The sequence below is a fragment of the Homo sapiens genome, chromosome 6 (genome assembly GCF_000001405.40).
Source record: "Homo sapiens chromosome 6, GRCh38.p14 Primary Assembly".
Taxonomy (NCBI): domain Eukaryota; kingdom Metazoa; phylum Chordata; class Mammalia; order Primates; family Hominidae; genus Homo; species Homo sapiens.
In genome coordinates this window covers 93,085,086-93,157,174 of record NC_000006.12, presented here as the reverse complement: position 1 = coordinate 93,157,174, position 72,089 = coordinate 93,085,086, and the positions used below count along the sequence as shown (strand labels likewise).

Here is a 72,089-nt window from a genome sequence, read left to right as displayed (position 1 = left end):
ACTTCTGCTCCAAGAACTACTTCAGGAATGTACTGGGAAAGCCAAGAGAATCCACAGACACTTTGATGGAACTGGATAACCCCTGCAGGCTCCCTGAGATGCCGAAAAACTGTGAGTCTGCTTGCTTTCTCAATAGGGAGGCTCGTTGTCTGGGGCAAGTTCTCAGCCCTGGTCACCATTTGCCTTGAAATAGACTTGGTGCTGTTGAGGGAGCACAGTGAGGGTGAGACTGGCCTTTAGGACTGCAGGCTGTGTGGGGGTGGGGTGGGGCCTGTGATTGCCAGTTTTCCCCCACTCCCATGGCAATCTGTATGACTCAGCAGAGGCAGCCATAATGCACCTGGAAATATAACTTAATGGGGCTGGGAACCACATCCCCTCCCCTACAGCAGCCACAGCAGGCCCAGCCCAAGGAGAGGCTGAGCTCAGACATGCTTATTCCTGCCCCCACCTGGTGGTTTTTCTCTAATTGCCCTGGTAGCCGAAGACAAAGGTCATAATCTCTTGGAAGTTCTATGTCCCTGCCTACCACCTGAGAAATCTGAATACTTAACCAGGTGTCCCTAGGGCAAGTTTGCTTCCTCCCTATAAGACTGCAACTGATGCACTCTTGAAAGAGCCACCTCCAAGCTGGAGGCCAACCAACACAAAACCAAAACCAATGAACCCTCACAGAGTCCACTTCTCTTCCCTGCCTCCTCCACTGGAGCAGGTGCTGGTATCCATGGTAGCAAGATGTGAAGATGAATCACATCACAGGACTCTTTGCAGACATTCCCCAGTACCAGCCCAGAGCCTGGTTGCTCCACTGCGTGGCTAGACCCAGAAGAGCAAAAACAATCACTACAGTTCAGCTCTCAGGAAACCCTACTCCTGGGGGAAGTGGGAGAACACTACCTCAAGGGAGCATCCCGTGAGGCAAAAGGACCTGAACAGCAGCGCTTGAATCCCAGATCCTCTCTATGACAGAGTCTATCCAAATGAGAAGGGAACAGAAAAACAATTCTGGTAATATGACAAAACAAGTTTCTTTAACACCCCAAATGACCATACCAGCTCACCAGCAATGGATCCAAATCAAGACAAAACCTCTGAACTGCAAGAAAAAGAATTCAGAAGGTTGATTATTAAGCGAATCAAGGAGGCAACAGAGAAAGCTGAAGTCCAACTTAAAGAAATCAAAAATATGATGCATGATATGAAAGGAAAATTATTCAGTGAAAAAGAGAGCATAAATTTTAAAAAAACACAACTTCTGGAAATCAAGGACACACTTACAGAAATGCAAAATGCACTGGAAAGTCTCAGCAATAAAATCAAACAAGCTGAGGAAGGAACTTCAGAGCTTGAAGACAGGCTTTTGAATTTACCCAATACATCAAGAACAAAGAAAAAAGAATTTAAAAATATGAACAAAGCCTCCAAGAAGTTTGGGACTACTTACATGTTAAACATCCAAACTTAAGAATAATTGGTGTTCCTGAGGAACAAGAAAAATCTAAAAGTTTGGAAAGCATATTTGAGGGAATAATTGAGGAACACTTCCTCAGTCTTGCTAGAGATCTACACATCCAAAAAAAAAAAAAGAAGCTCAAAGAATACCTGGAAAATCCATCACAAAAATATCAACACCTAGGCACATAGTCATCAGGTTATCTAAAGTCAAAACATAATGAGAGAAAATTGAAATGGAAACCAGTTTGGAGTGCTTGTGTCAGAGGCATGTGAACCAGAGCAACTCCATCTTGAGTAGGAACTGGGTAAAATAAGGCTGAAACATAATGGGCTGCATTCCCAGTTGGCTAAGGCATTCTAAGTCACAGGATGAGATAGGAGGATGGCACAGGATTGAGGTCATAAAAACCTTGCTGATAAAACAGGTTGCAGTAAAGAAGCTGGCTAAAACTCACCAAAACCAAGTTGGTGACAAGAGTGACCTCTGGTTGTCCTCACTGCTATACTCCTGCCAGCATCATGACAGTTTACAAATGCCATGGCAACACCTGGAAGTTACCCTGTATGGTCTAAAAAAGGGAGACATGAATAATCTACCCTTTGTTTAGCATATCATCAAGAAATAACCATAAAGATGGGCAACCAGCAGCCCTGGGGGCTGCTCTGTCTATGGAGTAGCCATTCTTTTATTCTTCTACTTCTTAATAAACTTGCTTTCACTTTAAAGAATAAAAATAAAAAAATAAAGTCAAGACAAAGGAAAGAATCTTAAGAGTTGTGAGGCAAAAGCGTCAGGTAACCTGTAAAGTAAAACCTATCAGATTAACAGCAGATTTCTCAGCAGAAACCCTACAAGCTAGGAGGGATTGGGATCCTAATTTTAGCCTCCTGAAACAAAACAATGATCAGCCAAGAATTTTGTATTGAGCAAAACTAAGCTTCATAAATAAAGGAAAGATACAGTCTTTTCCAGACAAACAAATGCTGAGAGAATTCACCACTACCAAGCCAGCACTACAAGGAGTTCTAAATGCTCAAAATAAGCCAAAATAGAACCTCCTTAAAGGATAAATCTCACAGGACCTGTATAACAATAACACAATGAAAAGAAAAAAAAAACACAAGGTATTCAGACAACAAATAGCATGATGCATAGAATAGTACCTCATATCTCAATACTGATATTGAATGTAAATGACCTAATGCTTTATTTAAAAGATACAGAATGGCAGAATAAGAATTCACCAACCAAGTCTCTCCTGTGTTCCAGAGACTCACCTAGTACATAAGGACTCACAAAAACTAAAGGTGAAGGAGTGGAGAAAGACACTTTACGCAAATGGACACCAAAAGCGAGCAGTAGTAGCTATTCTTATATTACACAAAACAGACCTACAATAGCAGTTAAAAAAGACAAATAGGGACATTATATAATGATAAAATAACTAGTCTAAAAGGAAAATACCACAATTCTGAATATATAGCACCCAACACTGATGCTCCCAAATTTATAAAACAATTACTACTAGACCTAAGAAATGAGATACATGGCAACACAAAAACAGTGGGGGGACTTCAATACTCCACTGACAGCACTAGGCAGGTCATCGAGACAGAAAGTCAACAAAGAAACAATGAACAAATGGACTTCTCAGATATTTACAGAAAATTCTACCCAACAGCTTCAGAATATACATTCTACGCATCACTACATAGAACATTCTTCAAGATAGACCAAATGATAGGCCACAAAATATAAGTCTCAGTAAATATAAGGAAATTGAAATTATATCAAGTATTTTCTCAGACCACAGTGGAATAAAATTGGAAATCAGCTCCAAAAAGAATCCTCAAAGCATGCAAATATATGAAAATTAAATAACCTGTTCCCGAATGATCATTGGGTGAATAATGAAATCAAGATGGAAATTTAAAAATTCTTTGAACTGAATGATAATAGAGACACAACCTATCAAAACCCTTGCAATACATCAAAAGCAGTGCTAACAGGAAAGTTCATAGCATTAAATGTCTACATCAAAAAGTCTGAAAGAGCACAAATAAACAGTCTAAGGTCACACCTCATGGTACTGGAGAAACAAAAACAATCCAAGCCCAAACCTAGCAGAAGAAAAGAAATAATGATGATCAGATCAGAACTAAATGAAATTGAAACAAACAAACAAAAAAATACAAAAAGCAAAGGAAACAAAAAGTCGGTTCTTTGAAAAGGTAAACAAAATTGATAGACCATTAACAAGATTAACCAAGAAAAAAGAGAAAAGATCCAAATAAGCTCAATTAGTAACAAAACAAGAGATATTATAACTGATACTACAGAAATAGAAAAGATTATTCAAGGCTACTATAAACACCTTTATGGGCATAAACTAGAAAATCTAGAGGAGATGGATAAATTCCTAAAAATATACAAGCCTCCTAGAATAAATCAGGAAGATACAGAATCTCTGAACAGACCAATAACAAGCAACAAGATTGAAATGGTAATTTTAAAAACCACCAACCAAAAAAAAGTCCAAGACCAGACAGATTCACAGCTGAATTCTATCAGACATTCAAAGAAGAATTGGGACCAATCCTATTGACACTATTCCAAAAGATAGAGAAAGAGAGAATCTTCCCTAATTCACTCTATGAAGCCAGTATCACCCTAACATCAAAACCAAGAAAGGACATAACAAAAAAACTGCAAACCAATATCCCTGATGAATGTAGGTGTAAAAATCCTCACCAAAACACTAATGAACTAAATCCAACAGCATATCAAAAAGATAATCCACGATGATCAAGTGGGTTTCATACCAAGAATTCAGGGAATGTTTAACATACATAAGTCAATAAATCTGATACACCACATTAACAGAATTAAAAATAAAAATCACATGATCATCTCAATAGATGCAGAAAAAGCATTCAACAAAATCCAGCATCTCTTTATGATTAAAGCCCTCAGCAAAGTTGGCATAGAGGAGACATACCTTAAGGTAATAAAAGCCATCTATGACAAACCCACAGGCAACATTGTACTGAACAGGAAAAAGTTGAAAGCATTTCCCCTGAGAACTGGAACAAGATGAGGATGCCCACTTTCATCACTTCTATTCAACATAGTACTGGAAGTCCTAGCCAGAGCAATCAGATTAGAGAAATAAATAAAAGGCATCCAAATCAGCAAAGAGGAAGTCAAAGTGTCCCTGTTTGTTCATGATATGACTGTATACCTAGAAAACCCTAAAGACTCATCCTAAAAGCTCCTGGAACTGGTAAATGAATTCTGCAGTTTCAAGATACAAAATTAATGTACATAAATCAGGAGCCCTGCTACACACCAACAGCAACCAAACCAAGAATCAAATCAAGACTCAACTCCTTTCAAAATAGCTGCAAAAAAATAAGATACTTAGGAATATACCTAACTAAGGATGTGAAAGACCTCTACAAGGAAAACTACAAAACACTGCTGAAAGAAATCATAGATGACACGAAGAAATGGAAACACATCCCATGCTCATGGATACAATCAATATTGTGAAAATGAACATACTGCCAAAAGCAATCTGCAAATTCAATGCAATTCCCATCAAAGTACCACCATCATTCTTCACAGAACTGGAAAAAAAAATGATCCTGAAATTCATATGGAACCAAAAAAAGAGTCTGTATAACCAAAGCAAGACTTAGCAAAAAGAACAAATCTGGAGGCATCACATTACCTGATTTCAAGCTATACTATAAGGCCATGGTCACCAAAACAGCATGGTACTGGTGTAAAAATAGGCACATAGACCTATGGAACAGAAAAGAGAACCCATAGATAAAGCCAAACACTTACAGCCAACTGATTTTCAACAAAGCAAACAAAAACATAAAGTGGGAAAGGACACCCTAGTAAACAAATGGTGCTGGGATAACTGGTAAGCCACATGTAGAAGAATGAAACTGGATCCTCATCTCTCACCCTATACAAAAATCAACTCAAAATAGATCAAAGACTTAATCTAAGACCTGAAATCATAAAGATTCTAGAAAATAACATTGGAAAACCCTTCTAGACGTTGGCTTAGGCAAAGACTTCATGACCAAGAACCCAAAAGCAAGTGCAACAAAAACAAAGATAAATAGATGGGACTTAATTAAACTAAAAAGCTTCTGCATAGCAAAAGAAACAATCAGCAGAGTAAACAGACAACACACAGAGTGGAAGAAAATCTTCACAATCTATACATCCAACAAATGACTAATATTCAGGATCTACAAATAACTCAAACAATTCAGCAAGAAAAAAACAATTGAATCAAAGAGTGGGTTAAGGACATGAATAGACAATTTTCAAAAGAAGATACAAAAATGGCCAATAAGCGTATGAAAAAATGCTCAACATCACTAATTATCAGGGAAATGCAAATCAAAACGACAATGAGATACCACCTCACTCTTGCAAGAATGGACATAATCAAAAAGTCAAAAAATAATAGATGTTGGCATGGATGTGGTGAAAAGGGAACACTTTTACACTGTTGGTGAGAATGTAAATTAGTACAACTAGTATGGAAAACAGCATGGAAATTCCTTCAACAACTAAAAGTAGATCTACCATTTGATCCAGCAATCCAACTACTAGGTATCTACCCAGAGGAAATGAAGTTATTATACTAAAAAGGTACTTGCACATGCATGTTTATAGCAGCAAAATTTGCAATTGCAAAAATATGGAACCAGCCCAGGTTCCTATCAATTAACAAGGGTATATATACACACTATGGAATACTACTAAGCCATAAAAAGGAACAAAATAATGGCATTTGCAGCAACCTGGATGGAATTAGAGACTCTTGTTCTAAGTGAAGTAACTCAGGAATGGAAAACAAAACATTGTATGCTCTCACTCCTATGTAGGAGATAAGCTATGAGTATGCAAAGGCATAAGAATGATACATTGGACTCTGGGGACTCAGGGGAAAGGGTTGGGGGTGGCAAGGGATAATAGACTACACGTTGGGTCAGTGTATACTGCTCAGGTAATGGGTGCACCAAAATTTCAGAAATTACCACTAAAAAACTTATTCATGTAACCAAACACCACCTGTTCCCCCAAAATGTATTGAAATAAAAAAATTAAAAACATAAAAAATTGCTTAACATTAAAGATAGCAGCAAAAATCATTACAATGTATGAAAACAGAGTATAATATAAAAGAAAAATGGTATCAAACTATGTTATATTAGCCAAAACATATACATATTCCAAAACATACACATACAATTTTTATCCATTATCTATGAATTAATTAAAAATTATTTTGTATTGCCTGTTTGCAAAAAGATTTTAGTAAAAGTAGAATCCATAGCCAAATAAAGTTAAATATTTGGTTGAAGTCAGTTAACATGTTTATTCAATGAAACTATGCTCAGTGAAAGAATCCTTTATAGACGAATTCATCTAAGCTCATGTTAAAATAAGTACCAAATAAAACAAACAAAACAACAAAAAACTAATTAAAAAAAAAACCTCCCTGTCTTTTGCTGGGAATTTAATTTAGAGCGGGGGTGGGAATCTGATTGAGAGCGATTTTTGTTTTAAAATCTACTGGACCCAAATTTCTTCAAACAACCCCATTGATGTTTTTCATTGTAAGTCTCTTATGATATTTTGCAATTTTTAACTTATAAATATCTGAAGTTAATATCTGGAGGCTGAAGGAAATTTAGACTATTTCTAAAAACATAGTCTCTTATTAGAATGTTCCATTTAAAAGGCAGTTATGTTGACAAGACTGAATCTTCCATCTCGATAGTTTAAAGGTTAAAGGAGATCATGTGGAAAATCAGATTTTATTTTCTCATTTCATTCATTTTTAAACCATCTCAATACTTTATTATGGTAGTCAACAGCAATACAGAGAACTTTTTTTAAAAAAAGAAAAGAAAACTCTTACTTTTTGTAGTTGCATAGTTAGCTTCATTCAGCCTTACTGATCATTTCAAATACAGCGTAGGTCCGTTGATTGAAAACCTGATTCACTGTTAAAAGAACAGACGTATAGTTACTAATCTTGGATGGATCCATACATGACTTCATCAGAGATCAGAGAAGGTGATAAGGAAAGGGCATGTAATCTTGTGTTTAAGAGTTCAGCAATGCTAGGGCAAGAGGAATGCATGCCTAAAAGTACCAGGAAAGAAAACCTGCGTTATTAATTTTTTTCCTTTCCATTAATATTTAAATTCTTAAAGCAAAACTTTCATCTAAATATGTACCTCAAACATACATGTATTGTCTGGAGACTTGCATGTTTTTGAATGCATATTTGATAATGTATGAGTCATTGTAGACCACTCAAAATTTTTATCTCCTAACTTTTCATTTTTTTCCTATAGTTTTTATTGTTTGTCACAGGGAATAGGAAAAAAATGGTTATTCCATTAATGCATTAGAGAAGCAAGTTGAAAATCAGGTTAGGGAGATATTAAGCAAAGGGCAAATGGAACTATTCATGAAGTTATTAAAAAGAATAAATAAAAAATGAAGACCTCAACAGCAGGAATAAGACATTCTTATGAGAGATTAATATTTCAAATATGAGATTGGCTGCAGAGATAGAATGGTATGTACGATGCCATGTGCCCAGCCAACCCCAATTGCTAACTTATTGAAAACATATTGAGTGTGCATTTATAATAGAAACAAAATCAGCAGTGTGGTTACAGGCAATAATAGTAAGTATTTTAACTGAGAAATACTTTTAACAATGACACAAATTATTTTCTTGCATCTTAATATAGCCAAAAGCTGCTTGTATGTTTTTATTGTAAGCAAATAATCTATAGCATGTAACTGGTATGTAGCTTTGATTTTTGGCTATTTAACAGCCTTGCTACATTACAATAAATTATAATGTGTCAAACAAATGGTGATAATTGGAGGATAATTTTACTTTTGAAAAAAAAATTGATGCTTTAGACTCAAAGCTATTCTTCCTTTAATCATTTCTTTCTTTTTATGATTTAAAAAATCTTTCTGTCAACAAAGTCCCCACAGAGTTTCATGATTAGTGGAATACAATTTTAAGAGAAGAGGACAGAAAGATTTATTTGTGTGGAATCATCTCATTAGGGATTTCAGTGGCTGAAAGTTTAGGTTGAGGGGTAAGTTGTTTATTACCAAAGTATGAATGTTCTACTGTAACTTTTTGGCTACTTTATAGAAAAGGGCTGTGTATAAAAGAAAGAACCAGAATATGTGACATTTGTGATTGAGAAGATAGATAGCTATGGTTTGATGTAGATTAATAAGGCTTGGCCATCTAATGGGAAAGGTAATCTAATCATTTGATAGCTATTATACTCCATCTTTGATTCTGAAAGCATTGACTGTCTTCTGGGAAAATAAGGAGTGGACATTTTTAAAGTCTCTTATCATAAACAACAAACAGTACCTGTAATGAGCTTTATTTAACTTGTATTTTCTATATTTAATCTAGACAATAGAGGTATTAGAATGACAAATAGTAAAGAATATACATTAATAATAGTGTCCTGTTTATGTATGCTAAACACCTACCGGTGTTTAGCAAAAGTAAAAGAGCTAGTTAGCACTATGTAAGTACATTCACTCTCTCCCCTCAACTCATCCCCTTTCCAGGAAGAGAAAGAATAAAGGATTACGGCTTATAAGAATAGAGTTTCTTGTGTAGAAATGCAAAGACAAGTTTATGGAGTCTGCCTAATGAAGGATAAAGTTATAGACTGGAAAGATGTTAGTAAGCTAGCTAGTTAGTGCAGTTCTATATATCACATTCTATCTTTTCTCTGAGCAATTAACAGACTGTTTTGTCTCTTTATCATATTGATACATAGTCATTATGATACCTTTTCAAGTAGAAGAAGTCTTTTGTCCTCTATAATTGCTCATAAAGCACTCTTGTGAAATTCAGTAATGTATAACGAAAATATAGTTCCTTGGGACTTTAACTTTTGTGTTCATACATGCAATCAACAGATTTCCAATAATCTATGTGACCCAGCAAACACATATTGAAGTGCATTTCTTCTTCAGCCCTGAAATACATCAAATTTTATATTTCTAATTTTAAGACATTGTAGGTCAGCCTAGTCCCTTAGCTTTTTCAAATTCTTTAAAAAAAATCCTCAGGCCAGGCGCGGTGGCTCACGCCTGTATTCCCAGCACTTTGGGAGGTCGATGCCGCTGGATCACGCGGTCAAGAGATCGAGACCATCCTGGCAAACATGGTGAAACCCCGTCTCTACTAAAAATACAAAAATTACCGGGCGTGGTGGCAGGCGCCTGTAGTCCCAGCTACTCGAGAGGCTGAGGCAGGAGAATCCCTTGAACCCAGGAGGCGGAGGTTGCAGTGAGCCGAGATCATGCCACTGCACTGCAGCCTGGGTGACAGAGTGAGATTCAGTCTCAAAAAAAAAAAAAAAAAAAAAATCCTCAATAGTTTTAACTCTCAGTTTGGTCCATAAGTTCTGTTTCTTGTATTTTCTCCATGTTTAGGGTCTCCTGGGCATAAAAATATTGCCTAAATAACTCTGAGGCTTGCACTATCTACAAGTAGAAAGGATTCCAAATGAAAGAGTAGCAACATTCTTATCTAGTCAGAACTTGCAGAGAAGATGATAAACACCAAATGAACATTGCAAAGAGAAAACAAAAAGTATATTCTCAATTTGCTTTCGTTTACATTTCTCTCAACAAACCACAAAATTATAAAATTAAAAATTAAAAAGGGAAATTGCAGTTAAGATTCTGTGAACAGCTGACTAATGTAAATATTTTATACAATGTGATTCCCAGAGATCCTTTTGAGTACATCAATTGGTTTGAATGGCTGTTTACTTGCAGTCTGTTTTCATTCAGGCTTTTAACTGAAAAGCTGGAATGTATAGTTTGGAAATGAGGAGACATGTTAAATTTGAGATATGTTTGAATGTTACAAAATAAAGATTTGAAATATGTTTTGTTAATTTTAAATCATGAGATACTTAGCAATGTCACATTTGAAAATATTTTCTTTATAAAAATGCATTAATTATTTTCAAATTATTGCTTCTACATTAAAAGGGTCTATACAGACAGCCTTAAAAGAGTATATTTCTACATTTTTACATTTAAGTGGTCCCTATACTTAGCTTTATATATAATAATGTCTATGTGAATATATGGTTCTGCAATATTCAGATTTTTTTCTTTTTCTAATGAGAATCCTTTGACAATCATAGAGAACTTTAGAGTTATGCCTTTATAATTATGTTAAGTGGTAAAGTTTAAAGATGACAGTGTCGATTACGAGGATAGGCTTTTAGGTTTTACTGAAACTGTTTATCTAAAAATAGTAAGGCGAGCTAAGGTTTAATTTAAATACCATGTTACAAATAAACTTTTGGCGGAATTTCGATCTGTGTTAACTGCTACCTCATTACTCTTTAAATTTTTAAAAATTGTTCCTACTGTTCTTCCTTGAAGTTTTCTTCTTTCTCAATTTGTCCATTTTGAAATAATAGGATACTCATTGCAGCAGGAATGAAATTTCTGCATTTTTCTTTTCAAAGATATTTAATTAAGAGAAAGAAAACAAGAGTGGAAATGAAGCATGTCTGGTTATCCTGTGTTTGACTCATACTACTGGTGAGGATAGGGATAAGGCCATACAGTAACCATTACACTTCTTAAAGCAGACCACGGCAATTGATTTCCATTATCTAGCATAGCATCTACCATTGCGCATGCTTCTCAGATTTTAGAGGACACAGACTCTTAAACAGAAAACTCTAACTTTAAAAAAAGTCACCAACACCAATTAAAAGATGTGGAATCTGACTTCAAGTCTCAAAGACAAATATAATTATAAATTTTTATATCTAACAGTTGAAATCTTTGATCAAAAGATCTGTTTTAACATAATATCATGATTTGAATCCTTGCATTTTATGCAAATGTTGAATGTTATCGCCCGCTAACCTAAATCAGAATATTTTAAACCTATAGAATGCTATGGTCCACTAACTTAAATTACAATATTTTATACTCCTCACCTACTTTGTTCTTTTCTTTTTTATGGGATTATTTTTGTTTGCCTATTCTTAAAACATATCATGATGGTAAGAAAAGAGAACTATATTTATCCCTTCAGTTCAAAAAAGGAATTACTAATTACACTGTTTATTGAATGACTTGTAGGGCTGTGTTTACACTGTGGGAAGAAGAAAGTTGTATCTTGTGTCTTACCAAAAGAGATACTTCCTCATATTAACGGTTGATTTTAAATGTAGATCTGTAATTTTACTGAACAAGAAACTGAGACAGTGAAGTGACATCCAGAAAAATCCTTTCAGACTACACAGCAAAACCCTTGATTCTCAGTATAATATCCCATGTGCAAGACACCTCTGTTTTAAGTTTAAAGAAATATACTCACATGACTTAAAGCTTATGTAATGCACACTTAGCTTTAATGTTAATGATACCATTCTGATAAAGTAGGTGGGTAATGAATATGGATGTTTCCACTGAGTATTGCATATGCGTAAAGTAAACATAAATGAAGGAATGAAGTTGTTGAGGTTTTTTATTTCCCACAGATTAATTCCATTCAAAGTGTCCTTCAGCTATCTAGAAACTTGTTTTGTGCTGCCATCACTTCAAGGGTCTTTCATCCCACCTGACTTACATGCTACAACTTGGGGAATGATGGAGATATTTTAAATGGAGAAAAATGTAAAACATTATTTTTTTTAAAGAATTTAAAACATACACATTTTCTAAGCCTATTATTACACTTTCGAAACATTCTTTCATTAAAAATGGATGCCTAATTTTGTATAGTTATGGTACCTAATGAATAATAAAAAGCTATGACTTGCTTAATAGACATCATGCCAGACAATTTCAAATTAAAACCCCTGCAACACTCCATGTAGAATAAGCCATGATGGAAGGAGAAAGATGCAAATTCTCAAGTATACCTTATGCAGCTTCTGATAATTGAGTCATTGGAAAAGTGCCACAGGACCATCTGGCTGGCTGCATGGAAGAGTATGCTGACCTGGACTAACAGCCACACAGGTAACCTCTTAGCTTATAGCTAAGCTTGTTCATTTGATTTTCTCTTAAAGGAAAAATTTTGTAGGGCCAAATGGGCAATATTAGTATGATTGTTCTATGATGGCTGCTGGATGATGAAAACCAAGAAAGGAGGCACAGATGAAGGAAAAAGTGGCTATGGCTATTCTTCCTGTGGTAATTTTTGTGTCAATGTCCTGGCACAGTTTAAGTACAAGATTCTGAAGTGGGAGCTCACTGTCTTTGGGTCTGAGGCTGCACATGAAGGAAGCTATCTCTATTCCTAATGTCATCCTTTGTAAGTCTTTGTATGTTAGTTGCAGTGCCAACACCTTAATGGACATTTGTACAAACAGGCTGTCGATGCTTCCTCTCCCACAAAATGTTTGATGCTACAAGAAGCAGGAAAATATTGTGAAAGAAATTATTACAAATGATTTTACAGCAAGAGCATAAATTTCCTATAAAGCAAACTTAATTATGGGGGATATACATTAATTTATAAAACAGAACTGGTCAGTTAGGGTTCTAACTTTCCTTTGTAAATTTCAGTACTTCATCTACCTTATAATAATCCAAAGGTACTTATATCCTCCCCAGGATTTCCAAACTCTTGTTTTGTGGATCAGCAATAACATGTACCTTAAGACACTCTGACCCCACATATTTATTAAATCGAACTGACTTCTAAAAAATGTCATTTTCTACTCTCCTTTTCCTTTTCTACTTTGTCCTCTTTCCCACAGCAAGTGATTTATACTTTGGTTATCTGATCAGGCCTGACTTTTTCTTGAAGGAATGAAGGTTAACGGCATTTTCTCTCTGTCTTTCTGTGTCCTGTGTCATCAGTTTCCACCTATCAATAAATGACACATCGACTTTTTGACTAATAAAACATTAAGTGTAGAACTGTTGTTTCTTCAGTAATAGCACATGTTGCCTCATTGTTTTGGGGAAATATAAGAAAAGGTTCATGGGATAAATAAATATTAATTTTAACGCATATGGGAAATATAAGAAAAGGTTCGTGGGATAAATAAATATTAATTTTAATGTTTATGGAAAAGAACTGGCCAAAGAGGTGGGAAGACATTTAGAGAAGGAAAATATTAGAAGACCTGTTGGCTAAGAGAAGTACAAGAAGAGATCTCGAAAAACAGTTTGGATTTAATATAAGGAGTCATAGTTTTTCAGCCAGTGTGAAAAGCATTGTTTTTGAGTACTCAAAAACAAGAACATTTTGCTAAAGGGATCAAGGTAAATGCACTGTGTATTGAAAGAATGGGAAGAAGTGAGTAGGTAATAAGAGTAGCTGCCTCGACGTCTCTCTTTTTTTCTTTTTTTGAGACGGAGTCTCGCTCTGTTGCTAGGCTGGAGTGCAGTGGAGTGATCTCGGCTCACTGCAAGCTCAGCCTCCCGGGCTCATGCCATTCTCTTGCCTCAGCCTCCCGAGTAACTGGGACTACAGGAGCCCGCCGCCACCACGCCCGGCTAATTTTTTGTATTTTTAGTAGAGACGGGGTTTCACCATGTTAGCCAGGATGGTCTTCATCTCCTGACCTCATGATCCGCCCGCCTTGGCCTCCCAAAGTGCTGGGATTACAGGCTTGAGCCACTGCACCCAACCTGTCTAAACTTTCACTTTCATTCAAGGGACCTCGATCATGCTGAAGCCCGTGATGACCAACCATTTGCTTTATTTTCATTCCTTCAATTTAGTTGTCAATCAAATTTTAAGCATAAATAAGTACAAATTTAGAGCTGGCATTAAAAAGTACCTTCGTGATCAACCAGCTCACATTTCATGGATAAGAGAATACAGAGCAGGGAGTAATTTTCCTAAAGCTGTGGAGCTGCAATTATAATATTGTAGAGTTTTATGCCTTATTACTCATTTTCAACTACGTTATGTTATCTTGTGAAATACAGATCCATCCATGTGAAATATTATTTTTCCTTTATGAGCAAACATTTTCTGAGATGTCAGTAGATGGACTTAAGGACTCAGAGCTGGATCGTAACAGGACAGGGTCTAGACTAACCCCAGGTATTTTTCACTACATCATGTTTTCTGCCATACTCAAGGCCTGCAAAAAAAAGCAATAAGAAAATCCTGGAGGGTCAGATTTATTACCGTCATTAGTATAAGGTGAGAGAACAAAATATTTTTTGACACAGCAATCATCTAGCATTATTATATGTTCTGCTGAATGGAAATATAGAAGATTTAACTAGTTTAACAGAAATATTTTCAGCAGAAATACAAGAATAAACATTAATGAAAAGTGTATCATCCAGTTATATTACCCAAAATGCCTATGTAGCATAATGTGTCCCTGTCTCACCAGATGCCAGTTCTGTAGAGAATATAAGGATAAATAAAAAATTGGGTTGCTCTCGATTACCCAGAGAAGAAAGGACATGCTTAACAGTAATTGAAATGAAAGAGAGCTCAGAATGAGGAATAAGGCAGTGGAAGAGGATTGGCTGTAAGAAATCTCACCTGCACCTCCTTCTAGAAACTTGGTAGGACTTCCCGAGGCCAGAAGTAATCCAGATTTCTTCTGAGGATCAGATAGAGTTTCTCTTAGAACCTCCTAGGGGTTGAATGACAAGACCATATTGGAATCCCTTCGATTTTTTTTTCTTTTAAAACAGGCTTAAAAGATCGCAGGTTACTAGTTTAAAACATAGTCTGTATATTTCAGGATATTTTTTACTCACAGTCTATAAATTCAACTAAAATTTTTCAAGTAAAATCCATGATAAATTGGCTTCACTTTAACCCTAGCTCTAAGGGTTAGCTCCAAATATTAGGGAAGGTTTTATGTCTAAGTAAACTTTATTTTTCTCTTCTTCATTCTTTGTTATATTTCCTCTAAATAACTCACTCCCAGTTGAAACCTTGTATTTTAATTATTATTGATACACTTCATGGACTTAACAGATTCTTATGGTTTAAAAACAAAAGCAAAAAGAATGACAACACAATTTGCAGTTTACTTAGTTTTTCCCACTATGCCTTGCTTGAAAACTAGTTTGTAGGTCTGGATGAGCTCTTAGGAAACCATTGATGAAAGAGCACATACCTGTCCACTTACCGAAAAATAACTGTAAGATGATATGGCATCATAACAAAATGAGTTGATAACATGCTAAGTCCTGTCTTGAATATGTGACTCTGTTTCTGACTGTACACTTGTGCAGTTCTTTGGGATGGAAGTAGTGGGAAAAAGTAAAGGGAAAAAAAAAACACATTGGTATGTCTCAGTGAAATTGTGATGCTCCATTTAGTATGTTGAGCAATGACAGACATTATCTGAAATCATATGTATGATATTATTAAAACATTAGCATGTTAAAAATACTGGCAAGAAACTAAAGATCTAGTCTATGTTTGTGCCTATCTTGCATGTTTGTTTGTCAAATATTCTGAGAAAATAAATTACTTAACTCTTGTCAGGCCAATTTTTCTTCCTTCTAACTCTTTAGCAACAGAGGGATTCAAATGAATGTATTAGTTGTTTTAAGCACTTTAAAGCAGATATTTAAATCTAAAAAAAGTATTTCAATTACTTTATAAAAAAAGCTAAGAGCTTTTTTTAAAAAGGAAAAGAGCTTTTTCTTAAAAGGGAATAATGATTGAATACATTTCCCATCAAAGTGAAGGATTAATAGCAGTGAATAAAAGTCTTCCACAAACTTTTACACAATGTGCCGCGAAAATTCATTTTCTCCTCCTATTTGCTCTCTGATGTTTTGGCTCCTTGCCTTTTATACAACTAACATGTTTAGTTTTGTCAAATTGGAGAAAACACAATAGATCATTTTATATGTGAACTAACATTTGTAAAGAAGTATATGCTTTTTTATTATCCCACAATAAAAATAGTCTAAGAATAGTTTATAGTCATTTGTTTTCTGCAAAATCATGAATACAGCTAATAGTGCATGATTTTTATTTATTGTTTATGTGGCTGGTAGAACTTCATTGATGAACTGAAAATTGTCAGTATCATTGAAATGTTTTATCATAACCTGAGAAATTTAGAGAAGCTCTCTGAACATCTTTAGGACTTTTATGTGGTCTCTCTTGTTTACTAGCTTCAGATAATTTTTTTTAATTAAAAGCAGATGAAGCATCAACACAATGAATGGGAGAGACATTTAGCTAGAAAGAGTCTGGGGAAGTTTCAGACTTCTTTTAAATGCATAGATGTAAAATTGGTGTAGTTAGAAACATACCAATTTTACATCTTAGAAACTACACCAATTTTATATTATGCATTTAAAAATATAATTTTATTATTCAAATTATTGTACATAAAATTCCTATGTAAGAGAAAATAATCCACCTTTCTAGATGTGAAGTTAAAAGCTTTCTTGCAGTGAGACAACACTTTTCTTTCTGGTTAAAGTTATGACAATTGAAAGGAATGATCTTTTAAAGAATACTTTGGTGTTTCCAAAGATTCTATTGTTTAATCTGCTAAGGAATTCGATTCTCACATCAGTAGAAATTTTAAAACTCCAACAGGACCATACTATTTCCTCAATAATAGCAAGGGAATTAACTTTAATACTGTATATTCACAAGAAACCTCTGTGATAAAAAGATGCCTCTCAGTCCTATTATTTAATTGATCTTTTTGGAACAGTTCATTTGTACTCCAGAAAAAAATAGTAAAGTAGGTTATTAAGTTCTTTCAAATGTATGAAAACAATGGTGACTAATACCCAGAAGTCTTTTTATGAAAGGCTTTTGTGTTTGAACCGTCTATATTCTAATCTCCAATAGGTGGTTCTAGGCTTACTATTATTATTATTTTAAGCCTAAAACTTCCTTGGTAGAATTGAAATAAATTTGATTTAAATTCCTTTTATTCACTTAAGATTGCATGAAATGGGTTTTACTTGCACAACGTAAAATATGTTACATTTCAAAGCATTGTACTTTACCCTTCATTTCCTGTCTAGTCATTTAGAGAAAGCCACACTGTGTGGCAGAAAAAACACCAATTGAGCAGTCAGGAGACATGGGTTCTAGCTATTTGACCTTGAATTAAGCTTCAATTAACTTCTTTATGCCTCAGGGTCCATATCTGTTACATAAAGGAGTTTTCAGAGGTTGCAAATCAGCGGTCAAAGCTAGATTCAGCCCACAGATACATTTCGCTTGACCCACATAGTATTAAAAAAAAAATGAAAATGGTTGTATCAATTTACACTCCCATCGGCAGTGCATTTGAGTCAAAGTTGCTCTATATTCTTACCTATACGTAATATTGTCAATCTTTTTCATTCTAGATATTTTGGCTTATTTGTTGTCATATTTCATTATGGATTTAATTTGCATGTCCCTGATGACTAATAAAGTTAAGTGCCTTTTCGTATGTTTCCCAGCCTTTTGGATAGCCCATTGTGTGAGATGTGTGAGATGCCTGTTTGATTTTTATTCCTTTGGCCTATTTTTTTTTTTTGAAGTTGAATTGTCTGGGTTTTTTTCTTATTGATGTGTTAATGAGTTCTTTAGATATTCTAGATATGAGTCTTTTGTTGAATAAATGAATTCAAAGCATGTTCTCCCACTATGTCTTGCCTTTTCATTCTTTTAAAGGTGACTTTAGATAAACTAAAATTTTCAAGTTAAGTGAAGGTCGATTTTTCAACATTTTCCTATAATTTATAGTTAGTATTTTTTAATTTTGTTGTTTAAGGAATATTCCTCTCCTCCAAGGTTATAAAAATATGTTCCTTTGTTATATTCTAGAAGCTTTATCTATGTACCATCTGAATTAATTTAGTAGATATTCTTTGGCACCTATTCTATGGTTCAGTAATTCAATTTCAGGGTATAGAAGTGCATACATTTGTGCACAAATGAAATGTCCAAGAATGTTTATGGCAGTTTTATTCATACTGGCCAAAAATTGTAAACAACTATTTATCAGCTACAAAATGTATTGTGCTATACTTACGCAAAAGAGTATTACACAGGAGAGAGAATGAACTACTGCTGCATGCATCAACATGGGCGTATTTCACAGATAGAAAGAAAAAGAAGCCAGGCACAAAAAAGTAAATGCTGTGCGATTTTTCTTAAATAAAATTCCAAACTAGGCAAAACAATTATGATGACTGATAACTGAATAGTTGTTACCTTTTGGAGGAAAGGTTAAGACTTGAGAAGGGATATGAGGAAGACATCTGGATGGCTGATAATGTTGTTTTTCTCTGGGTGGTGTGTGTATAGTTCCGTAAACGTGGTGAAAACTCATCAATGTGTACACACAAAATTGGCCCTCTCAATAATTATTAAGTATTAAGAAAGGTAAATATTTATGAGGCTAATATTTTAGACTTATGTAAAGATAAAGCTATCATTTCTTATGGAATAGACCTAAGATACTAGCTCAGAGTAATCTCTATTAATCCATGTCCACCTTTCTTTAAGATTCCTAACCAGTCTTACTTCTAATTTTCCTGCACAATTACAGAAGATTATTCTTGTCAAAATACCCCACTTTTGATCATGTTGTCTGCCTACTTAAGAATCTTTAATAATGCCCCTCCACCTATAAACTGCATATCTTAAACATTTAAAGTGTTTATAACACAATGCTGGATGTGTGCAGGAAGTAACCAATAGGTATTGAGGACCAATTATGTATCAGGTATATTAAATTGGTTACTTTAGTAAATTTAACCCTTATATCGGACCTATTAGTTAAATAACATAATGTCATATTTTATGTTGAAGAAACTGAGTTTTTACATAGTCTGAAGTTAGTTTATAGGGAAAAGGAACAAGATAAAAATACAGATCTCTAAGACTCCAAAGACTATTTTTATTACACCACATAGCTCCTACAGTCACATATAAGTTCCCAGTCTATTTTATCCTCAATTTCTCGTCTTTATTTCAAACTAACTTCGTTAAAAATCTGCCTTCCTCAATCTATCTTTCACTTTTTTATCTCCTATTTTTTCTTCATTCTAATTCCCCTAATAATGTGAATTATTTTCTTTTTTATTTTCCATCTACATGTATGTTAGTCATTCTTCCAGATCACTTTTAAGTCTACCTTTATTCTAATGCTTTTCTTAAACACCAGGGTATAATAATCTTTTTCTCTTCTGAAATCTTAACTGCAATTATTTCTGGTTACAAATAATTTATTATGAATAATATATTTTAAATTCAGTTATTTTTAACTTGATATTTATCTAATTTTCATAATTATGTTGAAAACTGAATACAGAGAAAATGCTTATACTTTTTCATCTCTTCCCTCAAAAGTATTCAAAAATAATAAAAAATGAAGTATAGTTTAGGAAAAATGCTCTATTAATTGGAGTTTTATAGGTCTACATAAAAATAAATTTTGTGGGGTCAGTTTTACACAAATACAATTATGCCTTTTACTCAAATAGACAGATGCATGACATGCAGATGATAAACAGATTAATAACCTAGAGATTTTCTTATTTTTTTTAAATCTTCCTTATCTCTTACTTGTGCTCTCATTCACTCCCATAAGTCTTCCAACCTCACCACTACACTAATGTAGATTGCTCTTCTCAAGATCCACAGCAAATAACACATTGGTCTCATTTAACTTTGACCGTCAGTGATTTTCCCAGCATTTGACCACTCTTCCTTCTGAAACACTGTTCACTGTGTTTCCATTGCAAAGTACTCTTGATTTTTCTCTTTCTTCATTCACTACTCTATCACCGTCCACTTTGCAAACTCTTCCTCCTCTATCTTAACTCCTAATGTTGGAAGTCATTTACTTATTTATCCATTCATCTACTGAAGAATGTCTTGGTTAATTTCATGTTTTGGCAATTATGAATTAGGCTGCCATGAGCATTGGTGTGCAATTTTATGGACATAAATTTTCAACCGCTTTGGGTAGACATTTTTATGGAATTTTGATGGAGGGGATAATAACCAAATAATAAAATACAATGGGCTAGACATTGATATGTACTGTGGAGAAAAACAATACAGGGTAAGGAGAATTGCACGGACTGGGGGCTGCAATTCTCCAGTTTACAGAACTGGCTCCCTAATTTGTGAGGCCTTGTGCAAAATAAATATTGACTTTACAAGTTGCACACCCAGAAATACAGCCCTGGGTGGCTGCGGGAATCACTGAAATAATATGTGAGCCAAGACTTTCAGGAGGCAGGGAATGGAGGGATGCATATCTACAAGAAAAGAATGTTCCTGACTGAAGGGATAGCAAGAATAAAGGCCCTCAGGCAGGAACACATCTTGTGGATTCAAGCAACAGTGAGGCTCGCAGCATGGCTGGCTCCAGCAGAGAGAATAGAGGAGCTTAAGTCCAAGATTAAATGGTGGGTCAGGTCAGGTAGGGTTTCATAAGCCACTGTGTAATTTGAGGATAGTTTAGAGAACATCTGACTTAACTTTCCACAGGAACATCTTGTTTTTATGTTAAAGAATAGATTGCAAGAGAAAAGAGTGACAATATGTGGGGTCAAGTCCTAACTGGCATCTTCATTTGAATTTCTCATAGACACTTCAGATGTAACATGTCCAGTAAATAATTCTCGATATTTTCTCCCAATTTTTTCTCCTCAATCTTTTCCCTATCAGAAAATGGCAACAGCATTCATTTAGTTGTCTAAGCCAGAAAGCTTGATTCTTGTTCTTCCTTAATCCTCCCCCATCTCATTAGTCAGCAGCTCCTATCACTTATGTCCAGAATAGTAATCTTCAATCCATCCACTCCATCCATCTTCACTGACATTTTCACTCACCTAAGTCACAGGTTTCCCCTCCCTGGTCTGCAATAACCTCCTGATTGTGTCCCTCCACTTTCACTCATGTTGTATATAGCAGCTTAAGTATTCATTTTAAGGTGCAAATAAAATTATATCTTTTCTCTTCTTAAAACCCTTCAATTCAAAGCTTTCTCACTGTATTTTGAATATAATCAGAACTGCTTGCCATGTTCCCCAAGGCACTGCATGATCTCCTCCTGTTCTAGTCCTGTTCCTGGTCTCAGATACAGTCTCATGTCCCTCCCCCAATTAGCTCATTGTCTACTATTGTTCTTCTGACAATTGCAGCACTAATATTACCTCTATCATAACAGTGGTAATGTACAGCAGGTAAAAACTAAGAGGAAATATTTTTCACAAATATTTGGCCACATATTTAATAATTTACAATAATAATAAGATATCTCTCTTGTTCATCATTGTCTTATCAGCTGTATAAAAGTGAGCACCACATTGTAGGTACACTACAGATATGCAGTGATAGAGCAACTACATTAAAAACAAGTGACTGTTAATTCAAACTCTAGTTCTTTCTGAGGCCATAAGTGTTCTATTAAGCAGAAGTAATAAAATTTAATTTATTTCAAAGACTTCAACTAGTTTGTGCTGTATTTTCCAAATACACCATACCGCAGAAAAAGATATTTTCTTCTTAGTTTCATGAAGACCTGATAATCTTCCTAAATAATATAAAATATCTGCCATAGTTATAGTTTTCATTTTAGTGACTCTAAACTTGAGAATAATTTAAATGACAGTAGATTAATTTACAAATAAAATATTTTATAATTTTCTTCAATTCAGTGATTGTGGGACACAATAACAACACTTCTGAGGTGAAATACAACCTAGTGGATGTAGCCGTAAAGTTTGAGGAAGAACTAGAAAAAAATATTGTCGCAAACATTTGCGCATTGGCCATGTATTTAGTAATATAGTATTGTATTTAGGGAAACAGTTTTTGTTTCACAAGTTCTCTTTCTTCCCACTTGGGCTTTTAGGCAAAATGGAGTATTAAAGGGAGAAGTTTTGAAGTGAAACTGGGATAACTTTAACCTCAGTTTTTCTCACAAGAGGAAAAATAAAACTGCCTTCTGACCTTCGGTCTTTACCTCCATCTCTATTAACATATACGTTAGGGCAAGAAGTCAATGTAAAATCAAAGCCTCACTTTTAATTGTTTCTCATCATATCCATTATCACCTGATTATATGTTGCCTAGTTTGTGGCCTTTCCATGTCACCAGAAGTCTTGAAAGGAATTCATATTGAGTAGATCAATATACCCAACTGCTACTTTCCAGATACTCTAAGAGATTCATAGCCAAACTGGGGCGATAAGGCACAAATGAATTCACTTGGGGGACAGGACAAAAAACTGCCAGTTAAGGTTTACCTTGTGATGTTCGGGAAACATTTACCAAACATACAATATTAAAAAAAAAATTGAGAATTTTGGCAACTAAAGGCATAGCTATTGCCCTCAAGAATTCACAATCTAATGGAAAATGTGATAAACAAATGTATAATGGAAATAATCTTTAGTAAGTAGGATATAAGATGGAGGAGAGTCTAACCATCCAGTGTGGGGAAGGTGTCTTGAGGTCAAGAAAGTCTTCAGAATTAGATAATAATACTGAAAAAAAGCTTGAAGAGAAAGAAAGATGTGGAGAAGGAGTAGTTCATTTCAAACAGTAAAAACCAACTTGGGGTAAGAGAAGATGACACATTTGGAAAATAATATTTTCACTGACAGGCAAGAATGTCATGATATAATAGAGTAGAAAACAGGTCCCAAAAGATAAGTTCTTAAGATCAAGTAAGCACCTTTTGATCTGAGTATTCTCCTTTTGATGGTGACCAAAGGCAGTTTCTTAAGGGCATTTCTGTCTTGGTTTTCTTAGGATGAGTGTTCTCTGAGAAATAGCCTGGTCTCCAGCTACCTACTTTGAAAAGGGGTAAAATTCAAGGAACTAAAGTGTCTGCTGGCATTTATTTGTTTCCCTATAATTCTAGTGATAGTTTAAATATTTCTTCTCACAATGTCTCTATTCAAATACTAACAAGTCAGAACACACACTAAAAAGGATATTTTACTGTTGCAAAGTCTGTAATATTAAGATTACACATTTCAACACCTAAATCTGACACTTTTATTAGAGAATCACATTATGAAAAAATGAAACTTGAACTCCTTCTCCTTTTAGGATTCTAATGCTTTTTTGGAAAGCATGCTGCACTTTCATTGAAAATTATACTTTGATCTTCATTTGAGTACAGATATTCTGCACCTCACTTATGCTTAAGACAATGCAACGTGTTTGTTTTGTCATTACTACTAATCCGGCTTTGATTTCTTTGAACTGTTGGCAACAGGTAATTCAGCTTAAGTGTTTTCTAGACAGGTTTTGTTCTTTATTGGATGATAAAATTTCTCTGGTGTTAACACCTAAAAAGACTGTCTACTTTCGCTTTCCTCTTCTAATTATCGGATATACTGTTAAACTGCATCCAAGAAACCAATTTAGCATTTTAATTGAGGAAGACCATATTAATTTAAGCAACTTCTGACCTTTCCTAAAAAGAGAAGTTTAAAAAGACAATCAAAAAGGTAACTCGAAACTCCTAGGATTAAAAAAATAATGCTTTAGGAGATAGTTTCTGGGTGCCATCATTCACAGCTTTTTCTTCATTTTGTATTTGCTATAGACATAGTAGGAATTTCTGGTATAAAATATCAGAAAACAAATGAATTCTGTTCTGTGTTAAAATATCAGCGACAACTTGGCAAAAATATACAATGGTGAGCATAGATAAATATGTTTTTAGATTTCAATAAGCCAGTTCTTTTTAATAAAATAAAATTTTAATGAATTTCAAACTTAAATGTCAGTTATTCCTAAGATTTTCCAGGCAATATATATTTGTGCAAACACCTGGCAAAATTCTAGATATAACATCTGGTAGGTGTGGGTGAAATTCATTAGACTAAATCTTCTAAGCATAGATGTTTGCCAAAGCTTTGATATGACAAGCACTTATTCCCGATGGCAGCCATTTATTCTTTGCCAGTTCATAAGTGCTTCCTTCTAGCAGAGATTGCATTTCCGCTGGCATTTGAAACACTGGCTACCACATCAGTATATATTAGAATACATGTGCAGAGAGATTACTATCAATCCAAAACAACCAAATGGGAGTTGCAGTTTGCAGAAGATTATTGAGCTAAAAGTCAGCAGTGTACTCATGGCTTTAGCGAGAAAGTTTTAGCAAGGGAAGGAAGTACGTGCACATGTCTGAAGGGCCACTTCTTGAGTATTTGATTAGGGACAAAAATAGGATTCCTAAAAAGTCTTTTTAATGGGAAAGATAGGAGTCAGGCTAGTTTGATAAAGAAATACTTCTGCTTTCTACTTTGGGGTCTCCCAATAAGCAACTGGAAAATGTTTTGCATTTTTCTTCAAGTGGACATGTAAGCAAATGGTTATCATGGAAGCTATTTGCAGATATGACTTAGGTGCTAGAAAGAAGAGTTGACAAGGAAATGATTTGCTTTAAAGTGATCCTAAACAATGAGTACAACATACCTGTTGTTAAGTTGCCTTTCTTTCTCAGTATATGTCTTGAAGAAATTGAGACTCTACTCGTAAAGTAATACATGCTGATATGATTCTTTATTTGGTAAGAGTAGTGTAATGAAATCTGTAGCAGATGGGAACAAAGAAAGTATACATATACATACATACATATATATATGTACACATAAACACACATACATTCTAATGTTAAACCATAAAAAAAACTTCTATGACTAGCCAAATGATAACAATAATTAAACTTCAGGATGTATGCCATCAATGACCAAGTTTGAGTCAGTCATGTATTATTCCTAAATTTACTCTGAAAGCATATAAAACCAATTTGTCTCAATTCTTATAAAATTTTCATATTTGTGTATACTCACCAAATAATTCCAGTAAAAGAGTTCTTTTTGGCTCTATGTGATTTATTCAGTTACTTAAAAAAGTCTTTACAAAAAAATTTGTAATATTTTTACATATATGCACGTTTTGTTTTGATCCAAAGTCTACAGTTATGTTAAAGGTAAAGGATAAAGTATTTCATGTGTGGGACAATGTTGGATTTTGAATTCAAATGATGCCTGCTGTTGTCACTAGATATGCAATAGCTAGTTAAATAAGATTTGGCTTGACACAAAATGAAGTACAATGTATTAAAAATTATCTTACAGTCACTAGGGAGATTTTGTTTGTATCCAATGCCAGCCATGTCAGTAAAACAACTATCAACTTAGTAAAAATGCCATTCAAATTTGATGTCTGTCCCAAATTATCTAACAGATTTAATTCAACCAAGTAGAATTTAATTACATATTGATAATGTACAGATTAAAATTCTCACAAATTAACACAAGCATATAAATTTGCTACAATGGTGAAAATCAGGAAGATCCTAGAAATTCATATTTAAACTCTAATACTGGAAGAAATAATTTATCAAACCTTATTTTCACACTGGCCTGGTTGACTTTACCTAGAAATAGCTATTTCATGTACCCAACTCTTAAGAATCTGCAGAAGTTGTAGAGAGCCACTCAAGGGTTTTTGAGCACCAAAGGTCATGTGGTTATTGCATTAGTTACAAAGTTAAAGAAGCACTTTCACAAAGGTCAGGATTTTGTTTAGTGGAGAATTTCATTTGATGAATAATAGATGTTGGTCATTCTTCATTATGAACTCAGAGCAATTTCAAATTTCTATCACCGTTTCCAATGAGTAGCATATTCTGGAATACATTCTACAGAAAAAAATATAATAAATAGTCTTAGATTAAGGGTTCTAATACTAGACACTAGAGCATCTCAAAAAAAAAAAAAAAAGATCCTAGAGAAATGTAATATGGATATGGCAGAGTGAGAAACCTATTTATCTGTATTTGGTTATCTCTCTCTCTCTCTCTCTCTCTCTCTCTCTCTCACACTCTCTCTCTCTCTCTATATGTATATATATAAAATATATATTTATTATTATACTTTAAGTTTTAGGGTACATGTGCACAATGTGCAGGTTAGTTACATATGTATACATGTGCCATGCTGGTGTGCTGCACCTGTTAACTCGTCATTTAGCATTAGTTATATCTCCTAATGCTATCCCTCCCCCCTCCCTATATATATATTTTTTTAATTACTGAGAATTCAAATGTGAAGTATCCCCCAAAAGAGAAAGTAACTCACATCATTTATATACCGTTTTTCAATACTTTATTGACCAAAAGTAGTTTTCAATTTCTGTCTTCATTATCTCAAACTCCCTGCACTACAAAATTAAAACTAATTGTCAGATAGTGGGAAATTTGAAATACTTCTGAGTTCAAGAGGTCTCCCTCTAATCCTTCTTCAGTTGGAAGGTACATATTACCAGAGGTTGCTCTTTCATTTGATAAATTACTTATGCCATGGGGTTGTGACTTCCTTGACTCTTGCTAATTATGTTTTATATAATTAATGTTCTATTATATAATCAGTTTATTATATAACAACTCTAGCACCTTTCAGCATATAAATTTGCCTCCAATAGTTCCAAGAAAAATAAAGATATGTGATTTGAACTGTATCAATTTATTACCTCCGTAGCTAACATTCTTCGTCTATTGCCTCCCTCTTTTCTCTTCCAGCCTCAGATGAAGAAATTTTTAATTTCCCATTCAAGACTCAGACCTCCACCTGCATTTTGACTTAGTTTCCCATCAGTTTTCTTTCATTTGTGAGGTATCCCTATCTTCCCAGTTTTTGACATCTCATTCTGTATTTGCCCCTTTCTCCAACCTTATAAATAATCTGATATTGTTTTTACTTTAAATGATAACAGTAAGCAAAGTAAGAACCATCACCATCACCATTAAAAAGAACAACAACAATGACAAAATTTCAACCCTTATCCTGACCCTTTTTCTGACCTTCCATCCAAGGTCTAATCTTTCTATCTCCATTTTTCTCATTGTCTGGTTAATTTTGAACCTATTAATATCTGGCTTATATCTCTTTGACTTTACTGAGACTTTGCCGCATTTAACTTAGAGAAACTATTTTGCATTCTTTTCTTGAGGATACTAATTCAATTCCATAACTTCAACTATCCCCTCTATGATGATAATTACAAAATCTTAATCTTCAAAGCCAAACCTACACAGCCAACTATTTGTGACTATCTCCAACTGGATGATCTAAAAGTACTCAAAAATAATACATTTACATGACTGAATTCATCTTCTTTTGTATCAAACTTGCTTCCCTACCTGAAATGTCTATGTTGGTCCACAGCCTCATTTTTTACTCAGTATACCAGTTAAAAAACTGAGCCTTAGACTAAACAATTTATTTCCTCTTACATCCTACATCAAATTAGCGTTCAAATCTTGAAAATATTACATCTTTAGCACATCTCAAACCACACTTTTCCCATCAGTCTTATATATTGATGCCCAAGTTGTCTTTCTAAAATGTTCGTATCTCTTCAGGTTACTCTCGCCTTGGAACCATTCAGTAACTCCTCTACCTACTAGAAAAAGCACACAAAGTATGCTATTTATGATGTTCTCTACTCTTATGTACCCCAGTACATTATTCTCTTTTCATTTAGGGTTCCTGCACCCAATGCACACATCCATTTTTTTAAATACTGAGTACAGATTATTTTAATACTCACTTTAAAACCCATCAATATTACAAGGTGTAATAAAATGGAACTCTTGAGTGCAATAGACCCACATTTTAACATAATTATGCATCTTAATAGTTGTCAAATTTGGTAAAGTTTTCTGACAGTATAAGAATCTGTTTTTTTCTCTGCAAAATAAGAATATTAGTATTCCATAATATAGTTGTTTGGAGGAGTAAATGGGACAATGTATGTACAGTATTTATCAGGATAGCTGGTGTCATTTAACAAATGCTAGTTCTCTACCTTTCTCAATACAGGCATACCTTATTTTATTTGCTTCACAGATACTGCATGTTTTTCAAATTGAAGGTTTGTGGCAACCCTGCATTGAGCAAGTCTATCAGCGCCATTTTTTCCAATAGCATGTGCTCATTTTGTGCCTCTATGTCAAATTTTAGTAATTCTTATAATATTTCAAAACTTTTAGTACTATTAAATCTTCTATGGTGATCTGTGATCAGTGATCTTTGATGATACCAATGTAATTGTTTTGCCACAAACTGCACCCAGATAAAATGATGAACTTGATCAATAAATGTGTGTGTTCTGACTGCTACACTGGCTAACCACCCTGTTTCTTTCCCTCTACTCAAGCCTCCTTATTCCCTGAGACATAACAATATTGAAATTCAGCCAAGTAATAACCCTAAATGACCTGTAAGTGTTTAAGTGAAAGGAAGAGCCCCACATATCTCCCTTTAAATCAAAAGCTAGAAATAATTAAGCTTAGTGAGGAAAACATGTTGAAAACTGAAATGGGAGGTGGAAATCTAGATCTGTTGTGTCAAAGAGTTAGCCAAGTTGTGAATGCCAAAAAAAAGTTCTTGAAGGAAATTAAAAGTGTGAGTTCAGAGAACACATGAATGATAAAAAAGCAAAACAGCCTTATTGCTGATATAGAGAAAGTTTATGTAGTCTGCATAGATCAAGCCAGTTACAACATTCCCTTATGGCAGAGCCTAATCCAGAGCAAGGCTCTAATGTTCTTCAATTCTTTGAAGGCAGAGAGAGGTGAGGAAGCTGCAGAAGAAATGATTGAAGCTAACAGAGGTTGGTTCATGAGGTTTAAGGAAAGAAGCCACCTCCATAACATAAAAGTGCAATTCGAAACACCATGTGCTGATGCAGAAGCTTCACCAAGTTATCCAGAAGATCTAGTTAATATCACTGATGAAGACAAAACAGTCTACTATTGAAAGAAGATGCCATCTAGGGCTTTCATAGTTAGAGAGGAGAAGTCAATGCCTAGCTTCAAAGGACAGGCTGACTCTCTTATGAGATGTTAAGGCAGCTGGTGACTTGAAGTTGAAAACAATGCTCATTTACCATTCCAAAATGGTGAATCCTAGAGGCCTTAAGAATTATGCTAAATCTACTCTGTGTTTGCTCTATACATGCAAACACAAAGCCTGTATAACACCACATCTGCTTACAGCATGGTTTACTGAATATTTTAAGTCAACCGTTGAGACCCACTGCTCAGAAAAAAAAAGATAAATCACTTTTTAAATATTACTGCACATTGGCAATGCACTTGGTCACCCAAGAGCTCTGATGGCGATATACAAGAAGATTGAAGTTGTCGTCATGCCTACTAAAACAGTATCCATTCTGCAGTCCATGGATCAAGAAGTAATTGCACCTTTCAAGTCTTATTATTTAAGAAATACATTCCCAAGAGCTAAAGATTGCATAGATAGTGATTCTTCTGATGGATCTGGGTGATGTAAATTGAAAACCATTTGGAAAGAATTCACCATTCTAGATCTCATTAAAAACATTTGTGATTAATGGGAGGAGGTCAAATTTTCAACATTAACAGGAATTTGAACAAAGTTGATTTCATCTCTCATGATTGACTTTGAGTAGTTCAAGATGTTACTGGAGGAAATAACTGCAGGTAATAGCAGTGGAAATAGCAGGTAAGGTAGAATTAGAAGTGGAGCCCAACGATTTGACTGAATTGCTACAATCTCATGATAAAACATGAATGGGCGAGATGTTGCTGTATGTGACTGAACAAAGCAAGTGGTTTGTTGAGATGAATCTACTTCTAGTGAAGAAGATACTGTGCACATTGCTGAAATGAAAACAAAATATTTAGAATATTGCTTACATAAACTTAGTTGATAAAGCAGTGGCAGGATTTGAGAGGATTGACTTCAATTTTGAAGGAAGTTCTACTGCAGGTAAAATGCTATTCAACAGCATCACTTACTACAGAGAAATCTCTCATAAGCGGAAGAGTCCATTGATATGGCAAACTGCATTGTAGTCTTACTTTAAGAAATTGCCACAGCCACTTCAACCTTTAGCAACACCACCTTAATGAGTTAGCAGCCATCAATCTTGAGGCAAGATTTTCCACAGGCAAAAAGATTACAACTTGCTGAAGTCTCAGATGTTCATTAGCATTTTTAGCAGTCTTTTAAAATTAAGGTATGTAAATTGTTTTTAAAGACCTGATGTTATTGCATACTCAATAGACCACAGGATAGTGTAAATATAACTTTTGTATGCATTGGGAAACCAAAATATTAATATCGCTTGCATTACTGTGATAGTAACTTTATTGAGGTGGTTAGGAACTGAACCAGCAATATCTCCAAGATATGCTGGTAGTGACCTTTCTCTAAAGGTTAAGGTTATGGACTATTAAAACAGGTTCAGCTCTCGGTTCTTCCTGTATGATCTCAACCAAGTGACTTAAGTTTTCTGCACTTCAGTTTCTTCAGCTGCAAAGGGGGATGGTAAAACTACTTCAGGGGACTGTTTTGAGAGTTAAATGACTTAATAAAAGTAAAACCCATAGATCTGTGCTTAACAAATAAAAAGCAGTATATAAAAATTGGCTACGTTCTTATAAGAGTATGACACTTTGTTTTTCTTTCAATTACAGTTACTTATGCAAATATTTATTTTCACCATTACTAGCATGCATTTGGTATAACTTAATGTAAACTAATGCAACATAAATTAGTTTGATCAGTAAATCCAAAGCATTCTAAGAATATAGAAAATATTAATTAGTAATAATTTTCATTTTTTCTTTGAGTGTTGTTTTTTCTCTTATTCTTCTTTGTTTAGTTATTAAGACAATGAAATAGAATTCAGCCAAAGGAAAAGTTAGCTAGAGAAATGTTGGTAAGAAGCAAGATCTTGCTGACAAAAGGAAAATTACTCTCTCGTGTAATTAATTGAGTGGGTTCAGGGGCCTAGCCAGAGTCAAAGAACAGGATAAAGCTGTCAGGGAGGCTTTGAAGATCAAATTAGCCTGGAAAGGAAGAGAAAAAAAAAAAGAAAAAAAGAAAAGAAACTCCTCAGCAAAGTCGATAGGAATAAAGTTCAAGATGAATAAAGCTAAAAATTATAAATTACATAAGGTGTGTGTGTGTGTGTGTGTGTGTGTGTGTGTAGACTGTCTGATGTAACTAGGCTCTCATGACTTCCTTTGGAGTTTTCCTATTAATTACAAATTTTCAGACATTGATATATGTCATCTGAAAATTCGTACCAATGGTCGGCATTGTAATACTTGGAACCTAGTTAAAGTATGTAAAATAATTCTCACTGATTAGTTACACAGCTACATAAAGGAATTTTCAAAGTTATAAATGAATATATTCCAAATGATGAAATATGCCATATGTATTCACTTCCCAAGGTGTATTTTTGACTCTTGCTCCTGCCCTATTTGTGGCTGACTTGGCTATAAAAGAAGACTGAGAAGGCTTATGTGGCCTGTGGTAGGCTAACTACTAGGACTGCTGGTGTGGACAGAAATGAGCCATGGAGCAGTGTGCCTTCTCCTCGTTGAAGATAACTGCTTTCTCTTGCTTATACTCACACAAAAAAGATGGTCTTAAAAAAAAACAACAACAACAACAAAAAAAAAACCTCATATATAGCTTATAATCCAAGTTAATATCACTTTAAATTATTTTTCATATTATTAAATATTACAAGTTCCTAATTGCTAAAATACACAAATGCCCACACATTGAATGAAAGGCTGCTGTCAAATATTCAATAGAGAAAAGTCCTACTGAGATAAGTTCAGCAGAGAATGTACTAGTTCAGTTTCTGGAAGGCACCCCATTGATAGAGTTTAAAGGAGTCACAGAGCACAGATCAAGATTTAGTAGCACACATATTGAAAATTTAGCCATCAGATGAAATCTAGCTACAGCACACACCTACCTTCTTAATCTGCAGGCAGGATTTTAGATTGAAAATGAATCGTACAACTAACTGTTCAAAAAATAATTTTGTAATATTGTGACTGATTAAAAAGAATAAGGTTTAGAAAAATTGTCAACTAAAATCTAAACTGATTTTTCTTTTGGAGTTTTTTGTTACTTTAATTAATCATCACGAAATTAAATTTAACAAAGTTGGCTCAAGAAGAGAATATGTTGGTGGAGGTTCTAGTGTATTCCATATTAGAATAATTCTGATAGTAATTGCTAAAAACAAAAAGGAAATATTCAGGCTGAGACTTTTCAGGTATAGACTTCCAAGCTGAAGGCAGGATCTCATTCCAGTTTTTCTACACCAAGTTGCCTAGGACTGGGGAGCTCACAACATAAATATAGCTTTTGTGCCACAGGGAAGGAGGAATGCAGTTATTGAGAAAGCAGCATCTTGCGTAAGCCAAGTTTCTCACTGGACCTAGTGAAAACATGGGACATAAAGATTTCACTGTAGAATCCGTTCAATTTTCAATACAGCAAGTATGTTTTATCACTTACTATGTACAAGGCAAGTGATACAATAACAAACAAGCAGATTCCCAGCTGTCAAGGCTTTTGACTCTCACACAATTTCTATTCATAGTAAAAAGAAAAAGAAAGTCAAAAATAAGGCATAATTTTGGGATTCATCCACTGTATTTAAAATACATTTTGCAGAAAACAAATATTGGCCAGTAAATGTTCATGGTTTGGCCATTGGCCCTGGCAATCTAAACAACTCTAGGAAGTAAGAAATCAGAGAAAGGAAGCATATAGTTAACCAGGACACATTTAAGAAGTGGGAAATCATTTGAAGATTGCTTTGTTTTGTGAAAATAGCAGAAGTAAAGAGAAATTATCTGCTCTTTGTTTTGTACTTCTGAATGTAAATGGGATGTTGAAGAGCACAACAAAGATGGACCACAATAAACTATGCCTCCTGGTGTTTATGTCTTTGTATTGTCTCTTCTCCCTCAATCTAAACTGGGCGGGTGACTGGTGTTAACTAATCGAAAATGGAGACAGTAACATTTTCCATTCTGGGCTATGCCCTAAGAAGGCCTGACAGCTTTTACTTTCACATTTTGGGAGCCTTGAATTACCATATAAGGAGTCTGGCTACCCTGAGAAAAGACCACTTGAAAAGAGTCCCTGAGACTATATTGAGAGAGAGATTGGCCCTATCACCCAAGCATTCTAGATGAAAGTCCACAGGACTTTACCCCCAGCTAACATCTGCATGCCACCCCATAAAGTCCCAAGTAAGAACAGCAGAACAATCCTGATGGGCCCAGTAAACCCACAGAACTGTGAGAGATAATATTATTGCTTTAAAATATGAAGTTTTAGGTTTGTATCTTTTTCAGTGATATATAACAGAACAATAACATCTAGTTATTGAGAGAAAGAGTTATTTTATTGATAGAGTTATTGATAGAAAGAGTCTGAATAGTGACAAGCTGATTAAAAATAATCTTTATTTATGTATTCTATTTCTACTGAGCCACTTTCAAATGGAATTAAAGATAGTTTACTAAAGGAAATGCATATAAGCAATAAATAAATACATCATTAGAAGGATAAAAAAGACAAAATTTATTTAGAAGTATGTATGTTTTGTCTTTTTATTTGTATTTGTATTTTTTGCAGTTGAACCATATATTCTTATGTTAATTTATGAATAAAATCAAAGAAGATTTAAATAAATGAAGAGATATTTCATGTCCATGGATAGGAAGACTCAAAATTGTTAGGATGTCAGTACTTCCCACCTTGATGTATAGATACAACACATTGTCAACCAAAATCCCAGCAAATTATTTTGTGAATATCTATAAATTTATTCAAACGTTCATATGGAGAAGCAAAAGACCCATAATAACCAACACAGTATTGAAAGAGAACAAAGTTGGAAGGCTGACAATACCCAACTTGAAAACTTACTATATAAAGCTAAAATAATCAAGACAGTGTGGTATTGGCAATCAATGGAACAGAATAGAAAGCCCTGAAATAGGCCCACACACATGTGGTCAACTGATATTTGACACAGGAGCAAAGGCACTATAATGAAGCTAATGTAATCTTTTTTAACAAATAGTGCTGGAACAACTGTACAACTACATGCCAAAGTAGGAATCTAGACATAGGCTTTATACTCTTCATAAAAAAAATTCAAAATGAATCATAGACCTCACTGTAAAGTATAAAACTATAAAACTCTTAGAAAATAACATAGAAAGAGGCCTTGATGACCTTGAGTATAGTGATGACTTTTTAGGTACAACACCAAAGGTACAATTCATGAAAAAAAATTGATATGCTGGACCTCGTTAAAATAAAATATTTTGCCGTGTAAAATATGTCAAGAGAATAGAAGACAATCCGTAGACTGGGAGAAAATATTTGCAAAAGACACAGCCGATAAAAGACTGTTACCTAAAATATACAAAGAACTCTTTAAATGCACCAAGAAGAAAACAATCTAATTAAAAAATTAAGACTTAACAGGAAATATGCAGATGACAAATAAGCATATGAAAACATGCTTCACATTAAATGCCATTAGGAAATTGCAAATTAAAACAACAATGAGATACCATTATACACCTATTAGAGTGGCGAATATCCAGAACACCAAATACACCAAATACTGGCAAGCATGTGGAGTAATGACCTTTCTTTTATCATCGGTGGGAATGGAAAGTGGTACAGCTACCCTGGAACACAGTCTGGCAATTTCTTACAAAACTAAATTACTTTTACTATATGATCCAGCAATCACACACCTTGGTATTTACACAAAAGAGTTGAAAACTTACATTCACACAAAAACCTGCACACCAAAAATTTATAGCAGTTTTGCTCATAATTGCCAAAAGTCAGAAGCAACCAAGATGTCCTTCAGTAGGTAAATAGATTTTTTAACAAAATACAAAATACTGTGTGTGGTGAATCCAGATAATGGATTTATTCAGTGCTAAACAAAATGGGCTATCAAGCTATAAAAAGACATGGAGGAATCTTAAATGTGTATTAAAAAGTGAACGAAGCCAATTTAGAGGGGCTGCATGATTCCACCTATATAATATGGGAAAGCCAAAACTATGGAGACGGTAAAAAAGTTAGTAACTGCCAGGGGTTGGGAGAGGGAAGGCATGACTAGGAGGAACACAGAGGATTTTTAGGGCAATGAAAATATTCTGTATAATCTTATAACAATAGATATATGTCATTACACATTTATCCAAACCCATAGAATGTACAACACCAAGAGTGAAACCTAATGTAAACTATAGACATTGGGTGATTATGACATATCATTGTAGGTTCATCAATTGAACAAATGTATCACTCCAGAGGGGAATATTGATAATGGAAAGGTATGCATGTGGGGGCAGGGGGCAGGGAGCATATGGGACATCTTTGTACCTTCCTCTCAATTCTGCTGTGAACCTTAAACTGCTCTAAAAAAAATAAAGTGTTAAAAAAAGTACCTATAGGAAGCAAATTTCGTGTAAAAAAGGAGGGGAGATATCACACACAGACACATAAATATATATATCATATATTTAGAGAAAGAGAGAGAAGACTTTTTTTTAAAGAGACTGGAATGATCAAACAAATTCATAAGATTGATTATGTAAAAAAGGAAGCTTTGAAACATGGCAGAAAGTATACGGGGTAAAAATAAAACAGGATGAAAGGAATTGGGGCTAAGAATGAGTGAAAGTGAGGAGTGCAAGAAATAATTCTCCGAGCATTCCCTTTTAGCATGAGAATTCCTGAAACCACACTAATGTTTTACATATTAAACAATAGCCATCACCACCACAATAGTAATAATATGTCAACAATAATATAACCACATTGAAGGGGTGGAAAAAGAGCCAAAACTAACTCAAGTAAAGCTGAAGAACATATTTTGAACATGTACTCTTAGGCTACTAACAGAGAGAAATGTAAGAAAATATTGAACTCTAGTCAGTAAGTTTGACTTTGCAGTGGGAATGGTTGGCAGTTTCAGTGAATTGAACAAACAAATAAATATTTTGAGGATAATTGGAGTCAGGTTTCTTACTCTTAGAAATATGGAAAGAAGGAGGGCTAGAATAAATTCTCTGGTATTGGGTTAGAATTGATGGTACTGACATGTACTCATGGCAAAGAGAGAAAAAGAAAGAAGAAAGAAAGAAAAAGAAAGAAGAAAGAAAAGAAAGAAAGAGAAAGAAAGAAAGAAAGAAAGGAAAGAAAGGAAGAAAGAGAAGAGAGAAAGAAGGAAGGAAGGAAAGGAAGGAAGGAAGGAGAGGAGGGAGGGATTAGATATATAGATAGATGAAGTAGAAATAATAGATATAACTATATTGCACAAACACATGCACACACACTCTCAGAGGCACACATAGAGAATGAGTGAGAGGGAGGCAGGAAGGGAGGGAGAGAGGAAAAGAGAACAAGAGTGAGCAAGACAGGGAAACCAGTATAGAATTGCTAGCTCCCTCTGTTGAGAGATCCTGAAATCAATGCCTCTCCAGTAACAATGAACCAACCATATCTTGGTGTCTAAATTAAAGGATCCAAGACTTCTTGGAAAAATGGCTGATTCCAGGCTGGCTCAGAAAAGAAAGTACAATATGGATCTGGAATATCCTGTGCCTTAATATACGGATGTAATCAAAAAATGACAGAGACATGTCAAAAGGCCTTAGGGGCTGCTTGAAGGGGATGCCACTGGCCAAAGCTGGGATACATTGAACTTCAAAACAGTGATAATAATGGATTATAACTCATTAAGGAAAATAAAAATCCATGAGTCCATACTGATATAAGTGAATGAAAAAATGGGGGGAAAAGAAAAGAAAACCTCTTCCTTACAGTAGAATGCTGACTAATAAATTTAGAAGAAATGATAGTTGAAGAAATCACCATTTAACTTTCACTATAGTAATAATTATTAACAGACACAAACTAGTGAGTGAAAGCTTGTTAAGGAATAAGAGATTTATGTATTTCAAAGTATCTCTCTACAAAACACGTATTACTTACAAAGAGAAAAGTAATAACTTTATAGTGGAGAAATTTGGCAGGCAAATGATTAATCAAAATTAACATGTCCAATAATGGCTCAAACTGATGTAATGTGCCTCCTTATGTAATGCACTGAGAAAAATACAACATCACTTAAGTATTACTCCAGATGGGCATATGACAATCTGACAGTGATGAAATATCAAACATGCTCAAATTGAGAGACACTTATAAAATAACTGCTCTATACTATTCAGATATGTCAAGGTCGAGAAAGTTAAAGAAAATTTGTGGAACTGCTCCATATTAAAAGGGAGTAAAAGGCTGAATAAGTAAATCTAATGAATAATATTGAATCAGACAGGATTTTTAAAATAAGAGACATTATTGGGAAAATTGGAAAAATTTGAATAACATCTCTAGATTAGATGATACTATTGCACGAATGTTAACTTTCTAATTTTGAAAGTTAAAATTAGTATAGCATTATAGGTAGGATAATATATTTATCCCTAAGAAATATACTTTGAAATACTTAGGATTCAAGGGGCATCATGTGAGCTTTCAAACTTCAAACAATATGAAGAATGTTAATGTCAATAAGCCTATCTTGAAAAAATAAGTTGCTAAAAATTGGAATGTTATTAAAAACATTTACTTTGGAATTAGTTTTCTCTTATAAATTAAAAAATAAGCAAACAAAAGATACTTTATAGGAGGTTCAGGAAAATATAAATGTCTTTCTTTGTAATATCACTTAAATTGAAAAATAATTTATGAAAAATATATACATTTTAAAAAGTTTTACCAATGTCCAATTCTTAGGAAGCATGAGATTAATATAGGTTATATATTCACCTTTTTCAATAGGGCCAATAACATCTATTTGATACTTACATTAGTATCTTTTCTCTGCTTCTTCAGGCAATGCCTTTCTGTTATGTTAACTGAGATTTTCTCATTAAGAATAAATTTAAACTTCAAGAAGCTGTGTTCACAGAGTAAAATCTTACAGCATAAGAAATAATTTGCTAAGTGGTAAATGAAAGGTGGAAGATGGCTGTCATCATATACGACAGTGGAAAAGTAATTTTTTTTCCTGACCAATTAGCAAAACTTCATAAAATTAACCATGTAAATTTATGTCTTTATTCATTTATTTAACAAATATTTATTGATTTGCTGTAAAATTAACCATGTAAGTTTCTGTATTTATTCATTCATGTAACAAATATTTATTAATTTGTTGTAAATTGAAACATGTTTTTGTACAAAAGAGAAGCACAACTCTCAGAGAGTCTCAAGATTTTTATGAAAAAGAGATCTTGCCAGGTGAACCAAGGAGGTCTATGGACCTGCTCCATGTTAAAGGTGACTAAAAAGACTAGACTATTAAATCCAATGCATCTAATGCAACCTGTTTCATTGATGGGTGCTGTGAATGATCACTATTACCACCACTATATTTTTAACATATTGGACATTCATATGAAAAAATAAGTTAAAGCCTCTCAAGCAGGGAAGTATTTCAGAATCTTTATCCTGAAGTTCGCAGTATATAAAAAATACTGCCCATGAGACTTTAATTAATTAATTCAGAATACTGTTGAAACAAGAAAGAAAGAATAAAGAAAAATTTTAAAAGTAGAAGACAGAAATTCATATATGCAGTGTATCAAGAATTGCCTTGGATGTCAGTATTGCCTGCACTTCTGAGTAAATGGGCAGGATTACAGGAGTGAGAATAGAATCTTGGGCCTGAGACCTAAGCCAGAAGAGTTGATTAACATATAGAAAAGCAAAAGCCATTTAGTTATATTGCTAATGCTGACTATGATTTCTGATCAGTTGCATCAAGTACAATGAATCTACAATAAATCATGTAGGTCAGAGGCTAAGCTGCTGTTATAAAGAGACCTTAAAAATGCAGTGTCTTCAATATGCTTTAAGTTTATTTCTCTCAGTGTTAGTTCAAAAAACTTAAAGTGGGAGAACAAGTAAATTCAAATATTTACTTTCAAATTTCAAAAAGAACTTAAATTCTGGAATCAGACTTAAGGACATAAAAAAGAAGAATGAAGACACCAAGTGAACATTTGTAAAGTTTGAAAATTCCTTTAGCTTCCATAATTATTTTGTATGACTTACTGAAATTTAGGCATCTTAAAATAACCCTTTTAAAATACTTTTTTAAAGTTCCACTTTAATTAAACTTATCACTATCTCCTAAATTCCAATTTTTTTTTTAATCTTGGCAAGGGGGAAAATAATCAAGCACTTCTACCTGGTAAATCAGCTCCAGTAAACGTAAAACCCCTGGTATCATTCAAATTGAGTTCACATTAACAAGTATTTTGATATGTATCATGCTGATCATGTAAATGTAGTTAGCTTTCTGGAAAAAAGGGAAAAAAAGAAACCACACAAATTGTAACTGATTAGATGTTACTGCAATCATACAGAGCTAGTCTTTTTTGAGGGGGAGGGGAGGGTTGCATATTATCTCTACATGAATATAAATGAGCTTCACTTTAATGAGAGATTATTTTGTCTTTATGAAAGAGAATGATTGAAATCCTAGAGAGGAGGTTTTATGTTTTATACTGCCAGTCTTCTGTTTGGGTAGAAATTATAATGACATAAGCATCATCTGCCTGGTCTCAAGTACACTGTTCAATTCAACAAAAATTGAACTCCTATTCTGAACATGATCTCATTGAGGTACCTCAGTTTTTGGCTAAAGGAAAAGAATGATGCAAGTATATTTAAGTTTCAAGTGAAACTAATTTTGCAGATTCAGATATAAAACCAAATAGGTTTTCTCCCCTTTATATGAAGCAACTATTCATACAGTTTCATGGACCCAGTATATGAATAAAAACAAAAGCTAACTTTCTTGTCATCTCCTGTTCCTCCCAAGATCAGTAGAGAGGAAAAGTGGAGGTTCCTGGACAAAGAGAGATGGTAGAATTTAATGATTTTTCTCACTCCAAGAAGATTAGGATTTACACAGACTGCTGGGAAGGGGTGGTGTGTATTGTCCTCAGAAAGTGGAATCTTTTCTTATCAGACCAAGGAAAAAATTCTATCAGTGGTCCTTAATATGCAGAAATAGCACAAGTGAGTATTTGTCTGGTTGTTCCTCTCTAACTCAGAGAGAATTCACCAACATGTCCCTGCCTGTCATGGCCCAGTTCTCTTATAAGGCCAGTGGGGTTGAATCTGACTCTTAATCAGGGTCCATACAAAGAGGGGGTAGACTATAATTACCAGGTATTTAGTATTCAGGCTGCCTAAGCGGAAATAGGGAGACCAGTTATTTCTGCCTAATTCTCAAGCAAATATAACCCACTAATCTTAAACAAAAAGAAATCATAGCCAAATATTTACCCTACACTATTATTACAAATATATTATTCATGTCTAAATACAAGCAATAGTAGTATAAGGAGTTTTCACTAATCAACTTTATATCTGAGGCACACAGGTTTTAATTATTAGGGGAATGACTTGAAAACCACATATAAAAATTTCATTAGAAAATGTCATTTGCCTGGAAGGTCCTAAGTTCCGGAGGAAGTAATGGTCCCAGAGACCCCTTACTAGAACTTAACTGAAATTAATTAAAAAATTACTTTATATGTTATCTCTATATTAAGAATTCTTATGTTAAATGAGCTACAAATATGAAAACCTTTATTAGGTAAACCTTTATTAGGTAAAATATTTACAAAAATATGATTATGCTACTGAAAATTTTCAGTTTTGTAATTTGACTTAATGTACATCTTAAATTAAAAAGTTGATGAAATTGAAAAGGTAGAAAAAGCATATGCTTGTCTGCCATCCATCCAGACCCTTTCCATGAACAAACTACTACATATTTCCAGAGATATTGTGTGCATATCAAGCAAATGCATGCACAGATAGAAACATTCTTATATGCAGGTGGTAGCATGCTACATACAGACACATGAAATGCAGCATGAGCACTGCTTAATGCCTTGCTATTTTTGTCACTTAATCTGCTTATTATTCCATTTTAAGGACCTATCCAAATGTACTTCATCAGTCATATTGCTGAACATATAGGGTACTTTCCAAATTTTTGCCAGTTCAACACAGTGCTTCAATTAATAGTCTTAAATGAATAAAATTTTACTAACGTGTAATGAGTAATATTAGCATAAATTCCTGAAAGTAGAGTACTGTAATAAAGACTCTAAGGTCTTTTCAAGTATGAGGTCTTTTACTTGGGGTTTAATTCGTGACAACTTATCCATGGCTATTGTAAAAATTTTTACACCCCCTCCAAATAAATTAGAGTACCTCTTTTTTCACAACACCACTGTATTAGTCAGTTTTCATGGTTGCTGATAAAGACATACCTGAGACTGGGTAATTTATAAAGAAAAAGAGGTTTAACGGTCTCACAGTTCCATGTGGCTGGGGAGGCCTCACAATCATGGTGGAAGGCAAAATCCACGTCTTACGGGGCAACAGAAAAGAGAGAATGAGAACCAAGTGAAAGGGATTTCCGTTTATAAAACCATCAATTATCATGAGACTTACTCACTACCATGAGAACAGTACGGGGGAAACTGTCCCTCTGATCCAGTTATCTCCCACAAGGTCCCTCCAACAATATGTGGAAATTATGGGAGCTACAATTCAAGATGAGATTTGGGTGGGGACACAGCCAAATCATATCACCCATCAACACAATTTTGTTAACAAACATTTAGACCTTTGCCAAACAGAGAAGTGAAAATGGGATAGTCTTAAAATTTTCATGTTCATTTCTTTGAATAAGAGCAAAGTTGCATATGTGAAAATATATTGAAGTTATTTTTAATACTTTTCTGTAAACCATTTCTAGTATTTTCCAGGTTTTTACTGTACCATTGTTATTCTTATTGTCTTTTAATATATGGGGAAATTAGCCCCTTTGTCTGTAATGTGACTTGCAAATATTTATACCTCCATTTTTTGATTTGATTTTAACCTTGCTTTTATTGAATCTTTAATATAGCTATTATTACTGAATGTAATATAATTAAAATTTCAATTCTTTTTTGCTTTATGGCTTCAGGATATGTGTCATATAGAAAGACCATCCCTAGTCAGGAGATTTCTTTTTAATACCTTGCCATGGCTGCTTCTGCTACTTTTATATTTTCATTTACTTTTACATTTTTATTTCCAGTGATTGAGTCAAAATTAATTTTGATGTAAGAGGTATGGAAGCAACTCTATAATTTTGGATTAGTTATCCAGTTGTTATATTCATCAATTATTAATAAACTATCTTTCTGAAATATCCTTACCATCTTGACTGTTATTAAACCTCTGTATGTACAGTGCATAGATATGTTTCTGGATTCACTAATCTCCTCCACTGATCATCTGATGGCTACTAGCAAACTAGGCAATGATTACTGTTAGGATTCTGTAACGCAAAGTGATTTATAAACCAATACTTTATTTTGGGTAAACAAAAAAGAATAAATATAATATTGTATTTGGCAAAATGAAAACTGTGTTACTAGTTGCTTTAGGGGCACTAAGTCAAAATTTGTTTTCATATAAGATGTGAAGTTTAAAGATGATGCTTATGATCATTTGGGATCTAATGTTCCTTGTTTCTATAATAGTTAATCAAAATATTTGGAGGCTGTTGCTTAGAAATAACCTTAATTTTATCTATAAAAGAGAGTGTCTATTGAACCTCAGTTATATTGAGACCAGTTTTGGTTCTGTCCCACATCTGGAAGAAGCATCACTTGTCTTTTCTTCTTACTCTTTTATTTTGCACCTCAGGAAAGAAAAGAAAAATGAAGAAACAAGCTTTGCTGGAAATAGCTCTATCCTCCTAGTACTGATAGGGTAGGAAGAAAACTGAAGTAGACATTTGTGCTGTGAATTATCCCTTCTCTTGGCAGGAAAGAAAGAAGTCTCTGGGGGATTATGAGAACATAGATAAAGGTGCCTGAAGCAGAGTTAAAGAAGAAGAAAAACAAGTGCCAAATCTGAGTGCCAGAGACAGTCATTTTGGTGAGGGAGGTTAAGCCCTGTGATGTGGAAAACTAGCAGAAAATAACTGCATATTGATGAAGGAGGTGACAGTCAGTAAAAGAGAAAAAATAAAATAATTATTTTACTAGGAAGTGGAAAACATTTGTAAGCTGATGTGTAAATTTATCTGAAATACTGTGGTAACATACTTCTACTGAGAGTGGGGTGTGTGTGTATCTGTAGGAAGACCTGGAGTACAAGGTGGAAGGTGGCTTCCTGTGGCCTCAGTTGTCCAATATGGCATCAGTGTTCCATGCCGCAAGTAAACTTGTCCATAAAGTTCACCACTCTGTGCTGGGCATGGTGGCTCACGCCTGTAATCCCAGCACTTTAGGATGCCAAGGAGGGAGAATCCCTTGAATTCAGGAGTTTGAGACCAGCCTGGACAACATGGTCAAACCTTGTCTCTATAAAAAATAGAAAAATTAGCCTGGTGTGGTGTTGCGTGCCTGTGGTCCCAGCTACTCAGGAGGCTGAGGTGGGAGGATTGCTTGAACCTAGGAGGTCGAGGCTGCAGTGAGCCATGATTGCGTCACTGCACTCCAGCCTGGGCAACCAAAGGAATTGCTGTCTCAATGAGATAATTGTTTTATAAATTTTTAAGACCTTCCTGTCTAAGGGTTTTGCAAATCAAAAATATTTTGGATTTAGCAGCCAGTTCATTATTTGTATGTATGTGAATTCTACTATTCCAATGAAAAACAAGGAGTATCATCATATACAGCTACAATATCTACTAATGTTTACAGTAAAACTAAATATATATAGGGCTTGAAATAGATAAGCATGGTCACATTCATTCACCTTGAATGATATCAATATTTAGAGGGAAAAAGCATTTATTAAGTCACTCAAGGACGGGATAAGACTTCTCCAAACGACTACACATTAGAGGTTTTTTAGGGTAATTCTTATCGGAAAGTTCTGAATGTCTCTCTCTCTCTCTCCTTCTCATATTTCAGGTTCAATAAAAAAATACTTAAAAAGAATGCAAAGAAAGGAGGGACTGAGAAAGTCAAAATTAGCCAGTAAATGTGATTGATTGAGGCTTATGTACTTTTATAAAAGTATTTAATATCAAGACTGAAACAGGTATCACTAATAAAAATAGCAAATAAGTTCATTCTATCCCATGGCTAGTTTCACCATGCTGTTGAATTCAGTCTATTTCCTGTTATTTATCAGCTACTTCTAAAGAATAGATGTCAACTAGTTTGCCCTAGGCTTACATTTTTTTAAATATAAAAAGTGTTTGTTTCCATAAAATAAAACGTTGCAAGTGCAAAATTCCACCATCAAATATGTGCCTCAGAATCAACTAATTAAGCTTTGTAAAAATGTACCAAATTGGGAAATCAATCCTCTCTTATCTGCACACAGAACATAACTCTAGAGAGCTGGTGTTGAGCCCAAGATTCTGTATTTGTATATGCTTTACAGGTAATTCTGATGGGAACATCCAATTAAGAACATATCCATGAGGTATGCCAAGGGACCACCTATAAAAATATGGAAATCTGGCCCAGATCAGGTGAGTTAGTGCATAGCTGCACAATGCGCCCCATTTATTCCTTGTTTTAAAATCTGAGTTGTTCCATAATCGTTTTATACTTGTGATAAATGATTATTTCAGAATCCTGAACTCAGCTGAACATTACTAATCTGTTTTCGTGTGAATGGCATATATGTCAATATGCATTGTAAACTGCAAAGTGATTTATAAATGTTGTGGTTGTTATTCCATTACAAACAACTGTGGTGTACAATCTGAGGAGGCAGGACTAATGTCTGAAAATGTGTGATGTCAGACTTCCCGCACCCAGCTCATGTAGAATTAGGATGTTATTTGGAATAGGAAATATGGAGAAAGCAATCACTTCACAATGCTTCACATTTTGCTATAACATTAAAGATGCATTTTTAATGTTGCCTGGTAGTAAATACTCAAAAAGCCACACAGAACTTGGAGAAAGTAGTGATCTTGTGTCATAATAGAAGGAATGCCACTTTCTAGTGGTGGACATTGGCTGTTTAAAAAGTAGAATAAATTCTTACCAAAGCCTCTGGCATGAAATTGTAGAAGATGAAGAATATCTCTATGTGTACTATTTGCACAAATAATTTAAAATGAATACGTAAGCAGATCCATCAATGAGATAGAGACGGGTCAATCTGAGCATGACGATGAGGTAAGGGACACAACAATGGTGATTAGGAAGATTTTCTAGATAGTAAGTGGTCAATGTGGATGAAGACTGTTACAGCTTCTGTTTCACTAATTCTATAAAACTTAGCCACATTGTTTGCTGAGAGAAATGCAGCTGCAAAACATTTATAATACTTTTCTTTTAAAAAAGGTGAAATGAAGCTGGGTATGGTGGCTCACGCCTGTAATCCCAGCACTTCGGGAGGTCAGGGTGGGCGGATTGATCACCTGAGGTCAGGAGTTCGAGACCAGCTGGGCCACCGTGGTGAAACCCCATCTCTACTAAAAATACAAAAAAAGTAGCCAGGCATGGTGGTGGATGCCTGTAATCCCAGCTACTTGGGAGGCTAAGGCAGGAGAATCGCTTGAACTTGTGAGGCAGAAGTTGCAGTGAGGCAAGATTGCGCCGTTGCACTCCAGCATGGGCAACCAGAGTGAAACTCCGTCTCAAAAAATAAAATAAATAAAATAAAAAAGGTGAAATGACCTAATGTTCAGCAAATATGAAAGATACAATGAAATGTCTGTGGTTACTGCTAGATTTCCCATTTAATCCCATGTCTCTTACTATTTTAATTTGAATCCATAACTGTATCTCTGGCACATGGTGATAACTGATAATTGTGGCCCAGTGTTCTTTAGGAAACGCTAAGTTATGGTGAATATTCCAAAATGCAACTAAGACAATTCTATGTTCTGGTTCTGGTCTCACAGTATTTTTAATTATTATTTTCACGTACTTTTATGAACTTTCAGCTTCTGCCAATATATAACAACAATTAAAAATTTTTTATTGCTACTAATGGCTTTTGATGTAATGCTGTTGCCAAGCTTAACAGGGATCACATGTTTTCCAACTGCTTTGTATGAAGCTTTTTTATATGGCCAAAACAAGAGACTGGAAAAAACAAAAGGAGTGATTTCATTTTTAGAATGACTCTAAAATGGATATTGGTATTAGTGAGCATGGGCTTAATTAAGAGTGAACAGTTGTTTGAGTTTAATTTATTAATATATTAATTAATAAACATTTGTTGAATACTTACTTCGTGCATGGAATTATGTTATCTGATTCTTTTTATTATAGTCCAGGGTTGACACTGACTCAACTGTGTCATTAGCTATACATCACTAGTCTCCAATTCCTGTGCTCTAACACTAGTCACACTCCCCCCTTGTTCATTTAGTAAATTTTTACCTCCATTATTTCCAGGTACCTCATCAATAAATCAATAAGTATTTTGATAGAAGATATTTAATTTGAGATAGGTAGAAGTGAATGAATAGATATTCTGATTTCAAGAAGTCAATCTTGTTGAATAGAGAAGGAATAAAAAGAAGATGGTATATAATTAAATGCTAAATTCAGTAGGGGACATGAAAGTTTAAAATCAGAGTGAGTAACATATATTAAAAACATTAAGAAAGGTTCTATACCAGCCACTCTCTGCTTTGAAGTCTTCTTTTTCTTCTCGTTTATGCTAGTATCAAGACTGCTCTTCTTTTCCTTCCTCTGTAACTTTTCTTCACTTGCTAGCTATTCCTGTGCTCTGTTATAATGTAGGAGTTAAAGGAACAGGGAGAATGCACTGGTATAGAGAAGGAGTCCATCGTCAGCTGTCCCCATTCAGTATTATACAATCATAGGTAATACATGATTTGTACATCACGTCAACTTAAGAGAGTCGGGGGAAAGGCAGAGTTTAGACCTGACCACCATCTGCTGAAAAGTTGACCCTAGGCTGAGTGAGTACTGGGGGACCACTCTGTTAGACAAACACTTAGTTGAATATACCACATTGTATGATATTTAATCAGATGGCAGAAAGGAATTATAAAACAAATTGAAATTTACTAGATGTATGCAAAGTAGCATTAACTAAGTTACAGATATTTTTTCCATCCTGATATTGTTATTGGCTGAAAAGTAGTATTCAATGAGAAAAGTATAGCAACTGAATTTAAAGACAATTGAATTCTGGCTCTGATTATATGGCTTTGATCTTTCATAGCCCCTATCAATGAAAAGTAAAGTAGAAGTTAAAGAGAAAAATCAGACTCATTTGATTTATTCTTACCAACAGAAAGCTAACATATCTTTCCCAAGGAAGACACAAAGTAATGTTTTTTTAGTTCAGAGAATTTACAGTAATCCAGGTTAGAGTTACCATCTTTAGCCAAATAACAAACACAAAAAGCACACTCACAGTTTGAATTTGAAATAAACAACAGATACACACAAATTCACACATATTTACATACAATTACATATATACTCTTAGTAAACTTAGTATAATTATGCCTTGGGCAATATTTGGAACACACTTTTTATTTCATTCCTTGTTTGTCTGAAATTCAAATTTATCTGGATGTCTTGTATTTTATATGGCAATCCCAGTTTAAGGTCTGGTCCTCAGTTCTCTAGGTTGAGAAGCAGATCTTTACTGGCATGTAGAAGGTAGGTCACGTCCTTGGCGGGAAGCCTCACATTAATGAACTCTCAATACTGATACATTCAACTACAATGTGGATTTGTTACTCGTATGATGAGAAAAATAGAAATAACAGGAATCCCAATACTCGTGTTTTCTTTATCTCTGCAATGTATCAGTATGTCCACTGCTACCACCCTGGTTCAAGCCACTATAATTTCTCACCTTGGCCTATTGTGATAAACTCCTAACTTCTTGTCTATATCTTTCATTTATTTACATACACAGTCAACAAATATTTATCAAGTGCCTGGTAAGTGCCTAGTACTTTGCTGAGCTGTGAGGATGCAGTAATGAATGAAAGAGAGCCCTTATACTGATAGAGCTTAATTGGGTGGAGACAAATAGGTAAAATATATACCATGGCATACGGTCAAAGATAAAGTAGAAATAGAAAGGGATATGATGTTTGGAGGTGTACATTTTAAATAGTAATCAAAGAAAGCTTTCCCTAGAGGTGACAAAGCCTGGAAGAGAGGGAGGAGGGAGCCATGTGGCTCTCTAGAAGAATATTTTAGGCTAGGGAGCAATAAGTGTAAATTTCTGTACCAAGTGAGTTCTAGAAGCAGCATGAAGTCTTGCAAGAGTGGGATGAGCTAGATAAAGTAGATGATTTTTTAAACCATTGTAAGAATTTGGACTTTCTCTGAGGAAGATGGAGAGCCATTGTGGGTTTTCAATAGAGGTGTAATATTACCTGACATATTATCTTTCTTATCTGAGTGATTTCATCTGGACCATTCTTGCTAGAGGAAAGGTAGGGTATGGTTATGGCTAAAACCAGGTAGTAGTGGTAGTGGTAATGAGAAGTGGTGTATTTCTGAATAAATTTTAAAGATAAAACTGAATGGTTTGTTGACAAATTTGGACTTAGTGAATGGAATAAGCAGAGTAATCAAGGATGACTTCAAAGGTTTTGACTGAATCACTTGAAAGATAAAGTTGTCAATTATTAAATAATGAAGATTGTGAGAGGAGGAGGTTTTGAGGGGGAATAACAGGAGTTTGGCTTTGGATATATTAATTTTGAATTATATATTATTCTTCCAAGAGAGTAGTTGAGCCTGAAAAATAAAAGAAGACTGGGCTGGAGGTATGAAACTAGGAGTCATAAATGGATAGATGGTATTAAAGCCTTGAGACTGACTGAGATGACCGAGGGAGGGAGTACAGTGAAAAAGTCTAGGGGATCTTACAGATGGAGTCTGAGAGATGAAGAGGAACCAGCAATATTGTCAGGTAGGACAAAAAAACAAGAAAATATTGTATCCTGGAAAACAAATGAAGAAACGTTTCATGAAGAAGGGTGAAAAACTGGGCCAAATGTAGCTGCTAAACTTTTAAGAAAATGATTGAGAAGTGGCATGAGATTTTTTAATCTAGATGTCATCAGTGGCCTTGACAAAAGCAGTTTCAGGGGAGTTCTGGGGTTAAAAGGATGGCTAAAGTGTGTATGAGATAAAATGAGAGAGGGCCAGGCATGGGGGCTCATGCCTATAATCCCAGCACTTTGGGAGGCCGAGGTTGGGAGGATTGCTTGATGCCAGGCTGACCAATATAGCAAGATCCAATCTCTACTAAAAATTTCAAAAACAAAAATTAAAAAAATTAGCTGGACGTGGTAGCACGTGCCTGTAGTCTCAGCTATTTCTGAGGCTGAGGTGGGAGGTTTGCTTGAGCTCGAGAGTTCAAGGCTGCGGTGGGCTGCAGTGAGCTGTAGTGATTGTGTCACTGCACTCCAGCTTGGGTGACAGAGTGAGACCCTGTCTCTAAAAAAAATAAAATTAAATACATAAAAATTAAAAATAAACAAGATAAAATGAGAGGAGAGAAACTGAAGAAAGTAAGTGTCAACTCCAGTGAGAAGTTTTGCTGAAAAGAGGAGCAAAGAATTGGTTCAATAATTGAAGGGGAAAGTAGGTCAAGAGATTACTAGTAGGTGAAAAGATTATTATTTTCTATAAGCTATAAATGTAAAACCATTTTTGGTTTTTTAATTTGCAGGTTTTGAGGGTGGGTCTTATTGAAGTTCACCTGCTGACAGACATCTAGTGTTCATGTGATAACAATATCAGAGGCAGAACTTTGCGCTGGATAGACTATCAGTTTGGCAGATAGTAGGGCATTTCTTGCATTCTTACATAGTTAACAAATTTATGTTTGATCTTTTTTTATTTAAATTATTTTTAAAGAATAAGTAGCTTTTAAAATCAAAATTTTCTTAATTTGTTAATAAAACACTTCCAAGGCCACAGTCTTGGTCTCAGTTTAAAATCTAAGACTAGTTTCATGAGGTCTGGGGTCAAACCTCTGTTCTCATGATTGGATACTGATAAGATGAAGAGGTGTCTTTGCTATCCATCTCCAGAATAACACCCCAACTCTATGTTGGCCCTACTCCTGATATCCCTAGTAGTTGGCCACTTCTGAAAAAATAGCAAAAGCATCAACTGGCTGAATTTAGACCTGCCTCAAAGCAGAGAAAGCCTGAGCCAGGCCTGGCAGTAGTAGGATCATGACTGAGAGTGGGAACTCACCTGTGCCAAGCCCTCAATTTTCCTAAAAATATTAATAGCCAGGGTAAGGAGTCAGCAGATGGAAAGTAGCTAGTGAAGAGGAAAAAAGAGGAAAGCGTGGAGGGAGATGGTTGAAAGAGGCCAAAAGATAAATGTTAACTAGTCCTTACACCCTTAAAAGGCGGATTGTATATTCTATCTAGATTTAGATTCTTTACATTTGCAAGTTTTCCCTAGAACAGCTTAGTCTTTCACCTAAGAAAGCATGGGAAAAATACCCTGGTTATCTTGGTTATCATAATTCTACCCTATCCCCCAAAGCAGAATTAACTTTCCTGCCTGATAGGACTTATGCTGATAGAATGAATATACTGGGTGGGTCTGGGTATGTGTATGGGTCCCACGACAGAATTGAATCACAATTGCAGCACTGCAACACTAACATATATCTTGGAATAATTTTATCATGTGCATATTTTTAAAGCTAACCAAAAATAAATGCAGCACTTTTTCCAAATGCTAATATGTAAGTTAGACTTCTCTTTCAACAAATTGAAGAGAAACTCGCTGGGGTTTTGTAACATGAGAAAGACACACCCAAAAATGTAAGAAGCAAGTGTAGAATTAACTTTACAACTAGGCTTACAGGAATACTGTACAACTTAATCAACAAAAGGGTAAAAATTAAGTAAATGTTCTTATATCCTTACGATGCAGCAATTTGATATGATATAAAGCAACATAGAAAACAACATAATAAAGGAAAGTAACGGAATGCAAAACTTCATTTTGAACCATGTGCAAGTTTTCATTTAAAAATCTGTAAAGAAATACTTTAAAATAATTGAGTAGTTATGTGGAAAATTAAGATTGGAACATTTTCTTGTTTTTACTGTTCATATTTCTATAATAGATAGCTATAATATATTTTAAATAAAAATATATCTGGGAAACAGAATGAATGGGTTAAGCAAACTTTTTCTTGAGGACAGACTTTATCACTAAAGTTCCCTCTTATTTAACTTTGAGAAACAGACCTAACTAGTAACCAGCTAATACTTAATGTTCTTCAATTCCAAATAAACAAAAATGACCCATGCTAGTGAGCAGGTTTTATGGAGCTAAGAAGATGACTGCAGCAGCTGATAAGACAGAAAGTGCCTTATAGTAGATAACAATACCAGAGCACACTGTTTAGAAATGTCTTGGTCTCACTTTGCTCTGCCAGCAAGTTCAGGGAGTTAACAATCAAAATTGCCTCATGTATTTAAACTTTGTGCAGTGAGTCATATAAACATTCTTTTAGTTAAATGGTGTAATAGATCTAAAAATCTCTTACCCGCTTTCTTTTCTCTCTGAGATGTATCACGCTGTGATATAAATACCCACAGTATTTTACAGGACAATGAACTTAGCTTTTTCTAAGGCCAGTAACTTTTGCTGATTAGTGGAAATCTAGAGAGCTGTAAAATGGCTGTTTGGCGCAATCTTGGGGCTCTTAGAAGTACATTTAGAACATATTTTAAGTTTCAATGTGTTCATAGTTCTAAACCCCCCCACCAAAAAAAACTGTATATCCATGAATAGTCATATAAAGGATAAAGCACACCAAAAACCTACGACCAAGGGAACTACTAATTCTGACAAATAGCCAACCCAGAAAACTTGTAATATTTAATTTTGATCTGTTTATTTCTTTTTTTCTACCCTTCTAGGGATGGGCCAGTTGAATAGAAGTTTGAGATGATGGTTTAAAAGTTTTAGTAATGTATTCATTCTTGCCCTAATACAGTATGTTTCTGTTGGTCACATATCTTATCTGCTGTGCTGGGGACTTTTTTTCTCTTCCCTTCTTTTCATTTTTTTCACTAAAGAAACTGTGATGTCATCAATGTTCTATTAACTCAACCATAGCAGTAAAAGTGCCTTATCATTATAGAAATGCTCTACTGCTCATTACTAGGAATGTGACTTGGTTCAGGATTTGCCTTTTCTCTGTGTCAACTGCTCTAGCCTGCCAGGTCTCTCTCAGAAGAGTCCTGGAAAATGAAGACATCAAATACTGTTGGGATCCAGTGACATTCCTCTCTTCAGTCCTCACAGAGTGGGCCTGAAAAGCAAGCCTCCACTTATTTTGGTTCTAATAAAGACTGAACAATGGGTGGCTGTGTGCAAAGCCTTTTTCCCTATCCAGTCTATAGTCATTATCCAAGGAATCTCCATTCACATGAGGATAATGCACAGGGCCTCTCTCCTTGTTTAGACTATAGCTAACTCTATCTTAAGGCCCTCGTTTTCTTTCTGGCATTTTAATCCTTAGACTTACAGAGCTACCCAAGAATTAAATAAGCGAAGTTAGAAGAAAATGCTGATATCTCTAGCTCATGGAATGCTAACGTAAAGATATCTCGTGTTTTTTTTCCTCCAGATGCTATCTATACTTATGTTAAGCATCTTCAGAGACACCATGGATGATCTTCATTCTGAATCCCAGGAAGAATTCTGGAAAGCAATCACCTACCTCTTGATATTTTCTCCGTCAGATATTACCTAAAGGTTTTTATTTTTAATTTACTCTCATCTAGACACAGTTCTTTTTGGGGTTGAGAAAAGTTTATTTTCAGAACTAAAAATTAGCTTTTTGCCCCAGCAAAAAGATGAGATGATATTTTCAAGGAAATGTCTCCCTACAAATTTGACAGTTTTTTTTTTTTAATTGCTTAGTGAATACTGAATTCACTGCTAAAAATAAAGGCATGCCTTTTGGTAGTTTATGAAGAGCATGAAACAAAGTTTGATGTTTTTTGGACTGTTAAGCCACTGTTACATTTATAAGACACCCAACACATAAATAAAAAAAAATATTTCAAGTCTGTACTCAACGGTTGAATTTATTAAATTGGTGCAAAAGTAATTGCAGTTTTTGCCACTAAAAGCAATGGCAAAACCAAAGGTAAGGTCATCCACTGGCTGATACAGTAAGTAATACATAATTATAAAGTAGGCAACACTGGAAACTTAAGATAGAAATCCAGAGTTTGGCCAATAATATTACTGATTTAATGTTTTTTGTTGTTGTTGAGACGAAGGCTTGCTCTGTCACCCAGGCTGGAGTGCAGTGGCGCCATCTCTGTTCACTGCAAGCTCTGCCTCCCGGGTTCAGGCCATTCTCCTGCCTCACCCTCCCGAGTAGCTGGGACTACAGGCATCTGCCACCACGCCTGGCTAATTTTTTGTATTTTTAGTAGAGATGGGGTTTCACCGTGTTAGCCAGGATGGTCTCGATCTCCTGACCTCATGATCCACCTCCCGCGGCCTCCCAAAGTGCTGGGATTACAGGCATGAGCCACCGTGCCTGGCCTTACTGATTTAATTTTAACTCAATTTCTCCTGGAATGTTTTCTAGGCTCCTGATTGTTAATATCATAAATTCCTACTTATGCAAGGCAAATTATAGAATTTACATGGTCAGTGAACTTGGGTTTTCTCTCCACAGTCACTTCAATTTTAGATTAGGTCTTTTCAACAAAAGAAGGATGACTACAGGAAGTTGGTTAAATTATGGAAATACTACTCACACATAACTTGGAATTTCTATGAAAAATACTTAGGGAATGAAAGTAGTTGATTTCAGTGTAGATTTGGAATTTTCTTGGGGGTATCAATTTTATCTTCAGTAGTTTTGTCTTCCATTTACATGGATAGTTGAAGGTTGGCTCTAAGAAAAGTAAGAATAAACCATTAATAAATTTTTGTTTCAAAATTAGTGGATATTTTTATACTGCACAATCTTAGTTGTTCCTCAAAGAAATTCTGAAAAAAAAATCAGCAAAATAAATGTTATCATTTTGATATGATATGCCTCCATTTTTACATGTGGAAATGAATTAATCTCTAAAAGACTTGATTTTTTATAAAATATTTTTCATTTGTATTGTTTCACATGAGAGATGTCCAGTTCAAAATAGTCTATTTTTTTTTTTTTAATAAAAGGAATTTATTGACTCAGGTAACTGTGAACTCCTACGGTGAAGTTTGTTTTAGTTAAGGCTGGCACAGGACATCAAACTCTGCCTTCCACCTCTCAGCATTCCTTCCGGCTGTGAGTTGCCCTCATAGTCCTCTGTGGTAGTATGAAATGCAATCAGAGTGATGGTGACTGGCAACTGCAGATTTACATGATCCAAAATGTGTAACTTCAGAGAAAGATAATTTATTTATCTTAACTCAATATATCCATAGCGGGAAGCCATTTGATTATTCCACATCATGTCTTCAAAACCATGAAGTTCTATGAATAATCAACATTGGGTCTTATGGATTTCTTTTCTGGCATAGAAATGGTGTGTATCTTCCAACAAGTCACATTATGAATCTAAGTAAGTTTTTTAAGAGTCAGGGTCTCAGTCTGTTGCCCAGACTGGAGGACAGTGATGCCACCATAGCTGGCTGCAGAGTTGAACTCCTGGGCTCAGGGGATCCTCCCATCTCAGTCTCCTGAGCAGCTGGGATAACAGGCATGAGCCACCACACATGACTGAATCTAGATAATTAATTGTGAAAAATTACAGAATACTTACTTTTAAATTAGTTTCACTTTTAAACTCTTCCTTGCCATAGGAAATACAGAATAAGATTCACCACTTAAATGTGTATTCAATATCTCAAATTTAACATGTCCAGAACTGAGATTCACCATATCTGCTCTTCCACAATCTCTACTTTAGTTGATGCCTGCTACATTTCCCCTGGCTATTTAGACAAAAAACCTTATGGTCATCCTTAACTTTTTTCATTCCTTATAGCTAATCCATCAGTAAAATCTGTTGGCTCTATGGGTGTCTTAGTCCCTTTGGACTGCTATAATAAAATACCATAATCTGGGCAGCTTATAAACAATAGAAATATTTTTCTCACGTTCTGGAGACTGAGGAGTTTATGATCAACGTGTTGGTAGATTCAGTGTCTGGTGAGAGCCTGGTTTCTGGTTCATAGATGTTGGCTTTTTGCTGTGTTCTCTCATGGTCAAAGGGGAGAATGAGCTCCTTTGGGTTTATTTTATAAGGAATAAATAAATGAATAAATAGAATGAATAAATAGAATGGAATTCATGAATAGAATTTGTAAAATAAACCCAATGTTCTCTCACCATCTGCTATAGTACCACGTGAAATTAACGTATCATTATCTTATGCCTGGATTATTGTAACAGCCTCTTAACTAGTCTTCCTACTCCCATGCTTAGCCTCTTTCAATGTATGTCTTCCACACAGCCAGAGTCTTCCCTTACAGTCTACCTTCAGTCACATAACCCCTCTGCTCAGCATTCTCCAGTGGCTTCCCATCTCATGTAGAGTAAAAACCAAAGTTTTTAAATGACCTAATAAGACAATTTATGAACTTGCTCCTAGTTCCCTTGCTGATCACATCTCCCAATATATTCCCCTATCTCCCTCTGCTCCAGTCTCATGGGCTTCCTTGTTCTTGAACATATCAGCCCTCCTCCTGATCTATGGCCCTTGTATCTGTTGGAATCTCTGCCTGGAATTCTCACCCCCAAATTCTCCATTCTTTACTTCGGCCATCTTTAACTTTCTCATCTTGCTATTATCTTCCTTAGCTAACCTACCTAAAATTGCATCCCATCAGTTTCTGGTCTCTTCCCTACCTAATTTTTCTCCTTATCATTAGTTATTTAATGACCTTGTCTCTTCCATCTAGGCACCATATATGGAATAGTCCCTGTCAAGCTGGCCGCGGTGGCTCATGCCTGTAATCCCAGCATTTTGGGAGGCCAAGGTAGGTGGATCACCTGAGGTCAAGAGTTCGAGACCAGCCTTGCCAACATGGTGAAACCCCATCTCTACTAAAAATACAAAAATGAGCCAGGAGTGGTGGTGGGCACCTGTAGTCCCAGCTACTCAGGAGGCTGAGGCAGGAGAATCGCTTGAACCTGGGAGGCAGAGGTTGCAGTGAGCCAAGATCACACCACTGCACTCCAGCCTGGGTGACAGAGCGAGACTCTGTTTCAAAAAAAAAAAAGAATAGTACCTGTCACATAGTGGGTATTCAATAAATATCTGCAGAATAAATGAATGAATGAGTGAAAAAATGGCTGAGGAAGAAGTGTTGAAGATTGTTGACATCATAAGAGGTTAGTCCACAGAAAAGTGAATTCAGTTCACAATAGACCACATGGTCTAGGTCTCAAAGTACATCAGGCAGTGATGGAACCAATACACTTACAGTATACAATGATTGGCATATACACATATGGCTATGAGCATCTTGCCCTTTCTACTTATTCTCTATTATTGGAGTTCCTCAGTGATATTTGATAGAGGCATCTTCCTGCTATGATCTGTTTTAGTTTGTATGTATATACTGCAGTAAATAGTCACTCTTCTCACCTTTATTACTGGTGATAAAGGAGAAGTAGAGGAAGATGGGAACAAACATAAACAGAAGAAGTAACTGGCACAATTTTGTAGTTTATAAATTATTTAGGTGATGATATTGTTTATAACGCTGATCTATTCAGTTTATTGCCTTTATATAAATAGGAAGTAGGGTTGTATCATTACAATAGCAGCTCTACTCTTACAACTCTCAAAAGAATTTTTCAACATTATCTATTAGTAACTTAAGCTAAAATTATGAACAATGTTAAGGTCTAATAAAACAGTTTTAAAAATGAACCATCTTTAAAAATTTCCACTTATTATTGCTCTTTTGTTCTGAGAGATGTTGCCCCCATAGTTAGCAGAGAACTAACAACCTTAGGCACCCTTGTAATTACCATAATTTGTTACAGCTAACTGACCATTTCTCTTTGTGGATTAGTTTGAGGGTTGCATGTGGCATATGTTAATCTGCAGCAACCTTTCCAAAGATGTTGAATTATGAGCTTTGCAAGACTCTTTTGATGCCTAATTTCATCCAGCTTCACAATTTGCCAAGTTGTATTTTTTTCTTCTTCTAGCAAATGAGCTGTCTGCTAGTTCTTGCCCCCCAACTCTGAACCCCCATGCATTTAAGATTATCCGTCAGTCTTTGTTTGTCCAAAGTTTTTCTATGATGTACCTAATGTGATTTCTTCGTATTTATCCTAGTCAGTTTTGTAGGGCTTCTTGGCTTCTGAGGTTGATATCTTTTGACAGTTTTGGAAAATTCTCAGCCAGTGTCTGTTCGAATGTGATTACTGCCTGTTGTCTCTCTCCTCTCCTTCCAGGAATCTGATGATATTTCTTATTGGAATATTTTACTGTGGCCCATATGTATCTTAGCCTCTTTTGCACACTTTCCATCATTTTTGCTCTCTGAGTAACCCCAGTATTTCCCACTGACCTATTTTAGAGTTCATAATCCTATCTCCTGCTATTAAACCCATCTATTGAGATTCTAAATTCTGTAATTGCATTTTTAGTTATAGAGTTTCCATTTGATTATTTCTGTATCTGTCATTTATGTTTTAAACATATAAATCAAATTTCATATCTGATAACTTCACTAACCAGGTCATCTATACATCTGTTGATTATGTATACTTTTTGTCCCTTGGGTCCTGTCTCTTAAAATGTTTAGTAATTTTTAATTTAGTAACTAACATTGTATCTAAAAAAATTTAGAGACTCTAAATGGTGCTATACTTATAGAAAGTTCATTCTCCTCTGGCAGATACGTATAGTGGGGCTCTATCTACCAATATTCCAACAAACTCTGGTTCTTCCCAATATGGTGTGGTCCTCCAAGGATTGCAATAGGGAACTTGTAGTCTTTATTATACTACATTTTAGAGACTGTGATTTACATTGTATTATGTTGGTGCAAAAGTAATTGTGTTTTTTTGCTATTACTTTTAATGGCAAAACCCGGAATTACTTTTGCACCAACCTAATAGTCCTTTGCCCTTGAACAGTTTAATAATTTGACCAACATCTAAAGTGGAAATCCACTACTATTGGGTTTAGTTCCTTTTCATTCCCACATCTCCAAGATCGTGGATCTCAAGTCCTAGATGTTTGGCAATCCTGTACTCCAACTCTTGTCTGTTCATCTCTTTAAGATTACCAGAAGCTCTGTTGGCTTCCTTGCCTTCCTTCCTAGCAGAGGCCACAGGGGTCTCTAACTCTTGAATTTCAGTTCACATCTCTGCATTGGCCTTCCTACTAAGATTCTCCTCTTTCAAGTGCTGGTTGTCTCACTAGCTCTCTGATACCTTCAAACAGACTTTTTTTGGTTTTAATTTTGGGTTTTATTACCGATAATAAATCTGTTTTCCCTAGTTGTCCTTAGCAAGAGCAATACTCCATTACATTTAGAAGTGAAATTCTGTATTTAAATTTCTAAAGTAAATTTTTATTTCTAAAATTGTAGTTAATTTTTTTGGCACCTGGAATGTTTGCCTTCTGTAAGTCTTCAGCAGCATCATTCAATAGAAATAAACCCATATGCTGCTCAATTTTCCAGTAACCACAATTTTAAAAAGTAAATGTGAAATTAATTTTGTAATATATTTTATTTAACTCAAACTATCTCAAATATCATCATTCAATAAATTACCAGTATAAAAATTAACCATACATTTTACATCCTTTTTTTCAAATTGTTTGTGAAACCTGGTGTGCAACTTACACTCAATTAGATCTCAACTTGAACTAGCCATATTTTAAGCAGGGGGTAGTTATGTGAAGTTAAGTGGCTACTGCATCTGAACATGCAGATGTAGATAGCAAAAAAAGAGGTAAATTTAATAAAAATGTGAAGAAAATGTAGCTTAAGTATATTTTGAAAAAGAAAAGTTGTTACTTTTGGTGATATTTCTGTTAATTAATTTTTTTGTGTTTTATTTTTTCTAGATCTTTTTGGGACCTGGAGAAAAGGGAAGGTAGAACTGATTGATAACTTCTATTTATATAGAATTAAAAGAATATGAAAAGTTTAGATAAAGGAGCATAAATAAAAATCTTCTACTGGCAAACATTTCAGAAGTTTTTTTTCAGAAAACAAAACACATACCAGTCTTTAATTTTTATTGCTTTGATATCTGCTTTAGTTTATTTGAGTATCTGTAGAATGCAGGCTACATGTTTAGGTGAAATTGGTAGACCATGGCTATCTACCCCGTGATACAAAAATCATATTTCTGGGCCTGAAATACCTTCCCAATTCATTTATAGCTACTGCCATATCTGTGGCAGATGGTAAAGCCCTTCCTTAACTGTACAATTAGAGAAAGAAAGAATAAAAGAAAATCCTCAAGAGTTAAATAGCACTAAGAGAGGTAACACATTGACTTAAATTCTAAGAGAAAAATGGGGACTTTCTTGACCTTTCTTCTTACAGCTGTTGATGGTGATACAAGTAATCAAGTATTTAAGCAATGGAGGATGGAAGACAAATAGTCAAATGATACTTGCTAAGATTTACTGGGTACCTGTAACATTGTCTTATAGCTTCACAACAGTTTCTAATGTAGGTGTTATAATTATTCTCAACCACATTCTGCAGATACGGAAATCATGACACAGAAAGGGTATTCGTTTAAAGTTTCATGGCAAATAAATGATGAAACTGGAATTTTAACTGAGATTGACTTGCTCCCGACTCTGAAATCTGAACTGTTGCTCTCTATTGTCTCCCGCATATAACATACAATTTTGCCTTGACCTAGACCCCCTGTTAAAAACTGTGGCTTTTAATATTCTGTGTAATTCATTGCATAGAGATGTCAGAATGATTTTAGATCACCTATAAATACCTCCTGGAGATTACCTGAATCATTGCATTTTATCTTTGTAATTTTAAGGAATATTTGAATTATGCTAGTTGAGAAAGAAAGAGACAAAGGGTGTCAGTTCCCTGGGTTTTGAGTAGATAATGGCAAAGTTTCTCCTATAATTCAGGGCTCTCTGACAGCTAAGTCAATATTGAAAACTGTTAGGGTTAATATTCCTTTGCCTGTTATGCTCAACAGGGCATTATGCAGTGAATGATTCTCTTTCATACTCCAAGATATTCTGACATCAGGCAGATTCAATTTTAGCCATAATTTCATTAAGAAGAATCTGCTGGAAAGACAACCACGGACTGGACTGAACAGTATTATGAGTGAAGTGCTAATTCCATTTTCCCTAACTTTGTTCATATACCTTGGTCTTGTATTTCATTTAATGTAGCATAAGTCGCTTCAACATTAGTAATGAGCTCTTTCAACAACCATATCGCTTCCATTTTCCACCCTATGCTATGTCCTGTGTCTTCTAGAAGTTTCCTCTCCCTGGGGTCACTTGCTAATGAAGATCCTTCTCAATCTCTGATTTTCATGTGGATTTCTGTGCATATTAAAGTTGCCAGCCTGACAGATGAAACTGATCTCTGTCTAAGGAGTGGATAGAAGAGGGAGGCAACAACCCTCTATGTGGTAGCCTGCCAACATGGCTGCTTCTCGCGAGGGAAGAGAGATGCTCCATCTGAAGCCTCTTTGCCAGTAGTATCTGGGTGAATGCCAACTGTGATTATGTGTCTGCTAGTCTCAAGTTCCAGAGTGAAGGAAAAAACTAGTAAAGAGCTTCCTTGGACTCCAGTCTAACTATCTTTATGTCCTCCTGCTTTACGAAAGCAACCTATTATGCCAATTCCGGCCAGGTGCGGTGGCTCACGCCTGTAATCCCAGCACTTTGGGAGGCCGAGGCGGGCGGATCACGAGGTCAGGAGATTGAGACCATCCTGGCTAACACGGGAAAACCCGTCTGTACTAAAAATACAATAACTAGCTGGGCGTGCACGCGCCTGTAATCCCAGCTACTCAGGAGGCTGAGGCAGGAGAATCCCTTGAACCGGGGTGGCGGAGCTTGCAGTGAGCCGAGATCCGGCCACTGCACTCCAGCCTGGAGACAGGGCGAGACTCCATCTAAAAAAAAAAAAAAAAAGAAAAAGATAAGAAATACTGCCAATTCCACTTCAGGTCTGCCCACTGATGTTACACACCTGTCTCTTCAGAAAAATAGATACCTCCTAAGAGCGCAGTGTCAATTCTGAGTGCTGACTTTTAAATTGAAGAGATGGGAATAGAAACTGAACTACTTGTCATCTGTGAGTACTGTATTTTGCCTCTTTTGTAAATGAGAAGAAATTAATAAATACCAAAAAACTTTGAAGTCGGCTTGTTTTTAAATAAAATAACAATAAAAAGCTGTGATGAGTTGTGGTATCACTGTAGCAAAGTAGTGGTTGCAAAATAATCTAGTCCTGAGATACCTAACATGATGCAATTCCAGAATTGAGGAAACCGAAGCATGGTATTGTAAACTCAGTTTTTCTTTCTATTTTTTTATTTGGCTCTGCAAATGAAATAGTACAATGAAATCCAAAAGAATAATCTCGGAAGAGATAGTAGTCCCTTTGGTAAGCAATCTCATAAGATGTATTCTATAGTCAACTAAACGTGTGTGTGTGTGTGTGTGTGTGTGTGTCCTGTACTTTTTACCCAGTCATTCCACCTATAGAAATTTATCCTTGATAGAAGTGCCTGTGAACATATGTACATGTGAACAAAAAATTTTACTGTAGCTGTATTTATAAGTGTGGGGAAAAGGAAACATTCTCAACATTCTTAAACAGGGAAATTACTGTTAATATCCATTTTGGAATAATTTTTCAGGCCATTATATTGCCATCTGATTATTTGTAGGTATGTACAATTTGTTAGAAAAGCAAATGGCATGAAATCAAATATATGATCCCCTTTTGATAAGCACAATGAGATTTAAGAACAACAAACTCTTCCAACCATAATCCCTTTATGTGTGCAAATAATATCCTTGTATGAGCATGGAGAAAGGCATGGAAAGAATCAATCTAAGTTATAAGAAAAGCCTATGCAAGAAAGGAAATAAAGAAGACTTAGGGAAAAATATTTTTAAAAATAAAACATGCAAACAAAGAGATGTATAGACTCAAGTTTATGAAAAGGCCAGGATGCTTGTATTATAAAATCACTTAACTATCTCCTCCATTGCCTGCTACAATTTCTTAATTTTCCCCTGTAAGAATAATTTCATAGATTTTGTGAGTCTATACATGCAAATTTGTCTTTGAATGATGTCAATAAGAGCAATTTATTTTTATTACATTCATTTGTCATGTGAGGTAGATGAGACTGGGGGTATCTCTGACATGAGGTGTTCTTAGGAGGCAAATCTTAGCCAAATATATAGCTGCGGCAGATTCAGGCATCTTAAACTCATGTGAGAATACTCAGAATAGAATGAATGCCCAGTTTGCATATTTTTAGAAGAAAAATTTTTCTAGCACATGCCTCTATCTTCTTATTGGCCTGGTTTTTAATCACGTATAACTCTACACTAATATTGTCAATGGAATGGGATTATTCTGATTGGCTTAAGCTAATCAACATTTTGCCCCTGGAGTTGAGGAGGGACCAATGAGACAGATGGCTGCCTAATAACTAAACAATAGCAGGGTGCACAAGTAAGAAACAAGGCTATAGTAAGAAGCAATGGCTATGGAGCAGGCAACCAACATTGTCCACCCAGCCTTCATTTTATCTACTCTACTAAAGATGGTTTGCCTGAATGGCTGCCTTTCCTACTAAAGAGGATTAATGTACTAAATATATATTATTTATATATCCCATGCATTTAATGCTTGAATACAACGCAAATGAACCTTAGTTTATATAACACTCAACACTTGCTACATACCTTTTCTTTGACTTACTGTGAAACAAAGCTATCCTCAGGTGTTTGGGAGATTTCTCACCAGTGTATACTACTAAAATGCAGGGAGGTAAATGTGAAATTGTTTCAGTAGATTGTTTATGAGGTTATGCATGGCTGGGTGATTGACTCATCAGTTGAATACAGCGGGAAAATTGGCCTTTAGATGTTTTTAACTATAGAAATAATGCTATAAAAATCAGTTGCAAGTCACATAGCTAAATTTCTAGTATTCAATTAAAAGATCATCATATCACACATAATAAAATAGTGTCTTTTGTAAAATAGATAATAACATTTTAAAAATATACAGTTACTGATTTTGAAATTAAAGTGATGCTGCCAAAATTTACTTGCTCCAAATGACTTCAGTGAAAGACTCGTTACAAAAAAAAGTAAAGGTGAATGGCTGTCTCGAGAATCTAGTTAAGAGTTTGCTCCTGGCCAGGTGTGGTGGCTCACACCTGTAATCTGAGCATTTTGGGAGGCCAGGGCGGGCGGCTCACCTGAGGTCAGGAGTTTGAGACCAGCCTGGCCAACATGGTGAAACCCATCTCTACTAAAAATACAAAAAAGTAGCCAGGCATGGTGGTGTGCACCTGTAATCCCAGCTACTTGGGAGGCTGAGGCAGGAGACCCACTTGAAACCAGGAGATGGAGGCTGCAGTGAGCTGAGATCATGCTACGGCACTCCAGCCTGGGTGATGGAGGGAGAGTCCATCTCAATAAATAAATAAATAAATAAATAAATAAATAAATAAAACAAATAAAAATTTTAAAAAAGAGTTTTCTCCTGTGGTGCATAGGGTCTGAAGCCCACACGCAGAGATCTAGGGAGCTAAAGTTGCATCTTGGTTATAGAGGCAACAATTTTGATTCCTCATCGATGGTGACATCCAGGAGCCGTATGGCCTGAAAAACCTGGGAACTGGCCAACAACATGCAAGAAACTCAGAGTATCCATGAAATCTACAAATAGACAAGAAGCAGCAGCATGAAATCCTGGCAACAAAGCCCTGGGTTAACAATCACCATTACTTTAAAGTACTGCAAAATCTCAGCATTAGCTCTACTGAAGATGATGATGCATGCCAGGTCAGGGGGCAACTTGGAAGTGATGGGTTTGATGCCAGGAAAGGTAGATGGTGAAACCACGATTATTATGGGCAGTTTTACTTTGCCTGTGGAGGGCACTGAAACCCGAGAAAATGCTGAGGCTGTTGCATATGAGTACATGGCCACATACACAGAAAATGCCAAAAAGGTTGGCCGCCTTAAAAATGCAATCGGATGGTATTATAGGCACCCTGGCCATGGCTGCTGGCTTTCTGGCATCATGTTAGTACTCAGCTGCTCAATAAGCGGTTCCGGGAACCATTTACAGCAGTGGTGATTGATCCAACAAGAACAATATCTGCAGGGAAGGTGAATCTTGATGCCTTTAGAACATACCCAAAGGGCTACAAACCTCCTGATGAAGGACCTTCTGAGTACCAGACTATCCTGCTTAATAAAATAGAAGATGTTTTTGTACAATGCAAACAATATTATGCCTTAGAAGTCTTGTATTTCAAATTCTCTTTGGGTTGCAAATTGCTTGAGCTTCTGTGGAATAAATATTGGGCAGGTACACTGAGTTTCATTGTTGGGTTTAGAAACACATGATCGAAAATCAGAAGACAAACTTGCCAAAGCCAACAGAGACAGGAGTAAAACTACAATAGAAGCTATCCATGGATTGATGTCTCGAGTTATTAAGGATAAACTGTTTGATCAGAGTAACATCTCTTAAACAGTCACTGAGAAGCACTTTTGCCCAAAAAACAATATGAGAAAAATGCTCAAGTAACACTTTAAAACTAATTACCCAAAATCTGATTAAAAGTATAAGGTGCTCTGACTTGTCTTGAATACTAACATCCTGTAATAAAACTCTTTAAATTTTTTTTAAAAGGGCTTTTATTTGGGCTTCTCTTTTTTGCACAAATTCATTGGTCTACATTAACCACCTTTTTACTTAGGTTTTTTTTCCCTCTAATTTCTCTCCCTTTTTTGAAAGACTAGAGAAACAAGACTTCATTATCAAGTACTCTTTTGTCAAGGTTATATCCGAGCATTGAAATTACTGACCACACTTATTCTCATAATTTTTCAGGACCCTATAACTTTTGAGGAGGGTTTGTATATTAGTCCTGACTTCTAATTTTAAAATATTGGATAGCTAATGAGTTTTAATAACAAAACAAATACTGGATTAAGCTTTAGATAAATGGATTTCATAGAAATCAAATACTTATCTGTGTAGAGCTTGTATCATATTTGCTTTTGATATAAAATTTAAATCAATATTTACTGCATTTAGGTTTAGCTAATCTTTATTTTGAAAGCCAAATAATCAAAAATAAAAATAGCCAACAAAAGCTCATTTTACTTAAAGAAAGTGTGGTAAGTATAAAATGGTTTTAAACATCTTTCAGAAAATAGAATGAAAAATTATAATTTTTTATGTATAAATGTATAAGAAAAATTTTGTCTGAAACATTTAAATATTACTACAAATTTTATCCTAATACTTGATTTATATCCATGTAATTGTTGAAGTAAAATTGACATTTGTGCACCTCTGCTGATTTCTTTTCTATGAAAAGCATCTCAGATTTTGGCATTCTCTCTCTCTCTCTCTCTCTCTTTTTACTTACTGGTAATCTTGTAAATGGTAAACTTGAATATGGGCAGTTGGGAAGCCCTTAGTTTTCTAGAAGGATCCAATTAGGGGAAAACAAGGGTTGGATCAAATCTCTTGGAATTCTTCAGAATGTTAAATCATAAGAATCTGTACTGTGTTGCAACATAGACTAGTTATAGTCTATATTCTTTTCAGAAGAATAATCTTGTATTCAGTGTTTCTAACAAAAGCTAAACAAAAGAAATAATGTTGATGCAAGATCATTTGGAAGATATACACTGCATCTATTATTTTAGATAAGAAAGAGTATACTCCAGAATTTAGCCAGGGCATCCAAAATCATGATAGCCCACTTGTAGGATGGCATTTGCCCAAGTGGGGATGGTAAGAAATATGGGACTAAGGAGAAGATACTATGACAAATTTCTGAAGTCCTTTGTACCACTTATTATAAGGGTGTGGTATTAATAGATGATACTGTTTAATGCATGATATTATACAATGTCCTCTTAATGGGTATCCTTGAGGAAATTTATTTCTCATTCTATGATATTTTATAAGGTTCTCATTTTTAACTTTTTTTCTTGGATTAATCTTTTTATTATAACTTATTTTATTTTGCTTTATGTTGTATATATTTTAACTTTCTTTTAAACTATTTTGGATCATGCCCAAGATACATAGTTTGAGGCAGAATGAGAGAGAGAAGAGGAAAGAAAAGAAGGGAAGGGAAAGGAAGAAAAGGGAGAATGAGAGAATTCTGTTTTGTATTTCTCCTATCATAAGTTATAGGCTCTTACAACAAAGGGGATCGTAGAAATAGAATTAGTGATTTCTCCTTTGGTTTACAACAATGTTTTTTTTTTACAAATAGCGTTATTTACAACAACGTTATTTTGAAAATGTAAGAAATTTATGTAAATTTGTTAAATGATATTCAGATTGACTTTAAAGAAAGCTGTTGGATTGGATCAAAATAGATGAATTTCAAATCCAAACAAAAATTGGAGGTTTTCAGAAGTCAATAAACAGGTTTTTATCTTACTTTTTTGGTTCAAAAAAATTTTTTTGTAGATACATGGGCTCACTATGTTGTCCAGGCTGGTCTTAAACTCCTGGCCTCAAGAGATCCTCTCACCCTGGCCTCCCAAAGTGCTGAGATTACAGGTGTGAGCCCCTGCGCCCAGCTTATCATAGGTTTTTAATAGGTAGTTTGATAGTTTATTTGACTATTAGCCTGGACAGGCTAGTTTGGGGAATTAAAATTGGGTATTAATTATATCAATTCTAAAAGTATGCACTTAAGCAAAATCTGGATTATTTTCCATCACAAAGTTTATTCTCTCAAACTGTCCATGATTTTGGTTCTAAGGGAAACTGAATAAGAAGTTTGTCATTGAAATCTATTATCTTACTGGAAAATCTCTTAAAGTAATTCTTGAAGTATATGACCTTTTAACGAGATACAATAAAACAGCAACTTGATTACTGGTAATTGTTAGTGTGAACTTTACTGATAGTTAAATTTGTAAAAAGACAACTAGTTTTGTTTTTGTGGGATCAAAAATGTATTTCAAGCAGTTTATATGATAGTTTCCAAGATTAGAAAACCTTGGCCTGATTCCAAAACTATGAAAAAAATCAGCTTCAATATTCAACGCTAAAGCATTCATGAGAGAGATGCAGTCATTCAGAAAGCTGAGTTCAACATAGAACAAAATGAAAACCACAGCCTCTCAGACCACTCCCTCCTTCCACCTTCTCATATTGCAAATACAATATTTCCATTATCAGAAGATCCATTTTCAAGTCAGAGCTGCTGCTAAAACAGCCTAACTGGAGGGGGAAGAAATGGCAAAACAGTAAAAAGAAATGCTTTGTAAATCACCCTTCAAAAGCTGTCCTGGGAGGAATGTGATATACCTCAGCATCTTATGTGTTTAGCAAATAATTTCAGCTGTGCATTCTAAACGTAGCTTTCCCTCCTTTACCTAATTACCGAAATATGTGCTGCAGTTTGCAGAACTTCGCCACTGTCATAACTTTTCTTGAAGTTCAGCCAACCAATGATAATAAAGCTGTCACGAGATTAAAGGGGGCTGCAAGTCATTGCTTCTGACATTTATATGTACCATGGGAAATGCAAACAAGTATGTGGAGTTATTAGTAATATTATGGGCTTTGAATCCTTAAAATAGAGTGCTTAAGACATCTGCCTCGGCAAGGAAGGCGAGAATTGAGGTAAATCCAAATTGCGTCCTCCTTTTGTATAGAACAGGAAGCCAAGCTCAAGAAAGCATGGGGAGTGGTTTATTCCATTTCCTTCGTGTGGCGTCGGTATGAAGCATATGCCTCAGATACACACCCTTAGAAGGGATAATCTCGGTTGTGGAGAAAAGAAAGTTGTAAAACTTTACGTAAAACACATGGGGTCTTTCTTGGGGCCCTTCTCTGGCCCGGCCTCATGTCACTGATTTTAGCACCAGCTCTGGGCTTGGAGTAAGACAAGGCAGTATAAAGGATGCAGGAAAACTCTCCTCAGAGGTTTTGCTGCTATGCAGAAGTTTCTTTGATTTTTATTTAGTGAAGTATACCAAATTAGGAACAAAAGTTTAAAGGAAAAAAGTACTACGTTGTTTTAAAAACAGGAGGAAAACTCATGTTTTATCATTGAGTTCTATCCTTATTATTATTTTTTTAACCTTATTCTTATCTCTTCTCTGTCTTCCCTTTGGTTTTGAGGTGTATCAAAAAGAAGTTGAGTCTAAGTCTGGAACATTTGTCTTTTCCTTTCAATTATGCAAAAGGGCAATGCACTTCATTATTTTTGGTGATAATAGATTCCCAAAAATCTAGGCTGATTCAGAGCTATACTTCGTCAAACACAAAAAAAAACTTTAATTTTTCAAAATAATCTTTTAAAATTGTTATTTTGATGCTGATTTTCAGCTATAAATTTGGCTTCTGGAGATTAGTCAGCGAATGAAGAAAATACTGGCTCTTTGTAGTTGATATGTTGATAATTTGAAACCAGATCTTTTTCAGGAAAGCTTTGACTCTGAAAATACCGCACACAAGCCTTCCTGATTTGTTCATCCCTGTCCTACTCTAGGAAACTGCAGTTTGAGTGTGATTAGTGCAAAGATCCTAAATTGCATAGGATAAGGTACTAGAGGTATTTAGGAGGAAATAGAATATGGAGAAAAGAGACTGGGAGTTCTGAAGCATTTGGCATAGTTTCGATTCTGCTAATAACTATAATTATCACCAAATGAGCACCCACTGTATGCCAGGTACCGTGTTAGCTGCTTTCCATAAACAGAATGCATTTAATTAGGACTTAGGTTTTCTACCTGGCATGATCTTATTTAAGGAAGCAGACTTTTTTTTCTTTAAATGATTAAACATTGCTTAGAGTGAATTTTATTTTAAGCCTAAGTTCAGGACTTAACATTTCTATCTAGGGAATTAAACCTGAGTAATTGCTCATAATGTTTGTTTTGTTAACTACCTATTATGAAGATGAATTAACTAGAATGGACTTGAGTCTACCAGTGATCAAGGAGAAAACTGCTAATGTGCAAAAGCTCATGAACTATTTTCTTAGTTAATAAATTATTTCATGTCAACTAAATGTTGTATTGTGTCATCAACATAAATTAGTGATGGTGTATGTGTCTAAGTCTAGAGGAATCAGTGAACCTAAAATAAATCAGACCAACAGAAGTGTAATAATTTTTGCAAGGTATTGAATGTACCACTTAAGATGGTTATGCTGTTATCACTGGTTTAGTATTTAAGATTAAAATTTGCCTGCAGTCCAATACCATTTAAAGGGAGGAGGGTGAAATATAAAAAAAAAAATAATTACTAGGAAGGTCTCATTAATGGTGGGTCTGTTAAATAGCCTCCTGCAAGCACACCCTTCCCTTACAAAATTTATGCCTCTCTATGTATTAAATGATTGCCTGTCCACATTGTGCCATGTATGCATTTTTAATTATTCTACAATTTAAAAATCTGTAGTAGTGTTTTTATATAAAAAAATTACTGTCAAATACAAAATTTCAGAGATATTAAATTATAATTTTGCATTCAGATTCTGTGTTATTAAGTAGGAAGAAGATGGTTCAACAGGGCATATAAAGCAACTTATAAGCACCAAATACTAATTTTTAAACGTAGCGACAGCTAGTCATGTTTTTGTGTCCTTTTAAGTAACTTTAACAGAGTTCTAAGATATTCAAAGAAACATTGAAATGTAAGATTTTAAACTTCTAGAGCAAAAACCTTCTAAGCTTTTGCTCCAGCAGCCATGATTTTCTCTGACATGCTTGATGTGAATTTTCACATGACCTTTTCAGGGTTAGGGCTAAGACTAAGAAGTTTTACCAATAAGGGAGAAGAAAAGAGTCAGGCAGAGGAGCAAAGCAGAAGTGTAAATAGTGAATGTGGTTTGGAATGAAGATATTTGAATCTGAATAGTGAGTTAATGATTCAATTAGTTTTTCACTTTGTTAAACTACATTAATCCTTCTTTATCAGGTCCCCATATTGAAGCCCTTTGAAAAGTAAAATGCAAAGGATCTTAAGAAAAATCCTAAGAGACAGAGCCTTTTAAAATCATTAATGCTTCCCAAATACATGCTGCCTATTGGCAATGATGTGGATGTAGGGTAGATATTGTTATAGAAGTCTCAAGACTTGAATAGGGATAGTTCCAATGGCCATACAGTTGTTGTGAAGTGGTTCCTATCCGAAGTAAGCTTACAAAATGTGTACTCTATTTTTAAACCATGGAAAGAGAGTAATTTTAAGCTAAGAAACTGGGGAAGAGGGGATTTTAAAATATCTGACTAAATATATAAGCAGAATATTTCAAATACAAATTCTTACTAAATTGGAAAGGTAAAAATGACTATTGAGAATTTCTTTTTTACATTCTGTTGTGCATTTAAATCTTCAGCATCTTCTAAATTTGTAATATAAACCCAGAGACTAAAAACTTTAAACTTAGATTATCATTGTCATTTTTGTTATCCTTATAATCATCATCAAAAGCATTTTGTTAAACATTTAGGCATACCTGATGCAAATCTAACAAATTAAAGGGGAAGTCCCTGTCCTGAATATTTACAATTTAACAGATGTTAAATTGTTTCACTAAATATACAAAGGGCATAAAGAGAAATGGAAATTTGCTAAAGAAAATTACCCACAGGATAGTGAAAACTCAACCAAGGCAGCCTAATGATACCAAGTCAAATTGACAGAATTCATAAAGATTCTGAATTTTTACTGGAAATGGGTTTTATTTCAAACACAAATCAAAACTCAAACTCTGTTAACAAATATATGGTAATACTCTGTTGGAATCTGCTTTAGCTTGGTTACTTTTAAATTACGCTTTGTCTCTATGTTTATGTGTAAATGTGTGGGTTAGACAAACTATTTTTTTTTTTTTTAGATGGAGTCTCGCTCTGTTGCCCGGGCTGGAGTGCAGTGGTGTGATCTCAGCTCACTGCAGCCTCCGCCTCCTGCATTCAAGCGATTCTCCTGCCTCAACCTGCCAAGTAGCTGGGACTATAGGCGCGCACCACCATGCCCGGCTATTGACAAACTATTTTTTCTTTCAGTATGTTAAGCATTTTTCAGTGTAATATTAATTTTATATCCTAAGTGATTTTTTTCTGTTAACTTATCTGTAGGTAAGCCCAGTCTAGCTCTAAATTGTCATAAAGTTGGACTATTACTGCTTTTAATAATATCAGGTAGCAAATGAATTTAGTGGTAGATGTAAAGAAGAAGAAAACCGTGGAAGTTGCAAAGTTGTTCAGTTTGAAGACTAAGAAAAAAACAAACACTTACAAGTTAAAGGTGTTTTAGTTAACCTATTAGCTAGAATATAAGATAGTCTTTTTAATAGAATGGTTTCTACAGTATTTCCACATTCAAAGTAATTTTTACATACAATATTTGATTTGACCTAGGAAATA

General features: G+C 34.9%; 1 pseudogene, besides 1 other annotated feature; it reads left to right on the top strand.

Annotated features, from left to right (window-relative positions):
- Positions 32,962 to 33,674: an enhancer, noted in NCBI's record as "NANOG hESC enhancer chr6:93833219-93833931 (GRCh37/hg19 assembly coordinates)". NCBI's record gives its function as "activates a minimal SCP1, AML or CMV promoter by ChIP-STARR-seq in naive H9 embryonic stem cells {active_cell/tissue: H9 hESC(naive)}" and the evidence as "EXISTENCE:reporter gene assay evidence [ECO:0000049][PMID:30033119]".
- On the top strand, positions 64,189 to 65,348 carry COPS5P1 (COP9 signalosome subunit 5 pseudogene 1; annotated as a pseudogene).